The sequence below is a fragment of the Marmota monax genome, unplaced genomic scaffold, assembly GCF_021218885.2.
Source record: "Marmota monax isolate L192 unplaced genomic scaffold, Marmota_monax_Labrador192_F-V1.1 WCK01_AAM20220418_F8-fsc00080, whole genome shotgun sequence".
Lineage (NCBI taxonomy): Eukaryota > Metazoa > Chordata > Mammalia > Rodentia > Sciuridae > Marmota > Marmota monax.
In genome coordinates, this window is record NW_026694750.1 from 3,618,951 (window position 1) to 3,689,557 (window position 70,607).

The following is a 70,607-nucleotide window of genomic DNA, read 5'->3' on the forward strand; positions in this document are numbered from 1 at the left end:
GATGTCCCCACAATGGTCAAACTGCACAATGGCGCCTTCCTCCAACTGCTGATCCATCCTTAAATGACACACGGCTGCATCGCTAGTGACGTGGACACTTAGCAAAATGATAGAAGAAAGTATCAAAGAGGGTAGCCCATCGTAAGGCAATAAGTATAAAGAACCAGGCGGTGTAAGTGGAGAAAAATAAATAGCAGGACAAGAGATTTCCTTTCCAAGAACATGCCTCTCCAGTAAAGTCATCAAATTCTGGGACAGAATATCATCCCATTCTTAGATGAGAACCACACTAAGACCAACATGAGGGCCCCGCAGAGGTTCCCTGAGGGAGACTCACAAGCCCTCGGCGACATCCAGGAGGGGACCAATGGCAGGACCCATCAGGCCATTTTTAAAAACAGTAAAGATAAATATTTTAAAAAGTTATAAAAAGCTGTCTTAGGTCAAGAACTATGCCGTTAAATTCCTGGGTGTGAGACAGCGAGGCTGGGAAACCGGGCTGTCGAGACGGCTTCGGGGACTGCTCAGTTGTCCTCCCAAACCCCGCTGCTGACAGGAACTTTACTAAGGTTTCTCTTCTTCTCCTTCTTCCCCGCCCCCTAAAGAAAGTTCCTTAAGATGCCTGTGGTTAAAGAAATCTCTTTGCATCTAAAATTCAGGCCCAGATTTCTATTCCAGCAGCTTCATCAAGGGAAAACTGTGTAGAATCCATTTTTAACAAATGATGGTCCTCAGACTCCAGTGAGCTCCAGTGGGCGTCTGGCAGCGTTCGGGATTTCCTGCCTCCTCTGTTTGATGCGATCTCTGGTCGTAACAGTGTTAGGTCACCCAGACTCAGAGCCTGCCAAACCTCATCTTAGACATTTATGTGGGTTTTCCCAAATACCCCTCAGCAACTTAAATCCTAGATGTTATTGCCAGCTACCAGGGAAATTAAATAGAAAATACAGGAAACATAAAGTGACTAACAGTTAGCAATTGCGCAACTTTTTCGCATGGGCATTTTCCATGGCTGGGAAACAAACCGGAGGGTACAGTGGAACACAGGAGAAGGTTCACAGACATCCTGAGGTTCAGTGTCTACCGACACATGGAGAAACTTCTGGTTTGGTTCCTGGAAGGACTGAATGTTTGAGTCGTAAACTTCTGTGCCTGAGGCTTGTTCAATTATATCTGAGTAGTTACGATTAAACACAATCGGAATTGTGCATTGGCAAAGACTGACACTTAAAACTTTTATAGGTACACAATCACCTTTCTCTCATTAATATAATGAATTCCTAATCAACTGAAATCGAGAACTGTCAAAAAAAACACATTTAGACTTTCCTATTAAAATTTAACATTTCACAATCATTTGAGATGGTGTGATGCCCACACACCCCCCCCCCACACACAAAACAAAACAAAAAAACCCCACAAGATAATAAATGCCCAATTTTTTTCAAAGTACATGGTGTTAGTGGACTTTCTGTCACTGTGAGAAAATACCCAAGATAATAAATAATAAGGGGAAAAAAGGTTTATTGTGGCTTACAGTTGCCGAGGTTTCAGTGCATAGTCACTTAGCCCTGTTGCTTTGGGCCTGTGGTGGCACAGTACATGGTGGTGGGAGCACAGAGCAGAGGAGATCTGCTCACCTCAAGACAGCCTGGAAGCAAAGACAGAGGAAGGGGTGGGGATCCCAATATCCCCTCCAAGGGCACCCCCCAGTTCACCTCCTACTAGGCCCCACCCCTCCCCACAGTGCCACAGGCTGGAGGACAGAACTTCAAGCCTCTGGGGACATCTCGAGTCCTAACTAGAGCACACAGAATTGGGGAAGTGTTAAGAGACAACCAAGTATAGATGCTACTCAAAGTGTGACAGAACTACCGCAGGGAGGGAGCCGGGCAGGGAGTCTGGACTAGGGAGGTGAAGGACAGCAGCCAGGTCAGGTAAGAGCACCCCCCGAATGTGAGGACGAACAGCAGAAGACACAAGAACACCGTAGGTGCCGACCTGACACCGACTAGAGGGAGTGTTCCATCAAAAGGAAAATGGAATCAGTTGGTTCAAGATGTTTTACACCTGGAATCCCCTGTATTTTTAGATGCAATAGGAATCAAAGAACTTTCTTACAATAGGCTTATTTCTCTTGGATTTTTCTGTGGTGCTTGAATTAGTTATTAATTTCAATATTGTGTGTGTGTGTATCCACCGCAGGGAAGGTTTAGAAGTTCTCTCTCTCCTCTGTGTCTCCCATCTATCTATGTCTGCCTCTATCTGCAAAAACAGGACGACTTTTTAAAGTGTACTTGTTCATTATGCAAACACACTTAGAGTCAAATCTCTGCCTTATGTTCTAGAACTAGCATCACTTACCTATCTGCCAGAAACCATATATGCATACATTTCCAGTCTCTCTAGACAGAAGGCAATTTGCTTACCATCTATTTTTTTTACAGTTCTTCCTTGTTTTAAATTATTTATATTAAGATATGTAATCACAAAATAGCACTATTAGTGCTAAGAGTTAGCCCTTTTTGGGGGGGTCTCATTTACCCTGTAACTAACAAAAATGGGGAGGGGGGAACACTGTGAAAATCTATAAAATCCTTCTTTTAAAAAATGTTTTTCATTCCCATTGACCCCACCGCATAACCCAACAAAGCTTTTGACACTATTTTAGATCAGCCTCCAGAATACAACCAGGGCCAGATGGAAAGCGGCTGACTAAATTAAAACACACTAATTGGGCATCAAATTTCTCCTGCAACGTCCTTTCCCAGCATCACAGATGAGGTATCGTGTGGGTGTCGGATGTACAACTAAGAGGAAATTCATTCTTTTCGTACAAGTAAATCATTTGGATTTGTTTTACTACATTTTCTTATGGGCCCCTAGAAAAGATCCAAGGTAGGGTGTGGGAATGTAACTGGTCAAACATTCAAAGGGCTTTAATTCAACGAGTGAAAACAAGAGTTAGCATCAAGACACACCTAAATCACTTCTTGGTAAGAGGCATTCTTTGCTATATAATCCTAGAAAGCCCAAGGCTACGTCTTGTATATGGACATAGACGTTCTCACCTCCCCGTGAAGGGAGGCAAAGAACTTTGCAGTTAAGTCAGACACAAAAACACTTTTAAAGAACAGATCTCAGGACCTTCTATTCTAATATGTAGTTCCTATTTGATGACATTGCCCAAAACCCACCATGTGAAGTGAACCCTACCTTCAAAGAATCCCTATCAACATAACAATTCAGATCCATGAATCGAAAGGCATAGAATGGTCTTCCCCTTGTTGTGTAGTTTTCTTGATGATTCAAAGATGATGGGGACCTCAGATTGTGTCCAGAATGCTGGATCTGAACTCCACTGGTCATGTTTATAGAAGCTTTAGGAGGCCGTGTGTTTCTCAGCAAGGTCAGTGTGGACAGTGATAAATCATGTCATTAGCCCAGACCCTTGAAATGCTGTAATGAAAGTGGCACTTTTCCTCGGTGGTCTTCCTCCCCAACAGCCACTCCATGAGAATACATCCGATGGATTCCAACGGACCCCAGTTTCAGTCCATGGGCTGCTGTAACAAAGTCCCCCTCACTGGGTAGCTAGTAAACAAAACAGGAATTTTATGTCTCAGGGTCTGGAGAGGAAGAGTTCAAGATCAAGTTGCCAGCAGATTGGAGTCTGGCGAGGGCCTTCTCCTGACTCCTTCTGTGTCTTCGTAGGGAACAGGAGAGAACTCTGGTTTCTTTAGCCCCTTGCCAGGGCACTAATCCCATTCGTGAGGGCTCCACCCTGGCCACAGACCCAGCTCCCTGAGGCCGGCCTCCTAACGCCATGGGGGATAGGTTTCGACACATGAATTGGGGGAAACACCAACCTCCAGGCCACACCAGGGACACTCTTCAATCTACCTGCCAGTACTCCTCAAATCTGTCAGATATCAAAACCAAGCAAGTCTGAGAAACCATCACAGGAGGTGTGGTGACCAAGCCTATGTGGTGTCCTGGAGGGGATCCTGGAGCAGAAAAGGATGTTAGGAAAGAGCTCAGCAAAATCTGAACAAACCAAGGTCTTTAGCCAGCAACAGTGTCTCCATACTGGCTCCTTATGTGTAACTGACAGTGGGAGAAACCGGGTGTGGGTCTATGGCGACTCTATACTATCATCTCAATTTTTCTGTTATTCTAAACTGTTCTAAAAAAACTAAAATTCATCGTAAAATCTATGCAGTCATTTAAAAAATTTTTTTAATTGCAGAGGGACACAATACCTTTATTTTATTCACTTATTTTTATGTGGTGCTGAGGGTCAAACCGAGAGCCTCACACATGAGAGGCAAGCGCTCCACTGCGAGCTGTAGCCCCAACCCTATGCAGTTGTCTTTAAAATATAAAATAGCTTCATGTCTACATCTTATTGTAAGTGGTTCAAATAGAATTTATATAGACAGAGAAAGAGAAGGAAAAGAATAAAATGTTAAAAAATGTCAAAAACAAAAGAAAACAATGTCAACTCTTGGACACTGGCTGAGGAATACCTGAGAACTTTTGTCACTCACTTTGCAACCTTCCTGTGTGTCTGGAATTAGACAAAATTATTTTTAAAATTAGAGTAAAAAAAATTGCCATAAGCAAGAATAAGAGATATCTACTACTAAAAGGGGGGAATATTGATAATATATGTGACAGACAATGAATTCATCTCTTAGTGTGTAAATTATAAGAAAAATACAAATGCCACATTGGAAAAGACAAACAGGTAAGTCACAAAAGGAGGGTAAGGAAAGGGAAATGAAAGGAAAGGAGGGGGATGGGAACAGGGAAGGCAGGAGATTGAACTGGACGTGATTTTCCTGTGTTTCTACATGAATACGAGACCAGTGAAACTCCACATCATGTAGAACCACAAAAATGGGAAGCTCTACTCCAGGTATGTATGATATGTCAAAATACACGTTACTGTCATGTAGAACTAAAAAGAACAAATTAAAAATTTTTTTAAATGACACATAAGAGGCAATTGACATATGTATAGAAGTGTGCATATGTATATATAAGTGTGTATGTATGCATATATGTGTCTACATGTGTTTGCGTGCATATACACATATGTATATAATGTCAGTATCAAAAGAGAAATGTACCCAGGCATGGTGGCTCACTCCTGTAATCCCAGTGGCTTGGAGGCTGAGGCAGGAGGATCTCAAGTTCAGAGCCAGCTTCAGCAACTCTCAAAATAAAAATGACTGGAGATGAAGCTCAGTGGATAAGTGCACCTGAGTTTAATCCCCAGGAGGGAGGGAGAGAGAGAGAGAGAGAGAGAGAGAGAGAGAGAGAGAGAGAGAGAGAGAGAGAGAGAGATATAAACTTTTTTAAGAACTGTGATAAAAACTTCCCTAATAATTGCCCCTCCCACAGTAAGGTAACATATTAAGGGCAAATCTGAAACTAACCAAAAACTCCAAAGTCAGAGACCTTATCATTAAATGCTCACGATTCTGTTGCTGGGTGCCCCAGCTTGTGCACTGATATGGCTGCAATTCGGTCACAGAAGTTTTTAACGACATCCAGTCCCTTTGACCCTACATTTCCTTTTACTTAGAATTTATCCTAAGGAAATAAGCAGAGAGATGGAAAATTACATGCAAGGCAGTTAGTTCATTATAACACTATAAAAATATTATGTCACAAGTCTAAGGAGTGGGATCAGTCAGACGATGGATTACTGAGTGTTCATGAAAAAAATCCCACGGTGGAAAAGTGTTTATTGACAGAAAAGTTAACCTTACGTCCACTGCTGACACTACTTCTCTTGGAGGGGTGGTATTATTTTGCTGGCATTATCTTTCTGGCACCCACGGAGGAGGCCCCCCGGGCTGCAGGACATGGGGGGGCTGGTCGTACACTGAAGGATGCCGTGGCTGGGCCCAGCAGCTGAGGAGCCTCCAGAAAAGCTGAAGACCTACAACTGAGAAGGGACCAAGCTGCACGGCAAAAGGTGAGTTTCCCCAACTTACAAAACGCTACAGATTCATTAATCCTGCATATATTTAGGTGCCTGGTATGTTCAAAATGTAGTGCAAGATGGCCCAAGAGGAAAGGAAGGAAGGGAGTCTATCAAATTGGGTAAGGAATGTTACTTGTCCTTAGTGGAGCTCACAAGTCAGCAGGAGTGACCAGAAGAATTTCACACCTAGCTACGGCATAAGGAAGAACCCTGGAGGAAGGACAGAGACTCCCTGGAGATGAAAATCAAGGAGGCCTCTAAGATGAAGAGAGAGGCATCTTTGGCTGACTGCTGTTGTCCTGGAAACACTAAAAAACAAACAAACAAACCAAAAAAAAAAATAAAACATGCAAGGGCAGGATAGGGATTGAAAAACAGGAAAGAGGAGAAAAGTAGAAAGCCTCATTGTGGACAGGATGAATATGTTGACTTGGCTGAAAATGGGAGAAATGTAAGGAAGTCAGTGCTAAGAACTGGGAGGGTTGGCTAAGGTCAGAGAATAACAAGACTCCAGTGATGGACGTCCAGACTCAGCATACTGGACGAGTGGGGTCACTAAAGGTTGCTGGGCACTCTGCAAGCCTGACATAACCTGCACTAGTGAGATGGACCTGGTGTCCATTGCTGACAATGAGGTGGACCAGATCTCCAGAGAAACCCTCCTAGGACAGAGCACCTCCACTGCAGGCAGATGATTTAAAGCATCTTTGTTAGCGCATGACCGGAAATCCTCAGAGCCTGGCTTAGCAGGAAACTATGACTCCAAAAAGGCAAGAAAATGGTGGGGTTGGCATCTCCGTGAGAGCGCCTGCCTAGAGCAGGAGTCAGCAAATGTCGGCCGTGGCCACACCTGACTTGCCACCCTTTCTGTAAATAAAGCTTTATGGGACCCGGCCACACCCACTCGTTCCTGTGTTCTGCTCTCATGCTGCAACCACCGAGATGAGTAGCTGCCACAGAGACGTGTGGTCCACACAGCCTGAAGAGGGACAGTCTGGCCCTTCCCAGAAGAACTCTGCTGAGGCCTGGGCTTGAGCTACAGTTGGCTGGGTCTGTGGGACTTGGGACCGGCACAGAATGGGATGCCATATGAAAGGCTCTGCATACAGCTTGCACCCTTCAGCACCTTCAGCAGACGAACCATGAGAAAGTCTGCTCTGAAGAAGGAGATGGAGGAAAGTCTTGCTCATTCATATCTTGGCTGCGGTAGAAAGAAAAAAGATCCCTCTGAGAATTCCTTTCCACAAGCCCATCCTCACTCTGGTTAAAGCCCACCTATCTGTGTGGTGACCCAAACCAAACCAAAACACACACACACACACACACAATCCTCCCACATGATCTGTGGGGTGACCTCCCCAAAATCTTCTAACCAAAAATTCATTTTATTTAAGCAATTCAGCTATTAGTGACTTTGGGTGTCTAGCAAAACAAAACAGAACAAAAAACAATCTTTGATTTCTCACAGATAAAGTTTTCCAAAGAATATAATAACATAAACTTTGAATCAAAAAGCACAAAACAGGCTGTGTGTAGTGGCGCACACCTGTCATTCCAGCAGCTTGAGAGGCTGAGGCAGGAGGATCTTGAGTTCAAAGCCATCCTCAGCAAAAGCCAGGTGCTAAGTAACTCAGTTTAGAGTTATTGTCTCTAAATAAAATATAAAAATGGGCTGGAGATGTGGCTCAGTGGTGAAGTGCCCCTGAGTTCAATATCTGGTACCTTAAAAAAAAAAAAAAAAGCACAAACCATATGAGGAAACAAATTACTAAAACTAAACAGAACAAACTGCATAATTAAACCCACAAAGGTTATAGATAGTGAAACTATTAGATACCAAACATAAAATATTTACCATGATTAAAGAATAAAGAAATAAAAGAAAGTATCAGATAAGGAAAAAGAGATTACCAAAAATGTTCCAGTATATTTCAAATATAACCAAATATAACATCTAAAAATGACAGACATAATTAACATAATAAAGTCATCTAAAGTAGCAGATACAGCTGAAGAGAGCAATAGCAAATTGGAAGATCAATTTGAAGAAACTACACAAAATCCAGCACACAAAGAGAAAAAAGTAGAAAATCCAAGAGTTGAGAGTTACAAAGGACAGAGTAAGAAGGCCTGTTAATCATCTAATCCAAGTTATAGAAAAAGAGAAAAGAATGGAAAGAAGAAACAGAGGCAATAGGAATATTGTCTAAAAATTGTTTGTTGAATGACAACAATCCTCAGAATGGAAATGACTCTCACAGTCCCATTGTAAGTCAACTGCAATGCAGCAGCAGAGAGAAAGGCATAGGCAAAAAGTATATAAGTACAAAAAAGGACAACAGACTTGTGACTAATTGTTCATTAGTCACAATAATTGATCACAATAGAAGACAGTGGAATAATGTGTTATGATTTGGATATGAAATGTCCCCCTTTTGTGTTGGAGGCTTGGTCCAGAGGTGGTACTCTGAGAAGTGATTGGATCATGAGGGTTCTGACCTCATCAGGGGATTCATCCACTAATAGCTGGACTGTCTGGAGATGGTGGAAACTGTAGGAAGGTGGGGTGTGGTTGGAGGAAGTAGGTCAGTGGGGGCATGCCCTTGGGGATCATCTGTAGCCCCTGTTCCCTTTGTCTGTCTGTCTCTCTCTGTCTCTCTTTCCTTACTGTCCTGACCCATATTGGGACAAGACTGGAGGTCCATCCTGTTCATAACGCAGCTCCGCCTCTGCCTGATTCTTCTTCCTCCCCCTTCCTTCAACACTCTCTGAGAAATGTCCTCCCCGCTGATCTCCACCTGAGAGGCAGCTTCTCCAGGAAGCCAGTCTGCAGCAGACATCCAGGGCACAGGGCTGGGGGAGTAAGGTGGGAGAGAAGGCTGACCGACAATCAGACTTTGGAGCCACTCATACAGAGTTCACAACCGAAGCGCAGGAGCTGAATGAGACGGCTAAATCAAAGAAGCAGCTCGCAGCCCCAGAGAGGCCTCCACGGCAGTGTACAAGGAAGAGACTAGAGGCTGTGGAGGACCGAGGAGTGGTGCTCCATGTAACGCCATCAAGGTCAAGGACGGGACGCTCCACGATGTGTAGGTGAAGTACTGAATGTGCAGGTAAGGAGAGGACTGTTGGACGCCGAGGTTTCCTGACCACAGCCACCTTCCATCCCCCTTTGGTATTTTTTTGTGTGCGGGAGGTTGAGCCTCAGGCCTTGTACACCTAGGCAAGCGCACCATCAGTGAGCCACATCCCCAGCCCTTCTGAAAACTGTCTTATTTTAAGGCAGGGTCTCCATGTAACCCAGGCTGGCCTTGAACTTGTGGTCCCCTGCCCCAGCCCCCCGAGTAGCTGGGTCACAGGTGTGCACTCCCATGCCTGGCTCCTTTCCCTCCTGCCTGGTGCGTCCTCCGGTTCTACTCCAGGAAAGGATTTCTCCTCTTCTGCCCTAGTCTCCTTAGATGGGCTGAGTCTGCCCACCATTCCACAGTGGGGGCTGGTGCTCAGGACTGCACTCCCCTGGCCTTCAGTTTGGACTAGTGAGAATCAGACCAAAGGCTTTATTTAAACACAAATAAGCTCTTTTTAACTTAAATTGAATGGCCCTGGGGTTCACTGGAGCCTCAAAATGAAGTCAACACAAGAGAACAAAGCTGAATCTTGGAGAAAGTCCTGGCCTGGACAGGATCTCATTTGAACACCCTGATAAAGTGGTCTTTGCAGCTACACCCCTAGATTTTTCTGGTACTATTCCATGGAATTCCTTGTTTTTATTTATAAATTTGAGTTGGGTTTCTGCCACTAGCAAATTAAAAAAAAAAATTGTACCTGATAACATGAGGATAGATGATGACCCAAATTCAATTTTCTGTTCTTCTTCTTCTTTTTTTTTTTTTTTCACAAGACAGGATAAGGGAGGAACCTGCCATGGTTGAAAGAAAGCTGGCATTGCTGCGGCAGGAATCCACAGTGACCCTGGGTGCATGAGCAACCTCCGCCTTCCTTGTGACCAGGGTGTGACAACAGCATGTGCTTGCAACATGGTGAAGTTAAACTAATTTACGTACAGCCTCATACAGTGCCTGGTTCTTAGTAAATGCTGTAAAAGTGTTAGCGGTTACTAGCTACTATTCCTAATTACAGAATCTCATGAGCACATTTTCCTGTTTATAAAATCATCACGAGCCTACGCATAGATATTCCATATTTTACTTGGATACTTGCCCTAGTAACAAGCCAGTTTTTCACTATTTTGAATAACACTGCCTCAAAGGTCCTTGTATATAAAGCTTTCTGTGTTTATGATTATGTTCTGAGTTTAGAGGAGCTCAGGGTCTGATTCTCAAAGATTTTTAAGGTCGTAGAATCTGGATCCTTGATCTAATGAATCTTCCTTTGTGTTTTCACATCAGCTGTTTGTATTCACCCAAGTCTTCTCTTCCATCATTTAGGCTTGCACCTATGGCCAAGATGGTCAACAACAGTGCCACGTACTATCATAAAGTGCTCTGAGAGAGATAATAGTCGTTATGAGGATCGTATCCTTTAATGAGATGGGGCAAATGCATTGAAGTATTAAATTAAAAATAGAAACAACCAGAAATCTCAAGTGACTGGAAATACATCTGAATTTCACTTTGAAAAAGTAGAACCCATCAGAACCATATGTAGTGGATACTCATATTTACTGAGCATCCACTATATAATGAATGGAAGACTCACTGATTGTCCTGATGCATGTCTGGAAGCATCAGGAGTACTTAATGAGAGTAAGCTTGATCACATTTCTAAGTCAGAGAAACTAAGTTTTGGTTACATATTTTCCCAAACAGTTTTCACTACTCACAGCTTTCTAAGGCTAATGACTTAATCATAATAGAAAAAACAACATAGGAACGGACATTTGTCTTAATTTCACAGTCAAATATGCCTTTTTTAGGGGAAAAAATGTCTGTCACCTTTAAGATATCAGCAATTTGCAACAATTATTTTAAGGTTAGTATAATCTGGAAAAAAAAAAGATGTGTTTACTCCCACAGTTTTATGAAGAAGTCAAAATAACTCAAAAGAAAGTATGGTCACAAATGTATGGACACCTTTAACTCAAGTATCAACTAATATCCATCTGACCTTAGTAACTGATTTGAAATTCATATCCTCTCATATAAAAGGAGTATTAATCCAAAGCCCTGAGTTCAAGTGCACTAGAATGTTGTAAACCCCAAAGGATTTATTGGAGAAAACTCTGAATATCAGCCTGTCTGAGGCCAGACACCATTCCTGCTCTCCTGAGTCCCAAAGTCCCAGGATCCATGCCTCTGCCTTAGCTGCCCTCAGCCCCTAGAATCCCGGTCACCAACAGCTGGGATCTCTGCAAAAACTTTCCCGAGTAACACAAACTAGGTTGCCAATCTCTACCCACATGCCACACTGGAACAAATCATTTGGAAAACATTAGACCCAGAAAACATCTTGCATTTCCCACCTCCCTCTCTCTCTGTCGTTCTGAGGTTTTCATGGAAGCCCTAAGCCTTCTGTTGGTCAGCTGGAGCTTCTTCCATTACCTAATCTTCAAACTACACTGTTCCTCCCTTGGCCTCCTCCCCTTCCGTAAAGGGCGCCATCATCCACTCACTCAAACCAGCGAGGTGAAGTCACCCTAACTCTTCCTTTCCTTCTCTCCTGTGTGCACGCTATCAGTAAGTCCTGTCGATTCCAGATCCCAATGGAAAGCCAGATCAGCCTTTCTGGGGTCCTTTTGCTGGTCTCCTTTCCAACTACCACACCCTTTCTCAAACCCTCAGTTCTCACTTGGACACATGCAGCAGCCTCCTGAATGCGTTCAGAATGATCTCCCCCCAGTTCCCCCAACACACCAAGCTCTCTCCCACTCTGTCCTTGCCTCACACTGACCCTGTACCTGACATGTGCTTTCTGCAGGCTTGACCTGGACCACTCCTTCCTAGATTTCAGTCTCAGAACTTGTCATCTCCCCAGGGTGACCTTCCCGCCCACTTAGACAAATAAACTCATCTCCTGCCACTGTCCCACTGTCCTCTGTCCTCAGCAGTTTTGATTGCTCACTGACTTTTAGAATGACATATATCTGCTAGTTATTTATTATCTTTCTTCCTCATGAGACCATAAATTTCACGAAGGCGAAGATTAATCCATTGTGCTCCCCAGTGTACACCAGTGCTGGGACAGTGACTGGCAGGCAGTGGGAAGCTTATTAAATATCAGCTGAATAAATGAATGGGTACCGTGTGACCCCCTTACTGAAGACTGAACCCTCCGATGCTCCCCAGCTTTACCTCGGGGCACTCAGCTCCTCCATGGGCTACAGATACGAGACATTTCTGAACAAATGTCCTGCACTCCTAAACTTTTCACTCCACCATCTCCTCGTTCCTAACTCAAACTGGGCTCTTCTGTGAGAACCAGCTTCCCCAGTGATCACTCCAGTTGAAGCAGTCACCTCTCCCGTTCAGACCCTGGAAAGTAGAATCATTCCAGATCCCTGAAAGGATGAGTAGGGCAGAAAGGCACCCACCAACTTCTCAAGGAAAATAAGTCAGTGTGATCGGCACAAGGATCAGAGAACCAAGAGAAATCAACTGTGTTCATTTTAACATCAAACTCACAGTTTTATTCTTCTGTGACGTGGATTGGAAAAAAACCCATCTTTTTCAAATCAATATCCAATCATTGACTATTATCCATTGTCCTTGCATTTCAGAGAAAATTGTAAAGCTATTTATTCATATCAAAAAGCTCTTTGGGGGCTTTATTTTATATACAGGTTAAATCTAATTTTTTTAAAAGGAAACATGGGTATGGATGCTTAGAAGTAAATACTCACAGATTTAGTACTTGCTGGCTGGCTTTCACAGCTGAAAAGAAGGCTTTCCTGCCCTTAGCGCCTCTCCTGAGGACTGCAGGTGACGGATACTGCACTATTACAGAGACCTTGTGTTGTTGTTGTTGTTGTTGTTTTTTTGTCTTAAGGTTTTATGGCTCTGAAGAGGAAATACTGCAGAGTCAAGCAAGGCGTTTTTAGGTTATGAATCATTTATGCTCTTTGGATTTAATGAAACGACATTCTGAACAATTAAATGGTGTGTAATAAGCTATCAAGAAATTGACAATCTTACGATGAAAGAGGTTCAAAAATCTCTCAAAGAATTTATAACCATAATAATAAAAACAAAATATTACTGAGCCATGGTTGGCCTGGGCAGTGCCTAAGCACTGTCCCACACATTTATCCAGCCAGTAGCCTATGAACAGGGACCACTCTTACCCCCATAATACAAGGCACAGAGGTTAAACAATTTGCCCAAAGCCACCCAGCTGGTGAGAGCTAGAGAAAGATCCCACACACCCACCTGAGAGCAGGAGCTATTCATCATGGCAACCTCTTCCTATTCTTCATTGTCCAGGGCAAAATAAATGCCTGTTGCCAAGAGACAAATTTGGTAAAACAATACCAAGTTATTTTAGGACTAAGCTGAAGAGGTTGGCATCTCGGAGCCTTCTCTTTTTTTGATGTAACCATTCTCTCTGTATATGGTGTGTATGCATCTGCACTGGTATCTATATAAACACACCTCCCCTGTGTTGCTGGCAATGAACAAGTGAAACATATTTCTGAAATCTCTTAATCAAAAGTTTGCATTAATAATTTTAATTAATTAATTTGGCAAGGGACTAGAGCACACCCTACTGGCCAGCTAATAGGAAATACAGCATTTACTTGGGACAAAATGTCTAAATATTTAAATCAGAAGGTAAAGTCAAATTTCTGCTTGAAAAAAAAAATTATCTTGAAAACATCGACTATGTATCTAAATTAAATTGATCCACAGGATACTAAAAAAATTCTAACAGTTACTGATTCCAGAGGTGGGATGGAATTAGAAAAACATCCGTCAAAAGCATCAAATATTTATTAAAGCAACATTAGGTATCTGAAGGGTGACTCAATTAAAACTAAACAACTAGATAGACTGTCCAAAACCTATACTAAACAAAAGTTAGTTAAGCCCTGCCTCTGACATCTAAAACACAGACTAATAAATTGCAAGTAGCCCATCCGTCTTCTCACAGGCTACATATACCAAGTAGAAAGGAAGGGAAAAATGGAGTATTGCTACTATTCAAATAGTTGCTAAGGGAAAAGCTCAATGGGAGACTCTGTTGTGATGTGGCACTCACAGATGAATGGTGGGCTCTTACCAGCACATCCATTCGAAAGTAATCCACAATTTATTGGAGATTATACACACACACACACACACACACACGATTGTTTTCAAAACAATGCAGTACACTAAACAAACAGCCTATAAAAAATACATTTCTTCCATTGGGCGTGTAGATTTTTATTGCATGCTTGCTTACAGACTAGTAAAAAAAAAGTGCATATTATACATTTATATCATGTATAGATAGAAATAAAAGCTCTGGGACTAAAAGGGTAATGCAAAAAGGATCTTGTTTTAAAATATGTCTTTATGAACAAGGAGAAATGCATAAGTTTTCTCATGTAATCCTTCACAGCCGAGAAAGACAAACACCAAAATGTGCATACTCTTCTACAGGATTCCAATATCAAAACGTGGATATAAGTTGTACATTTGATAAGGTCTGCCCAGCATCTCTATACATACACGACTTGTGGAATTTCCTGGTGAGGACAGAAAGGAGTAATGTCCTCAGGACAACAGTATGGTTCTCAGGATCCTGAGACAGAGCTTCAAGCTTTTTCTCACTCCAGGGATAGCAATTCTTTTGCTGAAAAGGGATTGCCCGCACAACGACTATCTGGGTCAATATGATGTTGAGTCTAATGTTTTAGATGTCATGCTCTATTAAAACAGTGTCCATTCCGTGAGAAATGGCCTCAAAATTAAATCAACTCTGAGAAATATATATTTTTTTAAATACATTACTCAAAACTTAGGTTCAGTGATCTAATTTCCTAAATCTCTAATGAGTGGTCACTTGCTAAACATAATATGATAGAATTACTTCACGTTGCTTCACATTTTCCTTTCAGACTCTTCCCCAAACATTCTATGATACTACTGACATATCAATGTTATTATAAAATAGTAAGTAGACTACTAGATAAAAGATTTGTGGAGCATAACTTTTCTCATGTAATCCTTCACAGCTGAGAAAGACTTATTATATGAACAAAATTATGAACCAAATTCAGTTAACTAGCAGCTATAACTGTTTTTCCCCAAAAATGAATAAATCAAATGTTTATTTTCCAAGATTAAAATAGATCAGAAGAGAAATCAATGAATCGTGTGTTACTCATATGATTTTGTGATTTTTGATGATTTACCAAAACATTAGCACATCATACAGATCACCACTATATAGTAAGTATCCTGTTGATCTTCTTTCTCTAAAGAAGGAGTGTGTTTGATGGTTGCTCTGGTGATTATCACTGTTTTATGAATAGGGGAATGTAAAAGCATGCCAATAAGGCCAAAGCACAAATTACAGCTGTATTGTGGTGACTTGAAAGAGCGTAACTAGGGTTCCTTTTGAATGAAACTGGAGCTCATCTAGGTCCACGTTCAGTAAATGCTGTACTGTGAGGTCTGAAAAGATGTTCTGGGCAAGTTCTCAGGCGGATCTTTTTTTTTTTTTTTCACACTGCTAACAGCATATGGGTAGTGGTGAACATAAAACAGGGAGGTGGAGATGGAATCTGGATAGATTTTCTGTAAACCAAAAAAACCTAGTTAAGTTGGTAAGAAAATCAGCAATTCTTTGTGACTAATTCCTATAATACTAAATGAATACAATAAGTAAGAATATAGGGAAGACAGGATAACTCCAATATTGATAAATAGCCTGGACATGAAAATGACCCCACAGCCCTCTAGGCCAGAAGGTACCGTTGAAAGAACAGGATAACTGTCCTTGCAAGTGAAAGGGGGCAAAGGGATACTTCAGTTTTTCATTTTTAATTTGGTGCTTAAGGCCTTGAATTCAAAATGAGGCCTTTGAATTAAATTTAAAAGGATTTAAGTAAACAATGTTGGAGAAAAGGCAAATCATTTCACGGGGTGCAAAGTTAATAGTTAACTTGATAATGAGGCCAGAATCTCATTCCATATGTTAAACAACCTCAATTAGGTTGTGCTAAACGTATAACTATCAGGCATTATTGCTGAAGTGCAAGAAGGGCTCTATGGAGACCAAAGAGGTCAGTAGCAGTCTTTGGCCTCTACTCCATAAAGTACCATTTAGGAAATCTGTTCTCGTTAATACTGGAGGGTTTCCGTTTGTTTGCTTTTTTTCTTACTTTAGCCACTCTTGGTTTGTTATCATTTGTATTATTTATTTTACGGTTAAACTATAAGCCCAAGTTGCATCACGGGTGCCCCCAGAAACCTCCTCCTACAGGCTTGTTCGTGGTCTGTCCTGGGGCATCGCACGGCTGCCCGGTGCCAGGAGATATCCAGGCCAGCTTGGGTCTAACAGGTAAACAGGAGAAGAACCAGGGCCTCCAGGACCCAGCAGGGGCTGCCCCTAGAAGTGGTGGGCGGCCTGAAAAGGTCAGCAGCACCAGGACAGGGCTCCTTTTCCAATATGTGGTCAGAAGAGCCCTTGCCCTCCCCTGGTGGCCCTGCTCTCAACAAGGAGTCCTGGCTGCCCCTCTGTCTCTCACTGCCCCTCGCCGTCCCTCATTGTCCTGCACTGTCCCACTGTGTCCTGCACAGACCCACCCTCACTGTCTCTCACAGTCCCATAACGTCCAGCACTGTTCCAGCCATTCCTAACCGTCCCTCGCGGTCCCGCGCCATCCCTCACTGTGCCGTGTTGTCCCCACAATCCTCCCCTGCCCCTCACCGACCTACAGGGTCATCCCTCCCCGTTCCCCGCCGTCCCTCACCATCCCTTCCCGTCCCTCACAGTCCCTTGCTATCCCTCCTGTCCCTTACTGCCCTGCCCAGCCCCTCACGTCCCCGGGCCCCTCCGAGTCCCTCGCCGTCCCGCCCCGTCCCGAGCTGTGGCCTCGCAGGCGCTGCCCTCGCCCCGTCCGGGTCCTGGTCCCGTCCGCCCGGCTCCCGCAGGAGGGGACGGCACGCACTATCCCCGGGGGCGGGGAATTGGGGGAAATTCCGCGCGAGGCCGGCTGCGCGCAGACTTCTGAGAAAACCCTGAGTGTAGGCTGTCGGGGGCGGCTGCCGGGATCCGCGAAGGCGAAGAGCCAGGGGCCTCCAGCGAGCCGGGGGCCTCCCGCGACGCCCTCCGGGACCCCGCAGCAGCTCCAGCCCGGCATCGCCCCTTTAAGCGGCTTGCCGCCCGGATTGGCTGCGCGGCGGGGGCGGGGCGGTGGGCTGACGTCACGCTCGGCGCTTACGCTAAATACTCAGCGGCGGCGGCGGCGGCGGCGGCCGGGTGCGAGGCAGGCGGCGCGAGCGGGAGGGCAAGCGAGCGAGCGAGCGAAGGAGCGAGCGGCGAGGCGCCTGCGCGATGTCCGGGCCCCGGAGCCCGCGGCGCTGAGCCGGCCTGACGGACATGCGCGGGAGGGCGCCGTGGGGCAGCCGCCGCTCCCCCGGGGTAAGGCGCTCGGCGCTGCGGGCGGGCGGGCGGGCGGGCGGACGGGCGGCGCGGCGCCCCTCGGGCCCTGCGCGGGCGGCTCCGCGGGGCGGGGACGTGGGGCGCGCGGACAGGGCCGCCGCGACGCCGAGCTGCTCCGGGACGCGCCGAGGGGCAGGGGCAGGGGCAGGGGCGGGCCCGCGCCGGGCGTTTCTTGCGGCGTGCGGAGGGCCGGGCCCGAGCTCGCCCCGGCGCGGGCGTGGGTGCCGGCGACCCTCGGCGCTCCCCTCGCCCCGGGGCCCTGTACGCGTCCCCGCCGGGCACCGGGTGCCTGCGGAGGGCGCGGGGCGGGCGGCGGGCTCCTGCGGCCCGCGCCCCGTTTCTGTCCTGCCGGGGCTGCGTGCCCGGTCGAACCCGAGCGCCCCTGAAGCCTGCCGGGGACGCTCCGGTGGGCGGCGGCACCGGCTCTCGGTCGCGGCCGGCCTCCGTCCCTCTGCCGGAGCTCTCGGCGCCCAGGTCGTTTCCTCTGTCTGTATTTGTAAATTGACCCGAGTTGTTTCGTGTTCTTTCCCTCCTCTTGTAGAATCGCGCTCTTTAAGGGCACTGCGGGATTCCGTGCTGAGAACCTGAAAGCTGGCCGGGAATTTCGTGTACTTATATATCACATCCTGGTGCAAATTAGACGATTCCTTGACCATGATTGGTGCTGTATCGGTGCTTCCTAGGTCTTTATTAGGATTTCATCATTGCTTGAAAGAAACCAGTCTCTTCCCTGATAAAAATGTGAATAGATTGTTAGTCATGAACTTAAGTAGTGCAGTCAGAATAGAGACTGTAGCTTTAAAAGAGATGTGTTGGTGACTTCAGGTACACCTGCAACACAGGTAGGGCAGGACTGGTTTCTAGGCAACTGTCAGAGGTGAAGAAAGGTGAGGTTTAAAATGCCCTTTTTTTTTCCCCTCCTGAAGAACAAGAGTTCTGCAAAGTTTCAAGCTTTTGTAAATCTCCAAGGATGTAGTAGATATATCTTTGTTGAAACTGAAACATCTAAGTTCACTATACCGAGTCTTGTTTTTTTTTTTTAAGTTGTATTTCTTGACATAATTGTAATTAATTTTCAGAGACATTTTACTTAAACAGACCAAAGACAGGTACCTGTATCAGCAGAAGACCAAATTTTTGCAAAGCCCCAACTAAAAGCTGGTTTCTTGCTAGTCTGATAAGTATATTATCAACCCATCCCTTTTCTGGATAGTAGCAGGTTTGAAAAGAAAAACATAGATTTTAGTATGGATTTCAGACATGATTTGCATTCCCTCACTTCCTGCAGAGCTTCTTTTCACTGTGTGTTCTGGTGGACATTTACTAATAGACAGAGAAGTCTTAACTATCAGTTTATAACCTGGCAGTTATATTAGATGGTAAACTCCTTAAGGGCAGGAACTCTGCCTTGTACAGCTTTTTATCTTAGGCAGCCTTGCACAGAGTTGATATTGATAAATAAATGCACGAAAGCATGTTTTACATTTTAAGGCTCAGCAGGATTGGACTAGTCACTGATAAGGGTTGGAAAGCAAATCTATTTTTTATGGCTGTTGTGAAATGTCCGAATTCATATTTGAAGTTGAAATGTTTGTTTTCAATGAATTCTTTTTCCTATTTTTAGTTCACAGTAGATACTGCTTACCCTTTTGTGAGGTTTAATTATGCTGTGGTCTTGAGTTTTTATGTGAAAATAACTCTTCACAGCTGCTGCTCAGAAGTTAAACTAGATAATACTTCCTTTCTGCTTATACTAATGGTAGCTTTTAAAAGCAAGTTGCCTAAATTACAGGTACAATCTAACATGCTTGAGACTGACCTGATTGTCAACATACCATCAAGTTGCTTTAGAAAGGTGAGCAGAGGAGGGGAAAGGTGGTGCCCAGGGTAATCCCAGGAATTTGAATGTCGTAGGCTCCCTCTACCAGAGAAGCAACTCTGCTCATAATCTAAATAAATATGAATTGGTACCTCATCATCGGGAACCCTCAGCACACTCTGCAGGTGTTTGGCCATACTTTGTAAAAGCGAATGAAGAACCAGCTTACTAGATAAACACAGTCCAGTTGTGGTATTCTGGCATTATTTGCACAGAATAAACACATGCTTTGTAAAGGTACATAAAACTGGTAAATTTCAGGCTCCTAAATGTAAATTGCTAACTTAATAGAGAATTAGTGTTAAGAGAGAGAGAAAAGGTAGTGTGAGATTCTGATTTCAAATGTTGAGAGGAAAAAAGATTTTGAGATTAGGAGACTTCATTGACAAATCCAACTTTTTATGTCATAAAATTGGGCAGTATATTATGAAGCCCCTTTGTAAATCAAAGGGAAAACCTTCATAAGGTCTGTCTAGGGAGGAGCAGCAACCTATGGGTTGAGGACTTGAAATGGTGACACGGTGACATGAAGGGAACCCTCCGCTAAAAGATATGTCCTCCTCCTTTCTATTTTTCTGTTTATTCCTCTATAGTTTCCAAGTTTAGTTTTTAGTATTAGAATGAAGAGGGGGGGAAAAAACTTATAGGAAAAAGAAATTGGGCAGTATTACAAAAAGACCACAATCTTCTAGATCTCAGTGAATATGTCTTTAAAATGTGGGACTTGGGCTACAGGAATTAGACTTCTTTTCAACTTGGAAATGGAATGGCAGGGATTAGACAGCATTGTTCAAAAGCTCTATTAATGACCCACAGATAGGAAACTTACCTAGTTACAGATTGCTTGTTAGAAACAGTTTTGCCCTCTGTGGAAGGCTCTTCTCCCAACTGACAGCTGCTTTTCCATTCTTTATAACTCTATTTGAAAAGTCCCTTGCTCAGTGAGACCTTTCTTGACCACCTGTATAAATACGTTCTCTTCTACCTCCTTATCCTGTCACTGTACCCTGTTTCCTTGAAAGTTATCACAATCTGAAATTGCTGGAATTGTTTGATTGCTTATATGTCATTTTCCTCCCTCATTAGATCAGAAATTTCCATCAGGCAGCAACCACGTCTGTTTTTCACCTAGCATAGTATCCAGTCCAGTCACCTAGCATAGTATCCAGTCCAGAACAAGTGTTTGATAAGTATTTGTGAAAAGAATTAATGCATGGCGGCTAAGAATTTGAGCTGAGATATGGAGATGTGGCTCAGTGGTAGAGCACTTGGTTTGAGCCCCAGTACTGGAAAAAAAAGTTTCTGATCTCCTATCTCTATAGTTAGCCAGCGCTTAGCATTGCACTTAGCAACTATTTGCTTCAGTTTCCCTATTAATAAACAGTGTTAGGCAGAGAAGCAAGTTGCTCCTGACATGAAGATGCTGTAGAAAGCAGAGGCAGTGAGTGTGTGCTGGGCAGAAGAGCCCTGCCAGCCCTTTTGTTCATAGCAGGAGGTTTCACCTCACTTGGTTTCCTCATTTGCAAACTGGAGATTATAATCCCTAACTCTTCTTAGAGGGATGTTGTGGGGATCAAGTGAGATAATGTTGGAGAAAGTGCTTTGTAATTCGTACAGTGCTTTACGAATATATTCTATTGTTGTTAAATTCCAGATTTTACCATAAAGCCTGATTATAATGCCATCATTAGGATCCACGCTGTAGGGGTATGTTAGAAAAGGCCCGTTGGGTATATGTAGTAACCCCTTTTACGAGTAAAGACAGACCTGTGCTATATCAAATACTATGTTGTAACAGGTTACATCATGATGGGGCATCACTCTATCATTAAAGATTGAGGGCTTCAAAAGAATTGTTGCACGTGGTCATAATAGAAGGTCAGACTGATACCTTTACCCACCCATTTAGATGCTAGGCCAGATGTACAATTAATGATTTTTAATAAGGAAAATTTGGGGGAGTTGAAGTAGAACAGGACCTTTTTTTTTCTTTTTTCTTTCTTTTTTTTTAAGGGATTGAACCTAGGGTCCCTCTACCACTGAGCTACATCAGTGGTAAAAAGACCCTTTTTAAATTTTGAGACAGGGTCTCAATGAGTTGCTGAGTCTGGCCTCAGACTTGTGATCCTTCTGCCTCAGGCTCCCAAGTCACTAGGATTACAGGAAAAACAGGAACTTTCATAGCCTACAGGCTCTCCCAGAAAAACTATTTATCAACCAAAATGCCCCCAAAAGTTTATCTGCCCTACCCATAAAGGTGAAGTGTTATGCTTGGTCAGATCTTACCCCGCCAGTTTGAATAGCCTGAAGGACTGGAAGAGGCAGTGGTGTGGTGGTCAAAACCTGGACTTTGAAGCCGGGCTTCCTGGCCTAAGTCCTGGCCTTGCCTCTCACCATGTTTGACCTGAAGCAAGTTCCTTAACTCTCTGTGCCTCAAGCCCCTCATCTATAAATAAGAGTAGTAATGATGACCCACTTCACAGGGTTGATGAGAGCATTAAATAAATTAATATACACACGAAGCCCTTAGAACAATGCCTGGCAGATAAGTGTCCAGTGAATGTTAGTTATTACTAATGATTATGTATTCATTCTAACAGTCTAGAGTTACCCACTGGGTGACTTGAATGCTTGTTAAATAAATTTGAAGCTTTCAAGACTAACTTCCCAAGTTTAGACCATTGTGCTCATTCTCATTGTGATTGCAGTAGAATTCATGAACCTTTCACAGTCATAGGTCTATTGTATGTGTATGTCAAAATAGAATATTTTCCACCTTCTGTGTATGTATATATACACACACATATAAATATATAAAATATATATATATGACTAACTTGATTCTTGTGCTTTGTAGGAAAAGTACAAAGGACAAAAGAATATATTTCTGTTCTATTTTTCTGCTACCCAATTAAAATCACGTGGGACTAAGTGAATCAAAAGACTATTGATTATGGTAGTTGAACGAATAGGCCATTTCTTTTGGCTGGAAAGTTTCCAAATTATCAAAGAAATTATGTCATTTAATTTTAATTTTGATAGTCTGAAGATAAATTATTTTCCTTGTTGCCTACATTTTTACCACCTACAAATGGGCTGTTATATGCTGAGGATGTTAAAGGGCCTCCGAGGAATGGAGCTATAAAAACAGACACAAATGTTCATTCTCATCATTTTGAACTACATTTTAATATTTGCTGAAACCATAAAGTTTTACTTGAATTCATGCATGAATATTTTAATTGCATTTTACTTTAAAAGGTCTTCCATGTAAAGACTATTTCTGCTTTTCTATGGCAGCAGAGTACAGTAAAGGCAATTTTCCTAACTTGCTTCCTTTTTTCCCTACCTCCAAATCATAGCCTATTAAAATGAAATCTGAAATCTGAATTGAGGCCTTTGTTTTTAGAAAATCTACGAAGTGTCCTTTTTCTTTCAGCAAATAAATTCACGTTATTCAACTATGTAGCTATCATAAAAACTGAACATGTAGATGAATATCAAATTAGTAAGCTTAGATTATTAATAAAATTCCATTAAAATAGCTAACATTTATGCTTAATGCATCAATAGCCTGATTACAAGTGCTTCAGACGTTAATCACAATAAAATTTGAACATAAATATGCAGATATTGGTATATTTGGGGAGGACCTAAATAAGTTTCCTTTTTATAAACTTGTGTTGTAAATGTAGTTACCTTATGTCTTCCCTGGCTGTGGTAATAGTTAGGTAGGTAATTGTTAAATGCAGCTGAAAAGACCATTTATCACCCTGAATAAACAGAAATCAGGTTCTAGAACCAGATTGAAAGAAGGAAATTACATCACACTCTTAAATAAGGAAGCACTGGGCAGAACTGGATGAGTTGTATGACAAAAATGTGCCCCTCCTCCTTGTGTGGATTGCTCCTGAGATTTATTAATGAGATCTGGTGGCAAGGTAAGCATATCTAGGTTACTGCAGTAAGGTAGAGAGAGAGAGAGAGAGAGAGAGAGTGAGTGAGTGAGTGTGTGGGGGGGGTGGGGTGGGGGGGAAGCAGTTTCAAAGAGACTGTCCTCAAGCTAAAGGCAAGTGATTTCACCTCAGTAAAGGAGGTGTGCAGTGTGCATTTGGTTTGACTTTTTTTTTTTTAATATTCACCTTTTAGTTATAGGTGGACACAATATCTTTATTTTTATGTGGTGCTGAGGATTGAACCCAGTGCCTCACTCATACTAGGCGAGTGCTCTACCTCTGAGCCACAACCCCAGCCCGACTTTTTTTTTTTTTTTAAAGGAAAGTAACATTAAATTTAGCAGCAAAAACACAGTAGATGCATTGTAATCTAGAAGGAATAGTATGTAAGAGAAGGTAAAATTCATTGTTTTCAGAAAATACTCCCCTGATTGCTTTAAGCAAGTACACAGTAACGGGAACCAATTTAGGAAGCTGTGCTGTTAACCACTGAAGCTTGACGTTTTTACTCAGTCTGCAAACTGTCTGCTTTGGATTTTGGAAATGAACTAAGGAGATCTAAACTCGTTAAATTATTACTGGTAGCCTCTCTCTCCAGCATGGGTTAAGTTTATCTCTTACAAATCTTTGCTTTTTCCTAGTTCTTTGCTGACAGTCAGCCTCTGTGAAACTTTCACATAATTGCTTTTTAAAGCATGAGGTGGATATTTTCTCAGCGTCATTAATAAGTGTGTATTAGAAGTGAGTGATGCCAGGAGCCACGGGGAGAAAAGAGAAGTCGGACACCACTCCTGTCCTGGGAGACGGGACGGGGCTGAGAGGAGAATCGGCACAGCACAAAATAACCAGGAACAGAGACACTGCCTTGGCTTTTCATAAAAGGGAGGGTTTTTGGCAAAGACAGCATAAGAAGAGTTGCCTGAAGGCATAAGTTGGATTCTAAGCATTTGGAGGAAAGAAGGAAAGAGAAGCCAGAGCTAGAAAGGAAGGTTGGGCCGTGGCGTGCAGGCCTGTGTTGGAGCCAGCAGGGCAGAAGGAGCTTCCAAGGCTCCTGAGCAGGGGAGGCTCTTGGTTGAGAGGTAGTTAAGGAACACTGACTGGGTACTGGTATGTAGTGTGGGTTGGGCATTTTCAGACTGGAGGCATTGTGGTGCCGGTGAGTGGAAGGAGGGTAAATTTGAGAAAGAATGTAGACAGTCTGTGGAGCTTAGCGGCCTTAACTGGGAGAAGTGTGATCCTCCTGGACTAGAGCTGGTGGGAGGGGAGGGGAGGGAGGGAGGGAGGGAGGGAGGGAGGGAGGTAAGAGGAAGGAGGAGTTTGGTTTGTAGAGTTTGAGATGCCAGGGGACCATCCAAGTGGAAAGATAATCACCAGACAATAGGAAATGCAGAGTTGAAGCCTGAGCCAGGCTGGAATCCTCTGTTCAGGAATTGTCTGTGTCGAGGTGAAATAAGTCAAAACTTGGCTGTTGGGGAGGGGTAAAGAGAAAATAAAATGAGACTTGAAAAACACATAATTTTAAGTCCCCCCCACCCAATTTTTAAAAAATTGATGTTAATAGAAAAAAGAAAGGAAAAAAAAAAGAATTCACATCTGAGGTTTTACCTCAATTTTTGACCCACTAAAAAGGCTGAAGTTTAGTTCCTAAACACAGAAGAAAAGTTGTCGTGCTGAATGTTATTTGGATCCTGGTGTAAACCATGCTGCTGGATTAGCATTGCTTTCCTATTTTTGCATTTCATAACAGAATGGCTCATCTTGTATTTTAGGTATTGATTTTCCCCACCTAGGTTTGTTTTTGTAATTGCTTTCCTAATATAAAGCAGAACTAGTTCTACAGTTCTGAGGAACCAGATAAAGTTAGAAACACTGCAGCATTATTCAGATTTTACTTGAGCAGAATTTATTTCTTTTTAGCTAGAGGTTGGCCAAACTGGTTGATACCCCCCCCCCCAACTCACCTCCCCCCCCACACACACACAAGGAATATACAGGCTGGATACTTAGTTTTTAGGTGGTCTCATTCTCATCTGAAGAACAGTTTCTGAAAACCTTTCTTCCAAACCTATGGCACGTTGCTCTTTGGGGGTTTACATTTTGAAGTTATTTTCCAAAAAGAAGAGAATGTGACAATTCCATTGCCCTCCTGGCTTCTCCCATGCAAGCAAGTAGGCAGTTCGGACAGTTTCATAACATGGCCCATTCACAATTCCCCATTGAAATTTAGAGGCAGGTCACCTTCTATGAATACACAAAGACACTATTGTGGTCAGAAGTGAGCTGGCTCAGTGAACACAATTCTTTTTATACTAAAAAAATTTTTTTCTTAAGAAAGCTAACAAGTAGGTGATGGAAACAATGAATAAAAAATAACTTTTTCTAGAACATACAAATAATTTTAAGTGACCATTGAAACGTAGGTTCAGAATTCCAAGGCAATTTCGGCAGAGGCGATAGTTACACAATCATTCTGTTGAAAGCTAAGATTTAGATGGCACTAGGAGGCTGACACACAGTAATTACTAGTAGTACTTGTTGGCTAGCCGACAGGTGGGGGTTGGGCCTCCAGAATCCCCCACAGCCTTTTCCTGTAATCTGGATGAACAATCTTCAAACGTGTGCTTTCAAACTACTTAAATACCATATTCTTCTTCCTATCTTGCCTTTCGTTTTTACGTTACCACAGACACTTTCCCTGTAGTCCTGCCAGTGCTTGTAGAATGCTTAGAAAAAGCCTGATAAACCACTGGGCTGAGCATACAGAGGGAGGGGCTAGCCATTTTTTAAATTGGTTTTTAAATTTTTTTTTTAGAGCTTTACCTGCGGGTAAGTAAATAACGAATTTGCCTCATTTCAGTAATCTTGAAAGGGACTTCAAGAGACTTCCTGGTGATTTAGATTTCTTAAATGACAGATTTTTTTCTTTATCATATATCTTTTAGAGACTGATTTAAAGAAAAATTGATTGAAATAATATTTTAAACCTGTGGTAAAATCTCTCTCTAGTGCATTGAAACGGCTAATTGGGGAGAGTCAAATGTAGAGAATTAGAACCAGATAAAATTTGAAACTCTAAATTTTTATCATTGATATTGATAATTTATTGATAAATTTTCACTGAAAATTTATCCTGAGAAGAATTGGGACACATGCTCCTTTGCCGCTGAAATTTTTAAAATTACAATATCCACATTCCTTCTTTTTTTTTTTTAATTTTTTTTTTAGTTGCAGATGAACACAATACTTCTATTTTATTTGTTTTATTTTTATATATTGCTGGGAATCAAACCCAGTGCCTCATGCATGCTAGGCAATCATTCTACCACTGAGCCACAACCCCAGCCCTCCACATTCCTTCTTAACGTTAAAAAAACAATAGACAATTGCAGAGTATAGTTTTGGATCTTTAGTTTTAAAATTCCCTCTACCTTAAACACTGTATCCACTTAATTGGTATGATAATCAGAGGACACTGTAAATCCATTCAACATTCAGCTATTGAGCTAATGTTTCAGACACTGATGATTAAAAGGCAATTGGCAGGGGTGGTGATTGGGGCACAGTCTGTTCCAGTGCACTGATAGGAGGTGACAAATTTGTAAATAATGGATTTTAAGTTGCCGAGCAGTTAAACCTGTGCACCCCTCCACCGCAGAGGTGTCCTAGTCACTTTCTGTCATCCTGAGTCCTGAGCACAGCTGTAGCGCGTGGCAGGTGTGCAGGCTTTTAGAGAGTGACTAGAGATGTTTAGTGAGCCGGTGTTGTAGTGTGTAAGTGTCACACAGATAGTTGAGAGCATTCCAGTGTCAAGGGGAAAAGGCCTAAACTCTTGTCTAAGTGCATGTGAATAAATGAACTGCAGCGGATGCTCCTTAATGCTTGTGATGCAGCGAATACTAAAGTAAAACTAAAAAGAGGCTGCAGGGACTCTGGACCTGTGACATACGACAAGGGGGTTCCTAAAGTTTAGAAGCTGTTAGTTTTAAGAAAAATGTACTTAGCCTTTGTAATCCATGCCTTGCAGCCAGGCAGGAACTACTGGGCATTTCACAAAGGAGAATGTAAAGAATGTACCTTTCAGTTTGTCTTTGACAGGGAGGGACGAAGCTGCGCTGGAGCCACTCATCTTGCAGAACTTGATTTTCACTAATGGAAATTAGTGTCTTCATACATAATGATTTCTTTAATATCTGGAGAATATCTCTTCTGTGGCAACCCTGAAATACAGACTCCACGTGAATGCTAATCTGTGGAGTGCCCAGACTCCCTTGTCAAGCGTGTGGGGGTCTAGTGAATGCTAACTATCTCTGCAGTGTGAAATAGTGACTTCTGAAATTGCCTTTTTAGCTTGCGAGGAATCTGCAAGATTCCCCTGAGCTCCGAGCCTTGGGAGGCCTGCTGCTGGTTTAGAGGGAGGCTGTGTGCCTGGCATCTGTGGGGTTGGTTGTGTAGCTCGTTGCTTGCTCTGTAGTAAAAGGTCTGTTTTCCCAGCAACTGATTGTTTCTCGTTTTGTGAAAACATTTCAAATCTTGCTATTCTTAGTGTCTGTGTTGGGGTTCCCTCCTGAGAAGTAGAATGAGGCAGACACCTACAGCCACTCCTCTTCCACTCACACCCCAGATTCCCTGTGAACCCACTCGTGCTGAGGTTTAGACTGTCCTAAGAAACGCGTTTCTGAGTTGTTTCCTTTTTTCTCTCACCTCTTCTCCATCCCCACAACCCACCCTCAGGGGATGAAAGCTACTGGTTGACTTAAAAATCCCTGGGCTTCACCGATTCAGAGGCTCTCGATACAGCACAATGTCAACAGCAGGAGTTGCTGCTCAGGAGATCAGAGTCCCATTGAAAACTGGATTTCTGCATAATGGCCAGGCCATGGGGAACAGGAAGACCTGCTGGGGCACTCGCAGTGAGTTTGGACAGTAAGTAGAGAATGCTGTGCCCCTGTGCAACTGTAGTGACCTAGAGGATGTGATTGCTGCTTGTTTATGATCAAAGTGTTTTCCTTTCCTTTCCTTTCAGTAACTTCTTAAATATTGACCCAATAACCATGGCCTACAGTCTGAGCTCTCCTCAGGAGCACCTCCCGTCCATTGGTATGTATTCTGAAAGTCAGGGGAGCGAGCAGTGGTGGCCTTGGCTGGCCCTGCAGCAGTGGTTTGTAAGGAGGAAAACTGAGCTGTGTCCGATGGTGGTCTGACCCCTAGTGGCAGCAGATGTGGAACTAACTGTTTTTGTACTCAGTGGCTTTTATCGTGGGTCACTGATTCCTAAGGAGAACTTAATTTATGGAAGTGTGATCTTTCAAAATCAAGAATGAGTTCTTGCCAGCCACGATGCATACTTAACCTTTAGAAACTTTGGACAAGATTTCCTCTTTATTAGTAGTATTAAATGCATCTTTGAAAGCAATAAATGAAAGTAGTCTAAATGTTAAAACATAAAAAACTGTGTGTGTGTGGTACTTTCAATGTGAACATTATGCTCCTTGGGTTTTTGGTGAACACACTGTGAGTCTGTTCACTCAGTGTTGTGACATGCTGGCAGTAAGGACCTTGTCTTCTCTCTCTCATGCCCAGTGTGCCTTGGAGTGTCGCATGTCTTAAATGGCAAAGCCGGTGTAGCATGGTACTCATGTAAATTATATGCTGTTCATCTTCTGCGAATTTTGCACACGTCACAAAACTTGTCTCAGATGTGTGGGTGTGTGCCATGCACATGTCCAAGGGAGATGGAAGAGATAGTTTGTTCTTTGAACCAGGTCACGTGTGTTCCCATCTCAGGCTCTAATTACACCCATGGCAGTCGCATGGGTGTTCTCAGGGTCGCAGTGAAGAGCTCTTGTCTCTCAGCAGGTGCAGGGTCATTGATCCTTATGGACGTCCCTTGTTCCTTCTAGGGCACACTTCGCAGTCGGCTCCAATGAATGGCTGCTCCTTTGTGGAAAATGGTCCATCTCAAAAGTCCAGCCTGCCCCCTCTTATCATTCCCCCCAGTGACAGTATGGGACAGCGTGAAGAGGATCCAGTTGTCTGTGGCTTCAGGAAGCTCTCGGTGAATGGGCTCTGCACGTCCACGCCTCCGCTCACACCCATGAAGCCCTGCCCCTCCCCCTTCCCCTGTGCAGCTCCCTGTGAGCGGGGCTCTCGGCCCCTCCCACCACTGCCCATCTCCGAAGACCTCTCTCTGGATGACACAGACTGTGAGGTGGAATTCCTAACTAGCTCAGATACAGACTTCCTTCTAGAAGACTGTGCACTTTCTGATTTCAAATATGATGTTCCTGGTAGGCGAAGCTTCCGTGGGTGTGGACAGATCAACTATGCATATTTTGACACCCCAGCTGTTTCTGCAGCAGATCTTAGCCACACATCTGACCAAATCGGAGGTGTCTCAAATCCAAATCCTCCTCCACCCCAAACCCACCGCAGATTAAGAAGGTCTCATTCAGGCCCAGCTGGGTCCTTTAACAAGCCAGCCATTCGGGTATCCAGCTATACCCACAGAGCTTCTCCTAACTCTGACGAAGACAAACCTGAGATTCCTCCCAGGGTTCCCATACCTCCCCGGCCAGTAAAGCCAGACTACAGACGGTGGTCTGCAGAGGTCACTTCCAGCACCTACAGTGACGAAGACAGGCCTCCCAAAGTGCCACCGAGAGAACCTTTGTCCAGGAGTAACTCCCGCACGCCAAGTCCTAAAAGCCTTCCATCGTACCTCAATGGGGTCATGCCCCCGACACAGAGCTTTGCCCCCGACCCCAAGTATGTCAGCAGCAAAGCCCTGCAAAGACAGAACAGCGAGGGGTCTGCCAACAAGGTTCCCTGCATCCTGCCCATTATTGAAAATGGGAAGAAGGTCAGTTCAACGCATTATTACCTACTACCTGAGAGACCGCCATACCTGGACAGATTCGAGAAGTTCTTCAGGGAAGCAGAGGAAGCAGACACGGGCACTCGGCTCCAGCCAGTGCCCACTGACTGCAGCGCGCCTTCCACCATGGAACCGCTGGACTCCAAGGCAAAAACAGACCTGGGCGGCCACGGGAAGCGGAAACACTTGTCCTATGTGGTTTCTCCCTAGGCTTGGGAGTCGTGATTCAGCAGAAGTTACGTGGGAGCAGATGGTTCTCAATTTTCCAGTTTGATCGAGGTTCAGAGAACAGTCTGTCAGATTGTAAACTGAAATAATTGAACTCTGTCTAAAAGAGAAAGGGTTAGAGCAGTTGTGAGGTGCTATTCTGAGAACCCCTGGTTTTGTTAACATTGAAGAAAAAGTCTATAATTTATAAAGATGTGATGGTGGGAGGGAAGGATGGGGAAACTTTTAGATATGCATACATTATATACCTATGTACAAACTTGTGGTGTAACCGTAGACCTTAGCTGCAGGTTAACCAGTTAGTTACTATGTTAGAGTAATATATATGCAGAATAATAAAATCTCTAGCTGGAGGAATGGCTCTTCTTGGGCTTAAAATTGAGCAAATGGAAGAAAAAAGCAGTATTGTTGAGATCAGAATCATATAAAAAAAATTACTTTGTTTAGTCGGCTTGGCGATCTCTGGCTTTCAGGCCCGCGCGCTGTCTCAGTTATCTTTGCAGCACCTCTCCAGGAAGAGCAGGGCAGGCATGCTGCACTGTGCCTGCACCTGCCGAGTCTCACAGTCACCCCAAGGCCTGGCACTTCCAGGTTTTATTTCTTGTCCTGTTTAGGGGAGGGATAGCAGTTTATTTGGCAACCATTGTCACCTGTGTATGTCTCACATCTTGAAAAACAGAAAGATAAGAGAATTGGTAATCCTCACAGCTCCTGCTTTCTTCCACATGCTGACAGGGCCCATTGTGGTGTGGCCTTGAGACAGCGGCGCAGGACAGAGTCGGCTGGAAAGGCACGCTGGCCACCAGCACTCAGGGTGGAAGTTTCGCAAAGCAGCGGAGCAGCTGGCTGTGCGATTGAGAGTTGTTGTGTGTGTGGGGGGGTGTTGTGGGGGTTTTTTAGAACTGTATTAATAAACAGATACAACACAAGCTGGCCTTGTGTTGCTGGTTCCTATTCAGTATTTCCTAGGATTGTTTGCTTTTTAAGTAAAACACTTGTGACCAATAGCACAGCACGTCTTAACGCCAGAGGCCACGTCAGCACCTTCCTGCTTCCCAACCCGCCGGCTGTGCCTCGCTGCCTCCAGACTCAGTGAGACACGGCTTGTGTTGGTGTTTTCACATCCTCTGACGTGTCTGCTTGTGTAGACGGCACTAAGGAGAAGGTGCTCGCTAACAGGGGGACACGAACGACTGCGGTGGTCTCTTAACAGTTAAACAAGCTGTTTACAATTTAAACTGCTGAATGATATTATTTGAGCTATTTAAAGCTTATTATATTTTAGTGTGAACTAAATGAAGGTTAAAACATGCTTTAGAAAAATGCACTGATTTCTGCATTATGTGTACAGTATTGGACAAAGGATTTTATTCATTTTGTTGCATTATTTTGAATATTGTCTTTTCATTTTAATAAAGTTATAATACTATTTATGATACCGTTAAAACTGTTTCTTGCCTAAACTCTTATAAAATACCTTAAGCAGTTTGATAGCTTTATATTTTTTAAACAAAAGGGAATTAATCTTTTTAGTTTAATATACATTAAAATTTACTGTCATTTTGTAAAATGATAATTTGAATGTCTTTAGATATTATAAAAGTGTATAGTTAGCTGGGCACAGTGGCGTGCACCTGTAGTCCCAGGTACTCAGAAGGCCAAGGCAGAGGATTTCAAGTTTGAGGCCAGCCCTGGCAATTTAGCGAGACCCTATCTCAAAACAAAAAAAAATCAAAAGGGCTGGGGATGTAGCTCACTGGTAGAGTGCCTCTGGGTGCAATCCCTAGAACTGCAGTAAAATAAATATGTATAGTAGAAATGAGCTGCTTATAATTTACCTTTAACAATAAGGAAATTGAATGAGTCTGTATTAACTATCGAAGTAGTTATACCCAGGGAGGTGGGGGCCGGGGTCCCTGTCCAGGAGGATGCGGTGGAAAGGACAAGCCCTGTCATTCAGACTGAATCTGACCGGTTTTGAATCTCAGGGCTGGGTCTGGATGGCTGTGGCCCACAACTTTGCTTCTTGCTTGTTTGGGGCCATCCAGAGAGTACCCTGTCCCCAGCCTGGCAGGGAGCTGCAGACTGTGCTCACTGGCATCTGAGGTTGCTTTAACTGAGCAGGGGGGGCCCCTGGCAGCATCTGTCCACCTGCTGTTGGTACGATTCTCTGTGCCCTTGACAGCCCCCTCACTTTCCTGGGTGTGGGGGTGGTCACCCTCCATGACCTCAGCTGGGCACCTATGCTGAGCCTGCTTTCTCTTCAGTTAAGGTGAGGGCTCGGCTCGGGTGGCGTGGGCCGGAACTCCAGCCCCTCTTCTGAGGCTGTATATGGACAGATTCCTTAAAATACGACCCTGTTTTCTTGATAAAGCAGGGTGGCGGAATTATCTTGTGACAGCTACATACAAACCACAGTGAGTGGCACCGTAAGGGCCCGTACACGAAGATTGTTGGAGGTCACCTGAAAGTTGGGTGTCAGTTCCCACATTTTACCAGGGAACTCCTGAGCTTTGGGAGTTCATCCCACAGACTTAACCAGCCGAGTGGGGGATCTTGGGAAAAGAAACGCCTCCCTGTCCCACAGACTCTAAAGCAGTTCAGGATTGTAACTTAGGATAAAGTGCTATAAAGATAACAAGCAGTGGGGGTGACAGGTGACAAAGAGCATCCTACCTTTGAGAGAGAGGCTCTGAGGGCTGGAGTGGAGGCTGAGGGAGGTGAATAGTGAGTCAGGGTGTGGGCATCCACAGCAGAGGAAGCAAGCCCGTGAGATCCTGCGGTAGGAGACTGCTGCATCTTCACAAAGCTGGAGAACACTGGCAGGGGGCTGGGTGGTGGGACAGCAGTGGTGGCCACTCCAGAGATCCCAAATAGGGAAGAAAGGTGATTTTTTTTTTTTTTTTTTTTTTTTGCTACTAGGGAGTGAGCACCAGGTCACTGTCTCTGAGATACACCCCAAACCCTTTCTAAAACAATTGAGACAGAGTCTCACTTAGTTGCCAAGGCTGGCCTCAAATTTGTGAGCCTCCTGCCTCGGCCTCCCAAGTTATTGGGATTACATTGGAATTATAGGCATGTGCCACCACACCTGGCCTGATGGAGATTTGTTTTAGAAAACATGACAGTTGCTGTTGTGTGGAGAACACTGTGGGAGACCATAATGTATAGGGACACTGAAGGACTCAAGCTGCTGTGGTCCAGGACAGAGATCAGCATGGCCTGCAGTGGAGAGGGAGGAAAACGGTGTTCTAAAAGGTACCAGGGAAGTGGGGAGCAGGTCCCAGGCCACAGGTGTGGTGTATATCCACCCTTTGAAAGAGGGTCAGCTCTGGGGCAGGGACTCTCAGCTGTCCCTGTCCTCATCCTAGAGCCAGTGCTGCCTGGCCCTGCGGGGCAGTAAGTACTGTGGGTCGAATGTCTGAATGCAGCACTGTGTGGCTGGTCCTCATCTGCCTCTTGTAGTTTGGGCATCACCCCCGGCACTACTTTGTCTTGTAGTTATCTTTCCTTAGTTCCATCTCTGGTTTCCTCTTTGCATTTTTCCTTGATTTTGCAAGAATGTACTTTCTTTGCAGTTTTCTCATGGCTAAACCAGTGTGCCCAGCCACCATGCTAACAGCACACTGCTGGAACCGTTTGCCGTTTTCTCCAACCACACACCACGGAAGCTGAATTCTAAAGAGTCCCCACGCGCAGGTCAACTCCAGTCCCCCTGACGCTTGGCTGTTGCTGAGTCAGACACCAGTAGGACAACCGTGGTCTGTCAGCTGCTGCTCTGGCCATCATCAAATCCCCTCAGAGAGGACCTGTACCATCTGGCAAAAGTACTGGCCTAAAGTCAGGAACACTGGGCTCCAGGTGGACTTGCACTTTCTCTATGAAGAGCTTCATGTCTGTCATTGTTTCGTGTGAGCCTGAGCCAGAACAGGCCCAAGGGGCTGATCATTAGGTACCTTTCGTGGAAGGAAACAGAAGCCACTGTCAAGAAGGCCAGCTCAAGTGGTCAGTGGGTTTTGTCAGTTTCCAGGTCGCAGTAATCCAGGGTCTCTTGTCCTCTTGTTTTTATTAAATTCCCAAGACATGCTAATGGAAGCTGATGCAGTTCTCTGCTTATTTCTTCCTAGGTCTCAAGTATGTTAGGAGAAGGAAGAACTATCTTTAAGAGGATACTTCTTCATTTCTAGGGACCTTTAGAAAAAAGAGGGACTGCAGAGAGGCTGCTAGAAAGGTCACAGTTGATGAGAATAAAGAGAACAATACTCATTTGTCTACTTGTTTAAGAATCAAAAACTGGGGCTAGGCTCAGTGTTGGAGTGTTTGCCTAGCACACTGGGTTCGATCCTCAGCACCACATTAAAGTAAATAGATAAATAAATAAATAAATGAAGGTATTGTGTCCATCTACAACTAAAAATATATATATTTTTTAAAAACCCCAAAACTATTTATTTTGGTATTGGTGGTGATGAGCCCAGGGTCTCATTTAGCCTAAACACTTGATCTACCACTGAGCTATGCCCCCAGCCCAAGAATCTAAATGTATTTTGAACTACTCTCTATTTTGGTTCTTAGTTTCATCACATAACTCATAGTCTCAGTATATATTAGAGCTTTTTCCTTAAAAATAAGCTCCTAGCAATTGTTTCATACATAAGGGTTTTTATAAAACTTTTTATCTTGAAATCATTATGGGTACACAAGAAGTTTCAAAAATAGGAGAGATCCCCTGTACCCATTACCCAGATCTGCCCAATGATAATATCTCCTCTAATTATTAAAACTAGGAAAATGACACCAGTCCAATACTCATGTTGAGAAAAAGTTACTATTAAAATGAACTTTGGCCCTACTTTTTAAAATTCAGAAATTACTGTTCCCATTTTGCCAGGCATTTTGTAAAAAGCCAATAAAGCTTTAAAAAGACGTTGCCATGTAAACACGTGTGAGCTCGTTGCACCTGGGAAGGTGAAACCCTTGTGTGTTGGCTTTCATCGGCCAGGTTTCCCGCAGGACTGACTGGTGTTAGTCTAGGAAAGACCTTCTGACTTTGAAAATCCATGAGTGTTTTCCTTTAAATGCCTCCGGGTACCACAGACTTGAGCTCCACACTTTTTCACCTGAAACCTGTACCAGCCAGGAAGGGGCTACTGTTTAACCCTGTCCTACAGTGCCGAGGTTTTCTTGTCCTTGAGGAAACATGTTTTGTTCAAACTAAAATGCACTCAGGGACTTGTCTTTGCAGACTAGGTCATTTGACAAAATGTTCTGGCTCTTTTACTCTCCGCGTGTGAATCATACAACTTTTAAGAGAAGTTTGGCGACTTCATTTTGATAAAGGGGAGAAGAATGGAATTTGGTAGAGGGTTCAGATTGTGCACACTGGGTTAGCCTCCTCTCTCACTGCTGTGGTTACTGGAAATGATGTGATCTAGGCAGTCGAATGATCGGGGAAGGTGTGGGTTTTCCCGCTTGCTTCTCCTCTGAATGAATACAACTTCAGTATCTCACACCTGAGCCCCCAGGAACCTGCTGTCATGGCTCACGCGTTCAGACGAGCTCCCATCGGCTTTCATGTTTCCTGCCTGGAATTCAGAGTGGCAAACGTGCTTGTGTGTTTTCCTGTACCTGAGCAGCCCTTAACTATCATTGTCTCTGGTGTCCTCGGCCCCATGGCAGCAGGTGGGGTGGGTGCAGGGAGGGGGCGGATGGATGGGAAGAAACTGCTCCAAGTACTTGTTTGCCCCTGTCTTGGAGGGTGCTGTCAGGCTGTTGGTGTGGCGTGCCTCTCCTTCTGTGAGCTAGACCTCTCCCAGGAGCTCCAAGCAAGTGACCCCACCCTAGCACAGCATGCACAAAGGTAGACACCCAGCTCAGCTCTTCTCCCCCACTAAGTAGACAAGTTGTCGTCACCAAGGAACAGTCCCGAGGAATGTACGGGCACCCTGCTCTTACACGGACAGGCAGCACCTTCATTCCTTAGAAATAACTAAGGATCCACGTCAATAAGCATCTAAGTCACACACCTCACATGATTTCTTCATGTTATAGTCATGAGGGTTTAGCTCAGTGCCTTCCCCTGAGACTGCATGACTCCTGCACGCCCCCTCTTGTGTAAGTCGAGTGAGTCGTGTCTTCCAGCCCAAGTGCCCAGCCTTCCTCTGGCTGAGCTCGGAGCTGCCTTGGGCACAGCGAGCAGGAAGCTGTACTTTGTGTAGTTTGAATTCCTGGCTGTCCTAATGTTCTTAGGTGAACTGGTGTCCTTGTACACAGTGTTTCTGCTCTGTACTTGATCACAGCTCTTGGCTGAGCAGAAGCCAGTTGACAGCTCCTGCAGCTGGGTGAGTAATGGGAGCCTGGCTCTCCAGCTCTGGGCTGCAGAGGCAGCTCCAAGCACCCACAGCAGCTCAGACACAGGACGAGACTTGTCTGCCTACCGTCTGTCCTGGCCCAGGAGCCTCTAATTACACGCCTGCTGTTTGCAGGAGCCCAGGTGGCCTGCACTCACTCACTTGGGCCCAGAGCCCTGAAGATAGTGCAGCTGGGCTCTCCCTGCCAGCCCAGAGGCAGCTCAGCTCCTCAGTGTCCCGTGAACACAAATTGTGATAACCACATGCCAAAGAAAGCAGGAGTCTCTTCGATCACGCAGTCCTTTTTCTCTCAGATCACTGCCACACTTCATCTTCCTGGAGACTCTCAGGCCCTTTTGTCTCTCCACCACAGCTTTCTGTTTGCCCCTCTAACTCAAACCCCGCTGGCACAGCAGGAGATTTCAGGTGGCCCATTTTCCTCCACACAATGTGGCTTTGTCTTGGGAGGTGGCTCCTGTGAAGGGCTCTGGCTGACTGGACTTGCTTCAGGTGTCTGCAGTGTGAGCAGCTCCCAGTTGTCAGGAACTCGCTGTGTGTCCTGTGAGTCCTGAGCTGAGTGAGCACAGGATAAACCTCTTCTGAAAGGAAGGCCGGGCGGGCGGGTGTGTGGCTCAGTGGTAGGAGGGCGCATGCCAGCAGTTCCCAGCACCAAGGGGGGAAAGACCCTGTGCATGCAGAGTGGAGCAAGAAAGCCACTGTCACCAGCACCAGAACAGCCCTGGCCCCTGCCATAAGGGGCGTGTTGATGCACACTGCTCCGTGGGACAGAGGAACAGTACTGAGGATCCCGCCAAGAACATCAGCTGTGGAGGAGAGCTGGGGACAGCAGCCAGAAATCTGTTTTTGTTTTTGTTTTGAATTTACTTTTTTTTTTTCTTCCAAACTTAGTCAATGCTGAATCAGTTCTGTTGTTCCTTTTGTAAGAATCTATCGACTTTTAAAATAGATTGCTGTTTGTCATCTGGCAGGATGAGATGGATAAGGTTCTCATAAAGAAACTGACTTACTCGGATGAAATGTTCATTTAAAATATTTTCCGGGCTGGGGATGTGGCTCAAGGGGTAGCGCGCTCGCCTGGCATGCGTGTGCTGCCCGGGTTTGATCCTCAGCACCACATACAAACAAAGATGTTGTGCCCGCCGAAAACTAAAAAATAAATATTAAAAAATTCTTTCTAAAACATAAATAAATAAATAAAATAAGATATTTTCCTCTAGGGCTGGGGTCATGGCTCAGTGGCAGAGCACTGGCCGAGAATGCATGAGGCACTGGGTTCAATCCCGGCACCACTTAAAAACAAACAAAATAAAGGTATTGTGTCTATCTACAACTAAAAAAATATCTTTAAAAATATTTTCCTCTAAAACTTGGATAGTCTGTGGGCAACTTCTGTCCATGTATTTACCCGCCCCCCCCCCCACACACTAAGTGGTCTACTTAAAGATCTGTGTGTTCGTGATCGATCACACGGTGGCCTCTATGGGTTCAGTTTTCTCTGAACAGCCTGGTGCAGGCAGACAAGGTCTCCCACCCACCCAGCACACAGTATAATCCTGCCCTTTGCTTAATCCCCACCCAGATGCCCATTCCATTTCTACAAACCCATATTATTCTTTCTGAATCACACATAAACGCCCCACCCTCGATTGCACATAAAACTGTTGTATTATGTGTACATCAGTGTGTAATAACACAAGTGTGGCTGACTTGGAATCCATTTCTATCTTCTGGAATCGCTGTCACTTTACTGCTCCATACCTGGGACTAGCTGGAAACTCAGCAGAGGGTTTAAAGAAAATTTAAAGAAAGTTTTTCTTCTAATGATAGCCTAATTACAAGGATATGTTTCCAATTCCTGCGGTTATAAATCCAGATGTTGACAGATCTTTGTTTTTTTATTTTTATTTTTTTGTAGTTGTAGATGGACAGAATGCCTTTATTTCATTTGTTTTTCTTATGTGGTGCTAAGGATGGAACCCAGTGCCTCACACATGCTAGATGAGTGCTCTGCCACTGAGCTACAGCCCCAGCCTGGATCTCTTTTTCTATAAATATGAAACTCAACCAAGATAAAGTGTACTTTATTATTCAGAGTGGTGCAGAACAACTATTTTATAGTTCATAGCCAGGAATGTAATGTGATATGGGAATGGAGATTACACCCGTGGCCTGACATCTGATGTTTAGGCATAACCTCCTGTCATAAACTTTTGACAGTCTGAAATTAAGAACAAATCCTAAAAGTCTATGGCGGGGGCTGGGGCTCAGTGGTGGAGCACTCGTCTAGCACGTGTGAGGCCCTGGGTTCAATCCTCAGCACCACATAAAAATAAATAAAATTAAAGGCATTGTGTCCAACTACAGCTACAAATGTGTGTGTGTGTGTGTGTGTGTGTGTGTGTAAATAAAGTAAGACTAAAGGAAAAGAAAGGCTAAAAGGGCGACAGGAAAAGTCTTCTGGGAAGGTAGCTCTGAGTTCTGAGAGAGCTCTGTGTTTATGGAAATCAGGAGCAGGAAGGAGCCTGAGCCTCAGGGTGATTATCTGGGGGCACTGGCAGCCAGCCAGCTTCACCCCTCCCCCATCTTCCTCATAGTAAACTGTCTGTAAGTAGGTGCCCTAGGCCAGAGCATTTTTGGTGACAAAAGCACAGTAAGGTCCTGAATAGCAAGAAATCTGAATGTACAGGTGGAAGGGAAAGCCACTCCCTCTGGAAGGCACCCATCCACATCACATGCTGTGTCCAGAAGCATAATCCTCTTCAGTGGTTATCAGAGGCAAACTCTTGTAATCAGAACTTTGATCCATAGGTAAACAAATAGGAGTTTTCAGGTACAAATACAAGCCCAAAATTAAAAATCACCAAGCATTTAAGGAAAATTAATGTCAAGAAAAGCACAAATCTCAATAAAGAGTAAACCTCATGCAAGCATTTCCCAAGCAAACATGTTAATCCTTAGAAATGAGAATGTTATATCCATAAAACAAGAACAGGTTGTTGGGTAAAAGAGTCAAGCGATGAAAAGTGTGAAGAAAAGAGACATTTAGAATCTGAGAAGAAGGGAATAGTGGCATATAATAAATAAATAATTAGAACATAATAGAAGAAATTTTTCCAATCTAAAGAAAGATACAAGAAAATGAAACCATAACTAGATTCATTTCCCAAAACTTTAAACCCCCAAGAATAAAAAGAATAAACCTTCAAAGAAATTTTAAAAAGTACAAAAAGTCACCTACAAATGAAAATGAATTATATGAGCTCCAGCAACACAGGAGGCTGGAGGAAAATGAGCAGTATCATCAGGTTCTAAGAAAAAATCATTTGGAACCCAAAGTCTTGGTCAAATTAGTTCAAAGGAACTTTGAGGCATACAAAACCTTAAAGTTCATCACACTTAGATTTACTCTGTGAATTTCTTAAATCAGTCATGGGCTAAAACCTCCAGATGTAAGCCAAAACAACCTTTTTCTCTTGATGAGTTAATTTGTCTCAGGTATTTGTTGTGGTAATGGAAAGCTAACACACATTACAGCCCAGGAAGACCAAGCAACCCAAGAAGTAGGAGGACAGGTGTCCAGTGGGCGGCGGTGAGCCACGCAGCCCATCATTCCCAGGTAAGTCACGTCTCCGTGTGGCTGAAGTGAGCGATGGAGAACTAAGGCCCAGGTTAACTCGAGGGTGAGAGAGTGAGTAGGGAGAAAACAGACCAAGAGCGGACTCACCACTTTGGAACAGAGAATAGAATTAATTTGGGGTATTATTAGTTACATTAAGTATTAAAAATACTTCAAGTAGTAACAGAGACACGTCTGTCAGATTAACCACCCAGCCTAAGATGGTTACAAACTCAGGACAGAAAAAGAATTTTTTGGGGGGTGGAGGGGGGCCGGCACTGGAGATTTAGTCCAGGAGTGCTCTCCCACTGAGCTACGTCCCAGCCCTTTGGGGACAGTCTCACTAAGTTGCCCAGACTGTCGTTGAACTTGTGACCCTCTTGCCTGGACTCCTGAGTGGCTGGCACTACAGACGGTGCACCACTACACCTGACGAGGACAAAAGGTCTTTAAAAACCACAACAGCTCCCTGAAGGTTCTGGAAAGCAACCAGTGCCCTTCAGAGAAAGAAAATAAATGAGGGGGACCTGCAGGTGGTCAGCCTGTCCCCAGAGCGCTCAAGCAGAAAGTGGCCGTGTCCTGGGCTGACTGGGTAGAGCTGGGTTTCAGACTGCCAGGGCTGGGATCTGGGGTGGGGGTGGGAAGAGACAACTGGAAGGAACCAGAGGACGTGGGCAGCTTTCAGCAGCCAGCCAGCGGGGGAAGCCCAGCTGGGAGCTCAGCCCTGCCACGCCAGAGGAGCTCAGCAGATGCCCTGGGCTTCTGTGGAAACCCCATTGAGAGCCTCATCCCGAACTAAGAGCAAACCAGAAAAAATCGGCCCCGATACGAGCCTGGCACTGGGTCAAAACCACCCCAGGTCAGGTCACCTGTCAGTAATTCACTCCTGTTAGAGCAAGATCCGTCACTTGTCAGCAGAGGACAGGGGCTGCTGGCTGCGGTGCAGCACCCAAGACATTCAGGATGTCATCGCGGCTCACAGGGCGCACACAAAAGCAGGACTCATCCCACCAGGAGAAAGGGTAGCCAGGAGAAGCCCACCCCAGACAACCCAGACACCGGAAGTGCAGAGACTCTTAAGTGGTTTCCATAAACATGAGGAGGGTTTTACAAGAAAAGAAGATAGAGTGGGGGAGACACGGGCAGCCCAGGGCGGCGCAGTTTCAGGAGTCAAACTCTAACCAAGAGCCAAATGAGAAGCTCAGCACTGAAAACAGCGATATCTGAAAAAGATTTTGTTTCATGGGGTTGATAGCAGATTGGACACTGCCAAAGAAAGCATCCTTGGGTGTGAAGACAAAGCGTAACAGCACAAAGAGAAAAAGATCAGAAGATTGTCTCAGGACAGCAGAAAATGAATGTGTAACTTATAAACCACTTGAGAAAAACAGTGAATTTAAAAAAATAATTATCAACCTGGCAGATGGCAAAGAAGAGGGGAAATTTAGCATAAAAAGAAAACATGGTAAAAATCAAATATAAAGTATAACTCAAAACACATCAGTAGGGCTGGGGCTGGGCTCAGAGGTAGAGCACTCGCCTGGCATGCGTGAGGCACTGGGTTCAGTCCTCAGCACACATAAAAATAAAATGAAGATATTGTGTCCACCTAAAACTAAAATAAATTTTAAAGATATATATCAATAATGATGAAAAGGGAAAGAATTAAATTCCCATTTAGAAAGATTGAGATTTTCAGATTAACAACAAATATCTATATTATTTAGAAAAGACACATGAAAAAAAAGAAAATCATATTGGTTGGGACTAGTTTTGAGTACAAATTACAGAAGCAACAGCTAACAGTACCTTAATTGAGTGCATTTATTTTTCTTGTATCAGAAGTCTGGGAGGAAGTGGCTGCTGGTGTTGGTCCAACAGCTAGGGACAGTACCTCAGCAGTTCTCCTGGCTTTTTCTTCATGACCACAGAATGGCTGCCAAGGCTCAAGACATTACATCCATGTGGAAGGTAGGAAGGGGAAGAAGCAAAGCTGGTCACATTTCCCCTTTTTGAGGGAAAGCAAAAGCTGCCCAGAGTCTCCATGATTATTTTTGTTCCAGTAATCAAAACTGTGTCAATGCTAAAAGAGGATGGTCATCTTGGAGTAAAAGTAGACAAGGGAAGGCATTAGAAATGAGTGTTCCATAGCCAGTGAAGAGGCCTCCTGGTGGAGAGCAGAGGATGGACAGTCGCGCGAGGAGATGGCCAGCCAGCGAGAGCAGAGCAGCGGCAGTGGGATGCCGCGTGGCAGTTGGGTGCTAGATAAACTCAGCAGGATGCAACGCCCATTTCCAGCTCCTTTCATCAAGGCTGCAAAATAAAACCTATTTCCCAGGCTCTTCTGCAGCCAGGCCTGTGGGTGTGGGGTGGGGCTGCCATCTGCATGCCCCTGCGTGGGGTCTGGTGAGTGGAGCCAGAGGAGGTGCCTTCAGCTGCCATCCAAGATCCTGAGGACATGCGTAAGGGACTGTGGCTTGGCAGTGGCCAGACCCAACTTATAGCCCCAGCAGCAGCCCCGTGGGGAGACCTGCCAGGATGGCAGCACTGCAGCAGCAGCAGGGGCCTCCTGAGACTGGCTACCGACGCCGGGCTCAGAGCCCTGGACGGTCATCAGGCATCCCAGGGAGACCTCCTGACCCGCCTTCCAGGGCTCCAGGGGTTCTATAAGCACCCAGTTCCCTGTATCTAACCCCTCTCTGCTGAACTTGCACAGGGCGGTCCCGGTTTCCTGCATGGAACTGGCGCTGACACAGCCCAGCCACACACAGGTGCTCATATGGGCACAGGAATGCCGGGGCCTTGGGAGACTTTCAGAAGCGATGCAGGCCCTCTGGAAGATCGGCTCCAGTGCAAACCTCAGAGGAGCCCTGCCAGGTGAAAAATAAAGGAAATGAACATTTCCCAAGAAAAAACCCAAATCCATAGGAAACAGTGTCCTAAATAAGATCAACCGGAGCCAGAGACAGCCCACAGAGCTGCGAAGCCCCCAGAGTTTAGACATCAGACACAGAACACAGAATCAGAGTTCTCATGTAATGAAATGAATGTGTACACAGGGAGGCACATTTGGACAATAAAATAACAATAAACAATTATATATGCTCTCAGAAATAATATAACATATCGAGTATAATACTGGTAACATACCAACGGGTGCACGTTCACCAGACAGGACGCGGCGAACCCGTCATGAACGACATGCAGCAGAAACGGGGCATGGGTGTGGGGAGCGGTCGGGGAAGGTGGAGAGCACCTTGGGGACAGGGAGCCAGGGTTCCAGGAGGGGGAGGAGAGCACAGAGAGGAACAGGTAGAGGGGCCATGGATGGGGGTTCCCTCCAAGGGTTAAAACACACCAAGGCTCAGTCCTGAAGCCCCAGTAAACGTCCACAAATTGCCAGGATGGAAGGGAAAGGCGATGCGTGCATCGAGGTTCAGGTTCACAGTCAGACTGCAGACACCAAAGGGGAAGCAGCAGACAGAGGAGGGGACCGCACCTTCACCCCCAGCTGTGACCACGGGGACAGAAGAAAGATGACAGTCCCATGAAAACACGTGTCAGGCCAGATGTCTCAGGAATTCAGTTCAGTGCTATTCACAAGGAATGCCTCCAAACCCAAGGCCGGAGAAGCTGGAAGCAAAGAAGGGAATAAAGAGTAGCAGCCAAGGGGCTCCCAGACCTCAGCAACACAGACATGGAAGCCGAAGTCACTTCCGGGTGAAACCAAGAGAATACACAATGGGAGCACAAATCCAGGGCTAGAGGTGTAGCTCAGTGAATAGCACTCGCCCTGTCTCCACACTGGAAGAAAAAAAAAAGCAAAACTTATATTCACCAAGAAGACATATGATTCTAAACTTGCAGGCATAAATCTCATAGATATTTATAGATCTAGGAGAAGGAACTGGCAGATTCACCACTACCAGGGAAGGTTAACACACTTCTCTTAGGGATTGACAGATTGCCTACAAGAAATGAGGCTAGAAATTAGGGAAGGCTTGACCAGCAGAATCAACGAGACTGATTTAATGAATACACAAACATTGCACCAAGCAATTAAAGAACACACATCTCTTGTTTAAGAACTTTTTATTGAACTGTAACACACAAATATAAAACAAATAACAATTAATTTTCACAAAACCAGCATACTGCAACCCAGAAATGGGGGAAGGAGCCTTGCGGTTCCCCAGATCCCCTTCCTTGAACTCCACTCTATCAACCTTCATGCTGAAGGCCACTGCTATCTTGCCTTCTAATGCTGTAGGTAGGTTAATTTTGCTTGTTTTTAAACTTTACAGAAACGGATCCCTAGAGCATCATTCTTTTGTATCTGGTTTCTTTAATTCAGTGTTTTGTTTTCAAGATTTCTACATGTAGAAATCCTTTTCTTCCTCATTCTATTATGTGAACAAATGTCAAATTTTCATCCACTCCTCTGTTAGACTTTTCCTCTCCATGGCTAGTACATGTAGTCTCTTGGTGACCATGGGTACATATTCCTATTGGGTTTGTTTTGCTTGTGTTTAGTTTTTGCAGATAATGCCCAAAAGTTTTCCAAAGTGGAGATTTGTCCTCCCATCAGCCATGTCTGAGGGTCCAGTTGCTCCTTTCCTTGGTGCTTGGTTTTATTTGCCTTCTTCATCTTAGCCATTCTGGTAGGAGTGAGAAAACCATTCTTCCTAGTCCCACATGGAACATTTGCAAAAACTGACCAACTGCTAAGGTTCAATCAGTTCTGAAGTTCTGGTATCACACAGACCCGGCTCTGCCACAGTGCAGTCAAGTTAGAAACCAGTATCCACAAGAAAACTAGATGAATCGAAAAACCGTACACTCGAAAACAATCTGAATGCTAGCACAAATTGACAGCAACATAAAGAATAAAAGAATGACCTTGAGTGTTTATATCAGAAAAGAAGAAAATCTCAAAATTAAGGAGTCAAGCATTCAACTGAAGAAATTAGTAAAAGTCCAGAAAGGAAAGAATAAGAGTAGAAATTTCCAGAAAAAGAGAAAACATTAAAAAGAGAGGATTATCAAAGCCAGAAGTTGATTGTTTGAAAAGACCCATGAAAGAGACAATTCTTTTGCTGATCAATCAAGAAAAATCAAAGGACAAAACAAATATAAATAAAAATGAAAAGGGCAACAAAAGTACAGATGTTGCCAAGATTTAAAACATCCTAAGAAAGAGATTATACACAAGTCTGTGGCCATAAATTTGAAAACTTAAAGTAGTTAGATAAAAATCCTAGAAAGAATAAGAGACAAGGAACTGAATAATCCCATTACCTGGAGAGAATTTGGTGGGACCTCATCAAGTCAAGCAGAGTTACCACGTGATCCAGCAATTCTACTCTGAGGCAGATACAGAAAATAATCAAGAGCAGGCACCCAAATGACTGCTTAGGAATATTTGTAGTGGCAGCATTCATGAGAACCAGCAGGGGAAACAACCCAAATGTCCATCAATGGAAAAATGGATGAAGAAAATGTCGTACATACATACAGTGAACATTCAGCCTTAAAAAGGAATGGAATTCTGAACGTGCTACACTGAGAAATCTTTTTTGGTGGGGGAGTGGGATACCAGGGACTAAATTCAGAAGTGCTTAAGCACTGAGCCACATCCCCAGCCCCCTCATTTTTAAAAATATTTTACTAGTTGTTGATGGACCTTTATTTATTTATATGTGGTGCTGAGAATCGAACCTAGTGTCTCACACAAGATAGGCAAGTGCTCTACCACGGAGCCACAACCCCACCTCCCCCACCCTTTTTATATTTTGAGACAGGCTCTTGCTAAGTTGTTGAGGCCGGCTTTGAACTTGGGATCTACCTGCCTCAGGCTCCCAAGCTGCTGGGATTACACTGTGCCTGGCCTGTTGATGAATCCTGAAATGTGATAAAGTGAAAGAAGCCAGACATAAAAGGCCAGGTTGGAGGATTCCACTTATATGAAATATACGGAATCACTACATCCAGAGAGAGAGAATACAGAGTAAGAGGTCCCCATGGCTGGGGAGAGAGTGAGGGTGACTACAGATGGGCAGATGGTCTCCTTGGGCGTGATGAAGATGTTGCAGAGCTGGGTGGGGGTGTTGGCTGCTCATCACTGTGAATTGACTTAGGCACTGAATCACGTGCTTTGAAACAGCTCATTTTATGTTATATGAATTTCAGCTCAATTAAAAAAAAGTCTCATCATAGAAAACACCAAACCAGGCAGACTTTTAGAGGCAAATTCCATCAAACAGCAAATAACAAGATAACCCCAACTCTTCACAATTTTACTACAGTAAAGAAGGATTTTCCCCAGCTCAAGATATGACTTTAGCATTAACCTTGATACCAAAATTGTTCAAGGACAATATAAAGGAAAATTCCAGCTCAACCTTATGTACGAGATGCAAAACCCCCAAACAAATACTTAACAAACAGAATCTGGTAATACATAAAAAAGACAAAACATGACCAAGTTGGGCTTATCTCAGGAATGCAAAAGTGGTTCCTTAGAAAACCTACAAATATAGGGCTGAGGGTGTGGCTCAACAGTATGTGCTTAGCACGTGTGAGGCGGAAGGAAGGGAGGGAGGGAGGGAGGGAAGAAGGGAGGGAGGAGAAGGAAGGGAGGGAGGGAGGAAAGAAGGGAGGGAGGGAGGGAGGGAGGGAGGAAGGAAAGAAGGAAGGAAGGAGAAGGAAGGAAGGAAGGAAGGAGAAGGAAGGAAGGAAGGAGAAGGAAGGAAGGGAGAAGGAAGGGAGGGAGGGAGGGAGGGAGGGAGGGAGGGAGGAAGGGAGGAGAAGGAAGGAAGGAAGGAGGGAGAAGGAAGGAAAAAGAAGGAAGGGAGGGAGAAGGAAGGGAGGGAGGGAGGGAGGGAGGGAGGAGAAGGAAGGGAGGGAGGGACGAAGGAAGGAAGGAGAAGGAAGGAAGGGAGGGAGGAAAGAAGGGAGGGAGGGAGGGAGGGAGGAAGGAAGGGAGGGAGGGAGGGAGGGAGGAAGGAAAGAAGGAAGGAAGGAGAAGGAAGGAAGGAAGGAAGGAGAAGGAAGGAAGGAAGGAGAAGGAAGGAAAAAGAAGGAAGGAAGGGAGAAGGAAGGGAGGGAGGGAGGGAGGGAGGGAGGAAGGGAGGAGAAGGAAGGAAGGAAGGAGGGAGAAGGAAGGAAAAAGAAGGAAGGGAGGGAGAAGGAAGGGAGGGAGGGAGGGAGGGAGGGAGGAAGGGAGGAGAAGGAAGAAGGAAGGAAAGAGAAGGAAGGAAGGGAGGGAGGGAGGAGAAGGAAGAAAGGAAGGAAGGAAAAGGAAGGAAGGAAGGAAGGAAGGAAGGAAAAGGAAGGAAGGAAGGAAGGAGGGAGGGAAGGGAGGGAGGGAGGGAGGGAGGGAGGGAGGGAAGCAGGCAGGCAGGACGGCCATACGATTTCAACTGACATGAGAAAGCATTCAATAAACTCCAACCTCTATTCAGCATAAAAACTCTTTGAAGAAAACATGGGATTGCACGTCTTTCTTCTTTTGGTGTCGAGCATTGAACCCAGGTCTACCACTGAGCTCTGCCCCACGCAGAAGTGGATTTTCTTAACCTAAAATGTATTACAGTCTGCAAACTAATGCTCCCTCCCCAAAGATGTCCCCTTCCGACCCCCAGAACCTGTGACAGTTAGCAGGCACAGCAGAGGAACTGCAAATATGGTCATGGAGAGGAACCCCGAGGGGGGACATCCTGGGTTATCCAGGAGGCCAAGTTCAATCACATAAATCCTAGAGGTGGATTCCTCTCGTGGCTGCAGTCAGGGAGTAAACGTGACCAGAGAAAAATGATCAGATTTCAAGGGGGTCCCAGCATACCAACCCCAAATATGCCACGTTGCACAGATTATTTGCAGCTGAAGTTACCTCAGGATTGGAGAAAAGACCTCTGGCCCTACCCTTTTCTTTTTTCCCTACAGCAGAGCATCAATTCTGTGTGGTGACCTAAATTTCCCTAGAAAGTGTCCCTTCTGCACCAGGAAGAAGAAAGTAAATCACCGCTGGAAACGTACCCAGATGAGTCTCCTCAGACGGATCCTCATCTTCCGTGACTTTCTGTCATTTATTTGCCTTCCAGTCACTGTTACACAGACCGTGTGGACCTGATGTGGTCAGTTGTCTAGGGCACGCCATTTCCAAAATCCAGTTTGCAAAGCAAGGTATACAACAGCGCATATCCTCTATTTATTTAAGAGTAACTTATGAAGTTATAATGTACCATCTGTGTATGTAAAAATATAATTTGTGTGGCTTTGTCCCATTAGATGTTTGTAAATTCATGGAAATTAAACTGGAAGATGGACCCCAAAGAGGACTTCCCTAGAATAGGAAGAGGGACAGAGGAGGAGGGGCAGGACAGAGATCTTTCAAGTCTTGCTTTATATGTCCATGTATTGTTTGAGTCTTTTCCAAGGAGCAGGTATTGACGTATTTGTTGTATAATTAAATTTTTAAAAAGTGTTTTTAAGACCCAGGTGGCACCGAGCTGATGCCTCACGGACTAATGACATAGTATTATCCACCATCCGGAGATAATTGGCTCTGTCGTAAGCGTGCTGAGTGGTCATCGTTCCCGGATAAGGACGTGCAAGCATAACCAAGTATTAGAAAAGAGGGTGACCTCATTCCTGCCTGTGAACTTGTATGTTGTATTCCTGCATTGATTTGCTCTGAAGGCTGAGACGCAGGGCCCACCTGAGGCAGGACGGCCGTTTCCCCATCACCATCCTTTCCCTGCCTCTGTCTGAGAGTCACCCAATGAGGCTTCCTCCAGGTCGTCCCACGCCCTGGGGCTGGTAACCCAGCGATGGTGTGGAGGGCCCTCTGCATTTGGCAAGGCTGACCACACAGTCGGGCTCCAGGCAGGCTGGCTGGAGGCCTCCGCCCTGCAGGAGGAGAGGCCGAGGACAGACCTGAGGACAGGAACACAGGACTGAAGCCCACGGACCACCTGGGTTGAGGACCAAAGGGCAACTTTCTCTTCTGTAAACTTTGTGACATATTATTCTCCTTTGGAAAGGAGAGCCCTGAGCTAAGCACACGTCCTTTTCTTGGCTTTAAAGAAAAGCACTCAGCAAAGACCTGTGTAATGAGGCATGGGCTCCATCCCCACTGCGCCGACAACGCTGCCCTCAGGTTTGACGTCACCAGCCCAAGGTCTGTGTCTGGACAGCTCCTCTAATACCAGTTTTGTCTCTTCTTCTTTCTGCATTTGGTACCAGGGATTGAACACAGGGCGCTTAACCACTGAGCCACATCCCAGCCCTTTTGAGTTTTTGAGAAAAGCCTTGCTAAGTTGCTGAGGCTGGCTCTGAATCTGTGGTCCTCCCACTTCAGCCTCCTGAGCCATTGGGAATACAGGCATGTGCGCCACACTCTGATTCTTTAAAGACAATGAACTTTCCATTCTAATGTTACTTTTAATTCTTTTGTTGTGCTGAGGGTGGAACTGGGGCCTTGTACACGCTAAGCGGACACAACTGCTGAGCTTCAACCCCAGCCCCTGTTATTTTGTTTTTTTAAATATTCTGTTAGTTGTAGTTGAACACAATACCTTTATTTTATTTATTTGTTTTTATGTGGTGCTGAGGATCGAACCCAGTGCCCCACACGTGTGAGGCAAGCGCTCCACCACTGAGCCACAACCCCAGCCCCCGCCCCTGTTATTTTGAAGTCAAATAAAAACCTCTAGGAACAGGCTGAATTAAAGAACAAAATACATTCATAAAAAAGAAAGTGCAGAATTGAAAAAGCAAGATAAAGCAGTTCTATGGGCAGTGGAGTGGCGGAGGTCTGGCAGGCACAGCCCTGCAGAGATCTCATCTATCTGGGCATTGCAGCTGGCCCAGGATTTGTTGGGGGACCCAAATGAGCCCCTGTAGGCCGCAGGATGTGCAGATGGTGATGATGGTGACAGCCACGGTGTGTTCAGACCCCTCCTGCTATACCCTTGGTGAGCACAAAGGCCGGGCATTCTCTTAAACTTCCAGATGATTCTGCAGAATGAGCTGCAGACATCAATGTTCTCATTCCTCAGGGAACCAACAACCTGGAAGGTGGAGCTGGCAAGCAGACTCCGAGATGATATAGTCGGCTGCACACTTAATGCTTCACAGTTTAAGAGACGTGCTCCCCCTTTACTATGGCCTTTGATTCTCATGGCAATCCTAAGGCAAAGGACAGGCAAGCTCCTGACCTCTAAAGACTTTTGACAACGCATGACACCAGTGACTGCAGGCAGCACACAGACCTCCACATCCAGCTGAGGAAGGGCTCCCAGATTCCCCCTAAGGCCCCGTCAGATGGGCCTTCTCTAACCATCAGAAAACCGGGAGAGTGGACAGCAGCAGTGGAGCGATCATGTGATCCCTTTTGTATAAGAAAATACACAAGATGCAAACCTGCCCCTTTAGGTGCCAGGTACCAGCAACTCAATAAGCACTGGCCCCTCCCCAGTGACACCAGTGAGCAACTGGAACACAGCTCCCTTCAGAAGGGCAGGCTGGTCACCAGGTCCCTTGGGGACACTCTGACCAGGACCTCTGGATTTGGTAATGGAAGCCACAGCCCCGAGTAGGCTGGAGGCCTGAGCTGTTTGTGCTGCCAGAATCTTCTCGTTCCCATCAGGGGAGCTGAGCTTTGGGCCTGGTCCTCCAGACCAGGATTCCTCGTAACTCTCCAAGCCACCCTGGGCAAGGCCCTGGAGCCGCAGTTACTTCTCTAAAGTGAAGGAACTTTTACTGAAAAAGTGAAAAATAGAAAGAATAAATAAGAACTCTTGACTCTGGGTGACCCCAGTCTTAGGAGGAGGCAGACAAGCCAACTGGCCACCACCCTAAGTCTCAACTCCAGGTCCCCTCTTGGTGTAGACAGCCCCCCCTCCCCCACCGCTGGAAGGAGACAGCAAGTTTGTGTAGCCCAGGAAGGAGGCAGGCAGACGGAGCTGGAGACTTTTCACTATTATCAACACACCCAAGCAAGTATTCAAGAAGGGCCAGGTGAGACCTCCTGGAGCCCCCCTCCCAACAGTCGGGGAAAACCAGTGCTCCAGATGCCCAGATGAAGCTCTTTCTCTCCGAGCCTCTCCCACCGTGGGTACACTCTCCCTGCTGCCCACAGGGCACACACTCCCCCGCAGGATCTCCCTTCCTGTGGAGACCTCTCAAGTTCTGGAGGCAGAACCCCCCCCCCCCCCCACTTGGCAGCACCTGCGAATGATCACTGTTAACAGTGAACCATCTTCAGATCAGCAATTTGTGATTGGTAGAGTAAGAGTTTCCCTTTCTCTATGGAAAACAGTGCCACACCTGTGACCCCAGCGACTTGGGAGGCTCAGGCAAGACAAGCACAAGTTCAAGGTCAAGGTCAGCCTTAACAACTTATCAAGATCCTGTTTCAAAATAAAACATAAAAATGGCTGGGATGTGGCTCAGTGGTCAGTGAAAAGAACAGGTATTTTACAAACATCTGCAACTCATCTGTTATGAATCACCCCACCCCTTCCCTCAGCAGCTCTTTATCAGCTCAGGAGCAGTCTGCACTTGGCCTTGGACCCAAGTCAGAAATGTGGGAAATGTCCCCTCTCATGCCCGACATGGTTACGCTTCACTGTCATCGCAGCCCTGCCTCAGCAGTCCTCCCAGGAAGCCTCTGAGCCCCAAGGTAAGTCTTATCCAGAGTCTATTCTGGAGTCTTAAGGTAAGGGCCCTTCCCTGCCCTCCACACCTGAGCCAGCCCCAGGGCCTTTGCACTTCTGGTCTCTTCTGCCTGAAGGGCTCTTAATACTTATCTGCCTCTTTCCTGCCCCATTTCTTCAGATTTCCCCTAAGACCCCTTGTCAGATGGGCCTTCTCTAACCATCACACAGAAAATGCCTCTGTCACTGCCTCCTACCCTACGTACTTCATTTTTCTTATAGAAAATTAACTTTAAATGTGTTCTCACCTTTTGCTCTCTCACAACATACACTGCATGGGGCAAAGACCACTTCTCCATGGTAAATGTTGCATTGGACAGTGCGGATGAGAGTCCAGCCCACTCTGACTTCAGGGGTCAGCTTTAGTGTGGCCCCCTCAGAGGCCTCCCCACTACCACCCCACACTGTTCCCGCTTGCTGGCATTCTATTATCCCCCATACTGTAAGGAAAAGGTGCAGTTGCATGTGTGTATTAAAAAATTAACACCTGCCTTGCCTTCTAGACCAGGAGCTGGCCAACTGCAGACCAGGGGCCATCCCCAGGCGGGTTCTTTCCTCACAGTACCAATGGGGCTGTCAATGCTCCAGCTTTACAGAATATCTTTCTGGCCAATCTAGCAGCAGAGCATCTCAGCAGCTACCCAGAGGCTGCAGAACTGAGTCTTAGCCACTGGCCCATCTCATCTGGGTCATGTGGTCAGGGTATGTGAGGTTTTGACTGACAGGACCCAGACTGTGTGCCCACCCCAGGCACGTTTTTACTCCCAAGCAGGAGCTGAAGAGTTCCCAGGAGTGCTGGGCACTGCTCCCTGAGGAGGGGGAGAGACGCAGGGCAGTCTGGGAGTTTTTACCCCACCGGAGGTCCCTTTCCACAAAAGAAAGGAGGGGCCGACTTACAAAGTTCACGGGTACAGCCCACTTCACTGCTCTGAACCGCACCGTGAACACACAGCTGGGGAGCGGGTGGAAACTGCCAGACTCCTGAGGTGCTGCCCCGCTCTTCCCTCTTGGAGAGGGACCTCAGTGGTCACCTTCAGACTGATCATGAATTCAGTTTCACAGAAGAATCTGGAGACAAAGCAAAGCAGCAGTGTTGCTCAACGCCCTGTTTATTCTGCACACAAGGTTCAGGAGGCAGGGGCACAGTGTGCAGGCTGGGGGCACGAGGTGGCCACATCACACAGCAGGCTGCCACTGCCGTGCTGACCAACTGGCGCTGGTGAGCACAGTGAGAAGGACTACCATCAGTCGCCTGGCCCCTTGGGGCAGGCATTCTAATCCTTAAGAACCAGGGGCGCCTTCACCTGGTCAGCCACCTCCTTGCCCATGAGCGCGTCCACGATGGCAAGGGCGAACTCAAAGCTGGTCCCAGGCCCACGGCTGGTGAGGATCAGGCCATCCTGCTCCACGCGGCTCTCTGAATAGCTGTAGTGACCTGCCAGGTGGGAACGGCAAGGATGCATCTTTAAAGGGCTTGGGGGGAGGCATGACAGTGACTACTGGGTAGCTATCAGCGCCCTGTCACAGCACGCCACAGGTCTCACATAAAGCCAAACAGAAACAAGGCCTCCCGCTGGCTGGCTGAGGGGCTCCCGAGCTCTCAGAAGGGCCTCCCAGAACTCCAAATTGTGGCACACAAGGCCCTCTGAGGTTTGGCCTCTGCAGAGACTGGAGTGCAGGGAAAAGACCCTGTTTCAAGGGAGAGCTGGCAAGGGCTGCACCAGGCAGAGGTGCGGGGGAGTAAGGGGAGAAGGTGGGAGACGGAGGCCCAGAGATAAATGCTCAGAACTCGGTGAAGGGGCTGCAGGTGGACAGGCATCCATGGTGACTGCGGCTGTCTCTTGGGTGGCGGTGACCCCACTTAAGTAATTTGCAGACACAGAGGGCCACTAGAGGGAGGGGAGGAGTCAAAATAGACAAGAACCTCCGTGAAGGATGAGAGCAGGGCTGCGCGCCCCCCCCCCCCCCAACTCAGCACAGCATGGCTCAGGCACCTGTGCAGCCGGGGCACGGCTGCACCTTGTTCCTGTTTCTGGTCTTGACGCCACCAAAGCAGCAGCTCAGGAAGCGCTGGCTTAACAAATACGAAAAATGCAGCAGTGCCTCCCCTTAAAGTAGAACCCCCATGCATCAGTGGCTGTCTTGAGCTTTTCAAGGGGGGTTAACAGCGCCTGCAGGAATCTACACCTTACTATCATTAAAAATCAGGTCCCCAGGCCTGGGGTGGTAGCGCAGTGGTAGACTTGCCTACAGTGTATGAGGCACTGGGTTTGAATCACAGCACCACATAAAAATAAACAAAGGTCCACTAAACAAAGTTTTTTTTTAAAAAGTTACCCACCAAAATAACAAGAGCACGGGGGAATCTCCCATCTACACTACTGTGGAGGAAACAAGGGCCCCTAGTGAAGGGAAAGGTTTTCATGACTAAACCCATTTACTGCTGGCTAAACCAGGCCAGGGTGGTCTAAAATGCAAAGCTAGAGAACCAGAGGGGCTGGCTGTCCAGACCTGTGATGTGCCACCCGGCCTGGAGGGTACAGCAAGCAAGAGGACCGGCAGCGACACCTGCCTGGGCCGCGGGGTGCATATGAGCTCACTGCCACCCCAGCCGGGGAAGATGCTACTGCTACTCTCAGGTGATCGATGAGGAAACCGAGGCTCAGAGAAATTAAAGACCCCACCTACGGTCCCAACTGAGTGAGGCCACCCATCAGAAAGCTGCCGGCGGCCCACAGGTGACCACTGGAGCTTACCAACACAAAGGCCACCTGGGACAAAAAATGAATCACTGAAGTTACAACTCGCTTGTTCAACACCTGACAAGCTGAGAGCCTCTGGACTGGACAGCTCCCCTGGGGAAACCTCACTGCCCCACCAAGTGCACCATGAGGCCAAGTCAAGGCCTCCCACAGAGCAGTGCCCACGATGCCTGTGGCTGCTCCTCTCAGAGCACTAGGCCTGGCTCAGATGTCACATGCTTCCTCCTGACGGGACTCACTAACTTCAGTGCCTGGTAACTTAAACACGCAGAGCCTTTCTGCCACAGGGGAGGGATGGGCAGAGGGCAAAACCTCGCCTGAGCAGCAGGAGGATGGCAGCTGCCTTGCCTGGTCCTGGGTATCAGAAGGTTCATCAAGAGGAGGCTGTGAGCCTCACAGCCTGCTCCCCGCCACCCCCAGCAAGAACATAGAGGCAAAGGGCGTGGGCGAGGCGGGCGAAGTGCCTGCTCTGGCTCCTTCCACCCTCTGAAATCTTTCCACTACTTCCAAGTAAATCAAACTCCTCCATTTATTTATTTTTTTTTTAGAGAGATAATTTTTTAATATTTATTTTTTTTTTAGTTTTTGGCGGACACAACATCTTTGTATGTGGTGCTGAGGATCGAACCTGGGCCACACGCATGCCAGGTGAGCGCGCTACCGCTTGAGCCACATCCCCAGCCCAAACTCCTCCATTTAAATGCCCAAAGCCAAAGCTTAAAAAAAAAAAAAAAAAAAAAAAGTTTTCATGCAGATGATATTACTCCCAACTTAACATCTAACTAACAAAAAGTCACCGATTTTTTAAAAAAATACATAATAACAGAGTATGGTGGTGCACATCTATAATCCCAGCAGCTTGGGAGGCTGAGGAAGGAGGATTGTGGGTTCAAAGCCAATCTCAGCAACTTAGCAAGACCCTGTCTCTAAATATAAAATGCAAGAAAGGGCTGGGGATGTGGCTCAGTGGTTGAGTGGCCCTGAGTTCAATCCCTGGTACCAAAAAGAAAAGAAAAAGATAAGATGATGAAAGTAAGTGCCCAACTATTATTTAGAAAAGAAATAGGTCACCAAAGAAGCAGGCCATGCTGCCAAGGAAGCAGGCACTCTGGGAGAAAAAAGCAAGGTTCATTTTGCTGTGCACTGTGGGTAAATGGCACGTTCTAAACTATGGCCAGGGTTGTAACTGTACCCTAGGCTGCTGGAAAAGCATTCATAAAAACACAACCTCAGCATGTCTCATAACCACCTTCTGTCTGTGACAGCAGAGACCCAGAGCCCTGCCTCTGCAGCCCCAGGTGAGCACAGCTCCCGTGACACAGCTGCAGAGGACCAAGGCCATCCGCCTCAGCCCAGAACACCCCATTCTAGCTGCAGATGGTGCTAATAAGTTTTCTGAGGTCTTTTTGTATATGAAAACATAAGCATATACTTACTCCCATTCATCATTTTGTCTTTAGCAAGTGGGTGTGTTGTAACTTTACTTCCAAAACCTATTTCATGAGCCAAAAGAGCCGTAGGACCTAAAAATAAGATTAATAAAAACTTGAGGGCGACGAAGGAAAATCATACTTTGATATTCTAACAGCAAATGTATTCTTCAAAATTAAAAGCTCTTACATAAAACAGAGTTGTGGTTCTGAAATTAAACACTTCTCAGTAGGAGAGGTAAAGTACACTCTGAATAAATTATTTGCTGAGCACATGGGGCAAAATACACAAATCTAAAACACTTCAATAACGACTTAATCAAAAAGATTTACCCTGACACCTGTGAAGCACAGGCAGGCTAACAGAATGTGCCCAGGGACCCAATGCACCACGAGTACAAAGGTGGGGGAGACCACCTTGCGTCTACTTCCTGCCTTACTCTTGGCAAAAAGAAAGATCTAGTTACACATTAAGGGCATCCAGTACCCTCTGGACTTCTGGACTTTGTTGCTGTTTTATTTTTCTACCTGAAAGTGAAAAACAGAGAATTAATGTTCATTTATCCCTCTAGCCATCTACATACTCAGGCGGTAAGAAGAGCACACTGCCCTGCCCGGAAGGAAACAACTGTGAAATGCTAACTCTTAAATATGAAGGCACGAGAGCTTCTTAAAACTACCTAGGCAGGGGGCTGGGGATGTAGCTCAGTTGGTAGAGTGCCTGCCTCGCAATGCACAAGGCTCTGGGTTCAATCCCCAGCACCACCAAAAAAGAAAAAACTAGTTATGTAAAGAACCATGCAGAAATGTCACCATGTGAAATCACGCACCCTGCTCTTAAGATAAAGCCTGAAAATATATAGGCACTAGCCAGAGATTTCTACCCAGAGTTCACTGGAAATGGTCAACTTTAGCAATCGCCCTAAGTCATGACCAGGTAGCTCAGCGGAAGCACTGGCCCTGCATGCACAGGGCTTCAGGGGCAGTCCCCAGCCTTACCACCTTACCTTCAAACTTTTTTAAAGAAAAGTTTTTACTATACTTTTTGTTTTCTAAGTCTCACACAAAATTCTAAGGCCCCAGGTCTCCCCTGGATGAGAGGACCCCGGCCTGCTGCAGGCTCACACAGGTGCACCTTCCTGGCCCCGGCCTGCTGCAGGCTCACACAGGTGCACCTTCCTGGCAACAGCAATTCTACACAGCAGGCCACACCGAGCACAGCTGCCACATACAGCAAGCCAAGGAAACCGATTCCGGGGCTTTCTGCCTGTGTCAGCTTCAAACCAAGTCCTCATCAAGTCCTTAAATCAAAAGCCTCAAACACGCCTCTTTCCACCCTAACTTATTCTACACACAAGACAACTACTACAACCACTGTGGTAGCCAAATTTAAAAGTCTATGAAAATGGAATAACTATCTCCCAACTTTCATTGAACAAACACCAGCATGTCATGAACCACCACTCTTCAGTTTTTATTTGGTAAGATCTGAAGAACTAAGAAACCCTACACGAGCTGATATTTTCAAGCAGGCTTCAGTGAGGACAGCAGCAAGGCGAGACAGCAGTCCTTAGGCTGCTCCCTGGGGCAGGGTTAAAAGCCTATGCAACTGTGGACACAGGACTTTACTGATGCCTGGTCATGAAGCTCAGAGCTGCTTTCTGTGGCCTAGGAATCCTGCTTGGAAAATTAAAGGAGATATTTGTTATTCTTACTACTTGAGCCTCTGGTGGATGAAAGTGCTGCCAGTCTCCCCTCCAGATTTGCTCTGAGCAAGGACCTGAGGGTGGAGCCAGCAGAATCCTCGTCCCACAGCACCATCAGGTGGAGACTTACAGGAACAACACCCTGGCCAACTCCCTGAGCATCCCTCCATGCTCATAGTAAAGCTCATTTTATCTTCTTCTCAAGAAAGCCTCCCTTCCAATTTCTCTTTCTCATTTACTATCAGGGACTGACCTAATGTTCTTTCAGTTCAAAAGCAGTTCCCACATTCTAACTGCCACATTCCAAAAGAATCTTCTATTTATTTGCTGATTTAAACAGGGAAATCTCAACCAGACACAGCAGTGCACGCCTGTAATCCCAGCTACTGGGGAGGCTGAGGCAGGAGGTTGGCAAGATCAAGGCCAGCCTGCTCAACTTAGCAAGACCCTGTCTCAAAATAAAAAATTAAAAAAAAAGGGCTGGAGTGTGGCTCAGTGGTAGAGCACCCTGGGCAATCCTTAGACCCACAAAACCAAAACATCAGCCCCCTCCTGCCACCCTCTGCTGTCCCATCGTCCCCATCCACATAATCACTGCAACATCCACTGCTCACCACCTGTCTCTCTGTGCCCCCACTTTGCACACAGTACAGAGATGGTGGTACTGGATGTTGAACAGGATAAACACACTGTTAGTGCAGTTTACTTTTTTAAAGTCGATTACTGTAGGGCCCATACTCCTGGCATGGTAGTCAAGCTTATCCCAGCACAAGACAGTGAGCTACATGAGGCTGGTAATTTTGCTACCTCCATGACACTGCAGGACTAAAGGTCATGTGGTTTTGCTTTTAGCAGAGTAATAAGGAAACAAATCCAGGCAGACTCTCACTTTATTCTTTTGGTCAAAGCACCTGAGAATGAGGCTAGCTTCCCAGCAGCAGAGCAGTCAGAGACCAAACTAATAGGACCCATGACATATTCCCCAGGAGGGAGCAGCTGCTTGGGACACAGTGACTATGGGCCTTTGGAGAAGCCCTTCTGACCCGGGGCAGGCGGCAAGAGGCCAGCGCACCGGGGAACCCAAGGGCAAGGTCAGCCAGGGCAGGGGCCTCAGTTGTCCCTCCCAGTCTCTAGACGGCAGCTTTCAAGCACTGGAGGTCTTAGGACACCTTCAGTTTGTTTGTGGGTCACACTACTCACTGTGTGCCATGTTAGAAATTAAAACCGGGATTTTTAGGGGATGCTGGGGATGGAACCCAGGGATTCAGGCATGCAAAGAGGTGCCCTATCCTTGAACTATACCCAAACTGGGAGATTTTAAAAGCATGAGAAGAAATTCACAGACAACAGTGCCCTGCCCAAATGACAGCTCTGACAACCTCTGATGCCACTCCTGTGTGAGAGCAGAAAAAGCAAGTGACATCCCTAGGGTCTGCTCTCACCTGCCTGCCCTCTGGAGGAAAATGAGCACAGTGCTGGGGCACAGAGTCCCTGCTGCAACCTCTTTAAAAGGCCTAACATACTGAACAAACACCAGCATGTCACTTTTACCAAACCATCCACCATGCTGCATTTATTCACTGGCTCTTCTGAGACACACTTCACGAAGACCCACAGCAGGAAGGGCACTGGCCAGGGATACACGCTCGACAGCAGGACAGCATCTGACCTTAAAGCAACAGGATGCACTTGCAATGACACAGATGACAGAATACTGCTACAAAGCCTCAAAGATGGAGGGACAACTACAAAGCACTAAAAGATTTTGTTCTCAGTTATGTGGCAGATGATGCGGGGCCCAAGACCACCTGACAGAGAGATTTAGGAAACACCCGGGACACAGGCTGCAAGCGCCCTGGCTTACAAGCCTGCAGGGCAAGCTCAGGGCAGAGCTGCGGTGTTTATGTCTGAGAGGTTCTTGCTGACTGTGCTGGCAGGAAGATCTGCTGTGACAAGCTGTTCACTGAATTCCATCGGCCTTGTTTTCCTCTGAGGTCAACCGAACACAGAAAACAGTAAGTTGCACAGAATGCAGACCAAGGGTACAGAAAAGACTGAGCAGACAACTGGACTCTGCTGAAAGGACATGACTTCATGCCACCCAAACCAGGCACACCAGGATGGAAGCCTTCAAGCCTTCTCCCCCTGCGCTGCTGGGGCACATTACCTGCACAGATGGCGGCTATGAGGCCCTTCCTGCTCTCCTGCTCCTTCAGGATCTCCTTCACAGCAGCAGACTGTCAAAGAAAACCAAAGACAGCCAGCTATGATTAGGCTGTAAACCAGTCTCTCGCCAGGAATCTTTGGCCAAATTTGATTTTAGCTTCAATCACAAGAGCTTCAATCTATTTCCCCAAAATATCTCTAAATCATTAATATGAAAATTATCAAATTCATATCATACCTATATTCTTACCCCAGTCAAGGCATTTGTCTTAAAAGAAAAGCATCTCTCTTTGCTTAAAGACGACAGGAGAAAGCACTGTCTCCTGGCACATATGACCCCTGTGGTTCTGTTCTCCATGGAGAAAGAGGCAGAGGGGCGTGGGGGTCTTCAGACGGCAGAGTGAGGACAGACCGACCAGGAGACCTCCCTAATATCCACTGCGCCTCTTCCAGTCTTTCTGTACGCCCCACCCCTGCCTGCTTACCTGCCCCTCCCATCTCTTCTTCCCTGGTCACTCCTCACACAAGACTTAAAATGAAGAGGCTGTGGACCCCCCTGAAGCCATTCTCATTCATGCTGGCACCTCTAGTCCCCACAACCTCCCTCAACTGTGACTGCTGAGCAGATGGCTGGCCTCCCAGCTTCCTGTGTCAGCCTTCACAATATCAGAGCACTCTTCTGCATCTGGGGAAACACACATGCTCTTACTGTGGACTGTGGGTGCCTCTCTTCATAGTAACTGACCACTGGCTCAGCTCTTTTTCATACAAAAGCTATTAGAATATTTTTTAAAATAAAAATAAGTTTATAATACCATTTGGTTAATTTTAGTTGTTTTTCTTTCTTTCACAACCTTCTCCCTAAAATATCCAAATAACAAACTGCACAGAACACAAGTAGATGCTGAAATGCCTGCTTTAGACCCCACCCTGTCCAGCCTTTGGAGGTGTATGAGTAAATTTGAGCTTTTACCTCAGATAAATTCTGTGCACCCAGATTACCTCCTGGCAGAACCACCACATCATATGGTCCCTGTAATAGTTCGAAAAATTTAAAAAAGAACATTTTATTTCAAATATATAATTAAAGTGACAATCGAATAACCCGTTTGTCTTTTAAATGTGGATACAAATAAAGCATGGGAGATAATCCAAGTATCTGTCAAAAGAAAAATAGTTAGGGGCTGCGGTGTAGCTCAGCAATACAGCACACATGAGGCCCTGGTTCAATCTCCAAAACCACCCCCAAAAAGAACTTAAATAAGTCATGCTGAGTTCCTATGATGGGATGTTTCTAACTAGCAAAAAAAATATGCAGAATATATGAACAGAGTAACATAAAAGGATGTCCACGTGGCAGAGCAGCAGCTCCAGGTAACTGCACTCTTGTAAGAGACCAGGGTGCCCGAGCTGAAGGAGAACAATGTTTTGAGCCCAGCTGGGCTACACAGCGAGGCTGTCACACACACAGACCAAAGTATAAACAGCACACATACCCAGATGCACGTTATGCGAGCCCACAAGCCACACACACATCCCCCAGCTGAGTGTATACAGATATCAGAGAGGCACAGCCACTAAAGGAGAGCAGAGTGGGGGACGGAGGGAGAATGAGAAAGGGACTCTCAGCACTTCAACTTTATATATGTCTCCTCAGATGAATCGTCCTTTGTTTTTTCACCATGCTGGGGATTGAACCCAGGACCTTGCTTTGCCAAACACATGCTCTGCCAAACCACATCCCAGCCCTGAATTATTATTTGAGAAGAATGTATGTAACAATTTTATGTATGTATATACGTATGTTTTGTGTGTACATATGTATATGTGTTTTGGTACCAGGGATTGAAGGGTATTCAACCACTGAGCCACATTCCTGCCTTTTTTGTATAGTTTATTTTGATACAGGGTCTCACTAAATTGCTGAGGCTGGCTTTGAACTCTTGATCCTCCTGCCTAGCTTCCTGAGCCACTGGGATTATAGGTGTGCACCACCACCACATCCTGCTTATGGAGCAATTTTAAAAGCAAATACTAAATAAAAAACACAGGAAAAAATGTTTTTAATTTTATGAAAGATGGAACTTAGTGGGGAAAAGAGAAAAATGACACAATATTTAGCTTCCTAAACACCAAAACGTCTTAGAAAACTGAATAATCTCAAGCCATGGGGAGTGATGTTGACCAAATTTTATTATTACATTGTGTGCATATAAAAATATGTAATAACAAATACCATCAATTTGTACAACTATAATGCACCAATACAAAATGTGGAGAAAAAGAATAAAAAAAACAAAACCCTCATGTTTGCTGAAATTACAAAATGGAAATTGCATTAACAATAAAGTGGTTAAAAATCTTAGTCATTAAATTACAAAATGAAAGTTTGGTACCAGGGATTGAAGGGTACTCAACCACTGAGCCACATTCCTGCCTTTTTTTGTATAGTTTATTTTGATACAGGGTCTCACTAAATTGCTAAGGCTGGCTTTGAACTCTTGATCCTCCTGCCTAAGCTTCCTGAGTAGTGTGACATCTACTTTTTAGAATTACTTTTTAATATCATAAATATCTGACTTGTTTTAAACAAAGCAAAAACTCAAAAAACTAAATGGAAGTGAAGTACCTAATTTCTTTCACTCTTTAGAATTTAACTGAATGAATACTTACAAAGCTAACTGCTGATCTAAAATACTCAAGACACCACAGGACAAAATAGAAAAGAGGAATCTTTTTTTTCCCTCTTCTATTTCTCATTTTAACAGGATAAAAAAAAAGAACTTGCATATATTAACAATGTTCCAATTCTCCCACAAGCCAGCCATGAAATATTCACTGTGTGAGGACGACTCACATGGGGAACTCTGCTTGGGTTCTGGCAGAGCACAACCATAGTGAGCTCGGTCTGCCCCCTTTCTGCCACTGTCCCTTGAGCATGGCACAGCCCACCTCTCGTCCCCTGACACGCCCATCTGAACCTGTGGCAAGGTGGGCAAGAGTTTCTGAGACAAGGGACCCAGCTTTCCCTAAGATAACCAGGAGAGCCTGTCACCCTCAAGGTGAGGACCATCCTTCTAAAGGTACTACAAAAGCAAGGATCTTAGTAGAATCATCCATCCTGTAATCCAACCATTCTGCACAAGCTGTTTCATCTGAGATGAATCAAACAACTGAGAAGCAGCTTTAAATGAAAATGGAGAACATCATGTAAGTGAAATAAGCCAGACTTGGAAAGTCACGGGTGAAATGTTGCCTCTCATGTGTGGAAGCTGGAGCAGAGTAAGGAAAGAAGGCAGTAGGGGAGCAAGTAGGCTGTCTTCAAGACCCAGGGAGGTCAGCAGAGCAGGAGGAGGAGAGTGAGAGGCAGGGAGGAAGAGAAAGAAATACGGGACGGATCTAACAGAACAAAGTCGTACACACGCATAAATACACCAAATGGAATTTCCTCTTCATGTACATGTAGAAAGAAACAATCAAAACTGAAGAGCGAAAGGGAGCGCTATAGAATAGAGGAGGAAGAGCGGGGAAGGGAAGGAGGAGGAAAAGCGGGGGAGGGGGGACTGACACAGAATTCCTCCTATGTATAATTTTGTTAAAGGAACCCAAATACTATGTATCACAAACAAACAGCTTTAGAAAAAGGACAAAAAGAGGCTTCCACCCGCCTCCGCCTTCGCACCCATTCACTCATCCACACACCACCCTCCCACCTCCTGGACACAAAAGCAGTATCTACAACTGCCAGGTTCTTGGTACAGCAGAAAGGTGATACCCCCAAGTTTGGTGGAGAATATTTCCAAGGAAAAAAATTTCCTTAAAATAAGTCTATTCTAACAATGACCTTATATATAATTAAAAGACATTTCAAGAAACTAACATAGAAGCCATATGAAGGAATAATTTCATGTACAGAAAACAAACCTGCTTTCGTGCATCTTCAAGACTGGCATCAGGACAAATGACAACATCACGGCTACACTGTACTGGGTCTTTTCCAGACAGACCTGCAACCGTGACCTTAATCTAAGAGAAAGACATCATATTTAAGAATGCTGAGACATAAACTTAAGAGTAACATTTTCACATCTTTCCTGGGTTTTAAAATAACTTGACAGTAAATGTTGCAAGAAAACCATACTGAATGTAAGCTATTACACTGATTATGTATTTAATAACTAGGTCTGTTGTGGTTTGCCTGGGACAACCCCAACTTATAGCCACTGTCCTGGCACCTCGTCTGGCTAGAAAATCCTTTCTCCCACAAGTGATCTGATTCAGGAGATAAATTTCATGACCATTCTATTAATAACCCATCTTGCAAGGTTCCCGTTGCATTTAAACCTCATAGCATTTTTATAAGGTAGAAATGCAAGTTAAAAAATAAAATGCCACGTTATTTTGCAAAAACTTAAAAAGCTAACAATACAAAGAGTTGATACTAGGAAAAAAATGGGCATTTTTCTACCCTGCTGGTGGGACTACAGACTGGTACACTGGAGAGCAACTTGGCAAAACCTATATGACGATGACGCGGGTTTTCCCTGGGCCTAGCAATTCCATTTTTAGGTGCAGAGTCTGAAAAGCCTTCCCCACATTTGCACGAATCAATAAGTAAGTATAGTATGTACCACAGCATTGCAAGGCTGGACGCAGAAGAATGGACAGGTTGTGGCACATTCACATAGTGCAATATTAACAAGCAACACCAAATGAATAAGCTGGATTTTCAATTTTGGAACCAGAAAAGTATACAGTAAACAGACTACAAGGCCAGACTGCATGGGTCTACCACCTGGCTCCTCTATTTAAAACTCTGTAACTTGGGCACACTTCGTCTCTGTTCCTCAGTTTCTTCAACAGTAAAATGGGTTGCAATGCGTAACAGTTCTTATTAAGGTGTATATAAGTAAATGCCTTGCATGAAGTCTGGCACACTGACAATAGTCTGGAAGTGACCTTACAATGCAGAACCTTAAAAATATATATTTTAGTTGTAGATGGACACAATACATTTATTTTATTTACTTATTTTTATGTGGTGCTGAGGTTTGCACCCAGTGCCTCACACATTAGATAAGCACTCTACCACTGAGCTACAACCCCAGCTCTTTAAGTATGTTTCTTTAAAGCAACTGCTCTTTAAGAAATGGGTCCAAGGCTGTGCATTTTGGCACATGCCTATAGTCCTAGATACTCAAGACTGAGGTAGGAGGACTGCTTGAGCCCAGAAGTTCAGGGCCAGCCTGCACAGAGTAGCCACACTGTCTCTCAAAAAGAAGAAAGAAATGGGTCTGAAAGAAATAAGGCAAGATGTTAATAAGTATTAAACATGGGCAGTGAATAAACAGATATTTGTTATTATGTAATCACTGTATTTTTGAACATATTTGAAATATTTCATGAAGTACTTTGGGTTTCACTCTATTCAATGTCTTTAAAAATCCAAACCTTTTGACAAGGACTAGTAAACAGCACTTACCCCAGCTCTTCTCATGACATCCACAGGGATGACGGTCTCCATCTCCTCTGCTCCTTTGGCCAGGATGACCAGGGCTCTTTTTGAAGCCATTTTGATGTTGTTTTAACACCTTAAAAATTTCAAAAAAAAAAAAATTGTCAAAAAACTTTCACTACAACCCTATAATAGCCAAAATATTTAAGTTAAGGAACATTTTAAAGCACACTAAGTATCTCCTAGGGAAATTATTTTGGTATTTTTTTTAAAAAAGCATTTTGGTTAATAATCTACATAGTAGTTTCAGTTGCTCTGTTTCTGAGCTGAAGACAGAGAGAGATTGCTAACGTGTGTTTGATTTTCCTTTACCAAATTTTCCTTTTCTTTCTATTTATTTTTGTGGTACTGGAGAATTAACTCAGGAGTGCAGTGTTTTACCACTGAGCTATAGACATGGCAACCTGACCCCCACTTTTTTTTTTAATTTTGAAAGAGTGTCTACTTAAGTTGCCAGGCTGGCCTTGAACTTGGGATCCTCTGGCTCAGCCTCCCTAGTATTATACAGACGTGCACTACATGGGCAGGCTCTTTATCACGTTTTCTTAACCCCGATTTCTAATATGTTGAATATGAAGTTTTCTAAAACACGAATGTGGGTCTTGTCTTGCACTTGGCACAATGCAGTTCCTCAAGTACTGTTTCACAAAACACAACCGCACTGATTATCAACGGCAAAAAATGGGAACACAGTTTTGGCAACTAGCCTGCAAGAGCTTTGGAGAGGATTTTTTATATATTTATTATTATTATTATTATTATTTTAAGTTCCAATAGGAAAAGCAAAAGCTCCGGGGAGGGGCGTCAGCTGGCAGGGTCACACGCGTGCACACGGTTCTCAGCCTGAGGAACGCGCACCGCTACCTGGAGCGCGGGGCTCTCGCGGCGGGCAAAGGCCAGCCGCCCGCGCTCCGCGACCGTAACCTACACACTTCCACATGCGCACGCCCTGCTCGCCCCCACCCGGCACCGCTGCGCCCCAGGCCCGCCCGGCTCCCCGCAGGCGCTGGTCTGCAACCCGCTATCCTTCCCACCGTGGAAGGCCTCGACGCGGTCGGCAGCTCCGCGACGCCTGGGCCACTCACCCCGCGGAGCGAAGGCTGCTCACCCCAGCACGCACGCGCCGCGGGCCCTCGGCGCTGCACTGCGCAGACTCGCGCCGCTCACGTCAGTGCGTCACGTCCGGCGGAGCTCGCTCGGCAAGCAGCTGGGGAGCCTGCCTTCGCACCCGGCGCCCCGCGCGGGCCGGGCCGCTCTCCGCCGCTGGGCAGGTCGCCTTCCCTCTGTGCACGCACGTCGGCCTGGCTCCTCTCTCCTTTTTCTGCCGGGACTCTTCCCGGGTTGTCCCCCTGCGCTTCGCCGCCGGTCCCGGGCGGCTCTGTCATTTCATGGGCAGTTTCTCTCCACGCTGTTAAAAGCCCTGCTGCCGCCGCCGCCGAGCCTACGGGATTAGAGGGATGCCAAGCAAAGAAGTCGATAAATACGTAGTGGGTAAAGTTTGTTTACAGGACCTAATTTTAAGTTTTTGGATATTAATGCTTTTACCACTTTCAAACCAAGATGATGAAGATGACATTCCTGTCCTCATCCAGTTCCATCGCTTTTCCCTCCAGGTGACAGCGTTGTTAGCTTCCTGTACATCCATCTCATGCAAGCACATATATGCTGTCAGTACTGTTATTTTCCTTCTTCCTCGCATAAAAATGTTGTCCGTTGTGTACTTTGTTCTTCACTTCCCCTTACACACAGTTACATCTATTGCATGAACGTCGTGGAAATCCTTTCATATAAAAAACACCCGGCCCATGCTATGCCATCGTGGGCATATTCCAGTTTATTTGCCAGTGCCCCACTGATAACACGGGTTATTTCCAAACATTTTCTGTACAGATAGCACTGTATCGAATAACATTATACCCATGACCTACGTGTGCAAATATCACCAAGGTAAATTCCCAGCAGTGAATTTGCGCAACTCCATACAAGTACTGTATGAGTTCAAATAGTACTTAAATATGTCAGTGTTTTCAAGGTCTCCATTTAGACATTAATGGAGACCTTGAAATTATTATTAATTAATAGACATTAATGGAGACCTTGAAATTATTAATTAATAAATTAATTACATTTATTTTCAAAAAGTAACATTTTATTTTTCGTTGTTAGTTTGCAAAGTGCTTTCATATATTTCACGTGCTCCTTACAGTGGTGGTGAGTTTTTTAATTACTAAAATTGTAAATAAAGTCATTTAAGCAACACTCCATACTTGTGCAAACATTTGAAACATCTTTGATCAGTTGATATTTTAAGAAGGAACTTTTGGAGTTCTGCAATGACTCCAACACTCCAACACCTTTGGCTATTGGAAGTAGGCAAAAGCTGTCCCCCTCCAGCTTTGAAAGAATGTGGGACACAGGAGTGACAGAGAGGGAAGCAAGTGGTCAGAGGGTTGTGCTTCAAGAAAGAAGGAAGGTTTTAAGTGGATGGAAGGAAACCAAAAGGCCTCAGGCTGTTGTGTTTCCATAGTAAGCTCTTCTTCCTTTTTTTTTTTTTTTTTTTTTTTTTTTGGTTTTTAAAAAAATATACATTATTTTAGTTATAGATGGACATAATACCTTTATTTTATTTATTTATTTACTTTTATGTGGCACTGAGGATTGAACCCAGTGCCTCACACATGCGAGGTAAGTACTCTACCATTGAGCCACAGCCTCTCATAGTAAGCTCTTCATAAGACATGCTGGTGGTCTGCTGCAGCAGGACACAGTGGCAACAGAGTAAAAATGGAAGCTGGGTAGGGTATCCCAGGCCTGTAATCCCAGTGGCTTGGGAAGCTGAGGCAGGAGGATCACGAGTTCAAAACCAGCTTCAGCAAAAAGCAAGGCGCAAAGCAACTCAGTGAGACCCTGTCTCTAAATAAAATACAAAATAGGATTGGGGATGTGGCTAAGTGGGCAAGTGCCCCTGTGTTCATTCCCTGGTCCAGTAAAAATGGAAGGGGCAGACACACAGGAGTTAAACACTCCTGAGACATCTGCATCAACAAGAATTGAAATGGATCTGAGTCAGCATTAATTTTTATCAAATTAATATATTGTACAGTTTTTAAAACTCAAATATCACTTATGATAGTATATTTTCAGAAATAGTCATTCTTTCCCCTTCTATCTGTGTGAATGTGCTTCCTTGACTTTTGGGTTTGGCCTTCTTTTTGATCAATGGATGTTAACAGAACAGATTGAAGCCTTCAAAGAACTGACCTGATCTCCAGGCCTGTGCTTTTGCACTTTTAAATTGTCATAGGAAAAGCTTTCCCCTGGGGAAGTTGCTGCTGCCCCCTCAAAGGCAGGTTTCAGAACAAACACATGTGGAACAGAATTGCCTCAGCCAATCTGCACAGCTGGCAACCTGAGGCAAAGTCACTCCAGCCAGGTGGCAAACTATGGTAGCTGGGTTTTGCTACAGAGCAGTAATTCTCAAACTTAACCCTTGTACCCTCATCCCTGTTCCCCAGAGCCAAATATATAATTCAACTCCTTATTTATTCTGGTAATTATCTCAGAATTTAAAAATAGTATGCTAATATTTTCTTTCTCATTTACTAGCTTTAGACTATATATTGAATTTTTGGAAGGCACATCACAATTTTCATTTGACATATGTGAAGTCTGAGGTCTAGAAAGGTCCTGTAGTTTTGGTCAAATTCAGATATTCTGATGTCAATTTTCACACTCTACCCACCATATGCTGTCAGAATTAATAATGTAACACCCATGGCTCTCCATATTTCATACATATTGCTCATCACACATTTATAGCCAAAAATATTCAACCATTTACCAAAAAAGTATTACTAGTACGGGCAATGAAGACACCTCCTTGTTCAGTCCCCTATTTCCAGGTAGAACAGCCGCATCCCATCTACTACCTTTTTAACTCAACATTTGACATTTGCATTGTGGAAAGTACGAACTTTTAAAAAGTCTCCCTATTTTCAAGGAACTTAATTTCTTACAGCAGTTGCAACATTTAAGAAGATATGGTGTCCTGCCCCAGAGAGTTCTCAATCCAATAACGGAGAAGCGGCTCTGTCAGCAAGTCACCCATGGTCCTTCTCATCCTGGTTCCTGAACACTACCCCCACACACACCTGATCACCACAGCAGAAAGACTGCTCCAGTTATTTACTATCCACCCCCCATCTCAACTAAATAATACTAACTCATCCCCTATGGGTAGCCTATTACTTCTTCGATAGCACTTATCACTCCTGCGTTTTGTCTGGTCTACTGTTCCGGTCGGTCTTCCAGAAGTTCTGGGAACTCCAGGAGCGGACCTCCCGTCTGGGCCACCGCTGCACCCTCGCAGCCGCGTACAGCAGGTGCCCGGTAACCACTGCAGAGCTTCGCCCTGATTGCGCCGTACATGATTGGCACTTCTCTTTACCACCATGGATTAAGGTGATTTCAACCAACTTCTTCCTATTCTAATCCCATTTCTCACGTCTAAGTCATTGGGCCACCAGGACACAGGCCACCGGGGCTGCAAGCAGACCTCTGGGCGTCAGAGACGAGTATGTTCAAATGCAGCCAGGCCAGGTGAGGGGCGCGCCAGGGAGGTCCGGCGAATTTCCCCGGAGAGCCCCCGAAAGGTTAGGGCGGCGACGCCGGAGAAGAGTGGGCGAGCCTGACATTTGAGGCCGCGCTGGGGCGACGCGGAAATTCTGACACCAGGGTCTGTGTGGGGTCCCGAGAACAGCTCCGCCTCAGCCCACC

General features: G+C 45.3%; 2 protein-coding genes and 2 long non-coding RNA genes across 6 annotated transcripts; 1 reads left to right on the plus strand and 3 right to left on the minus strand.

Moving 5' to 3' along the window:
- Positions 1–9,381: 9,381 nt before the first annotated feature.
- Positions 9,382–16,890, minus strand: LOC124079202 (uncharacterized). The gene is made up of 3 exons (XR_006847206.2): positions 13,384–16,890; positions 12,858–13,028; positions 9,382–10,503 (listed from the first exon to the last, which is right to left on the minus strand). It is a non-coding gene; the product is annotated as an uncharacterized LOC124079202 (long non-coding RNA).
- On the plus strand, positions 16,420–31,981 carry Errfi1 (ERBB receptor feedback inhibitor 1). Of its 2 annotated transcripts, none has more exons than XM_046424512.2 (4): positions 16,420–16,504; positions 28,175–28,366; positions 28,467–28,540; positions 29,344–31,981. In XM_046424512.2, the coding sequence occupies exons 2-4, from the start codon at positions 28,245–28,247 to the stop codon at positions 30,525–30,527; spliced, it is 1,380 nt and encodes a 459-aa protein (XP_046280468.1). In that variant the 5' UTR covers positions 16,420–16,504; positions 28,175–28,244; the 3' UTR covers positions 30,528–31,981. The 2 variants fall into 2 exon arrangements, with proteins under 2 accessions (XP_046280468.1, XP_046280466.1); XM_046424510.1 differs by lacking the exon at positions 16,420–16,504 and adding an exon at positions 17,430–17,587.
- A 12,626-nt stretch (positions 31,982–44,607) lies between these two features.
- On the minus strand, positions 44,608–47,128 carry LOC124079172 (uncharacterized). The gene is made up of 2 exons (XR_006847158.2): positions 45,831–47,128; positions 44,608–45,347 (listed from the first exon to the last, which is right to left on the minus strand). It is a non-coding gene; the product is annotated as an uncharacterized LOC124079172 (long non-coding RNA).
- A 6,215-nt stretch (positions 47,129–53,343) lies between these two features.
- Positions 53,344–67,052, minus strand: Park7 (Parkinsonism associated deglycase). 2 transcript variants are annotated; one of them, XM_046424445.2, is made up of 7 exons: positions 66,917–67,052; positions 65,799–65,907; positions 64,241–64,342; positions 61,290–61,349; positions 60,318–60,387; positions 56,451–56,537; positions 53,344–53,687 (listed from the first exon to the last, which is right to left on the minus strand). In XM_046424445.2, the coding sequence occupies exons 2-7, from the start codon at positions 65,886–65,888 to the stop codon at positions 53,527–53,529; spliced, it is 570 nt and encodes a 189-aa protein (XP_046280401.1). In that variant the 5' UTR covers positions 65,889–65,907; positions 66,917–67,052; the 3' UTR covers positions 53,344–53,526. The 2 variants fall into 2 exon arrangements, with proteins under 2 accessions (XP_046280401.1, XP_046280400.1); XM_046424444.1 differs by having other exon boundaries at positions 66,866–66,989.
- Positions 67,053–70,607: the final 3,555 nt, after the last annotated feature.

Excerpts from the sequence above, each read along its gene's own strand:
- Errfi1 (XM_046424512.2), top strand. The coding sequence starts at position 28,245 with ATGTCAACAGCAGGAGTTGCTGCTCAGGAGATCAGAGTCCCATTGAAA. Across the intron at positions 28,367-28,466 it reads ACTCGCAGTGAGTTTGGACA|TAACTTCTTAAATATTGACC; the intron begins GTAAGTAGAGAA and ends CTTTCCTTTCAG. Across the intron at positions 28,541-29,343 it reads GGAGCACCTCCCGTCCATTG|GGCACACTTCGCAGTCGGCT; the intron begins GTATGTATTCTG and ends TGTTCCTTCTAG.
- Park7 (XM_046424445.2), bottom strand. The coding sequence starts at position 65,888 with ATGGCTTCAAAAAGAGCCCTGGTCATCCTGGCCAAAGGAGCAGAGGAG. Across the intron at positions 56,538-60,317 it reads CATAGCCGCCATCTGTGCAG|GTCCTACGGCTCTTTTGGCT; the intron begins GTAATGTGCCCC and ends TCTTATTTTTAG. Across the intron at positions 53,688-56,450 it reads AGACAAAATGATGAATGGGA|GTCACTACAGCTATTCAGAG; the intron begins GTAAGTATATGC and ends CCCACCTGGCAG.